The sequence below is a fragment of the Aegilops tauschii genome, chromosome 6 (assembly GCF_002575655.3).
Source record: "Aegilops tauschii subsp. strangulata cultivar AL8/78 chromosome 6, Aet v6.0, whole genome shotgun sequence".
In the NCBI taxonomy this organism is placed as follows: Eukaryota; Viridiplantae; Streptophyta; class Magnoliopsida; order Poales; family Poaceae; genus Aegilops; species Aegilops tauschii.
This window is the reverse complement of record NC_053040.3, coordinates 492,461,895-492,533,983: the sequence shown is the minus strand read 5'-3', so window position 1 is coordinate 492,533,983 and position 72,089 is coordinate 492,461,895. Positions and strand designations below refer to the sequence as shown.

The following is a 72,089-nucleotide window of genomic DNA, read 5'->3' as shown; positions in this document are numbered from 1 at the left end:
CATATGTACTTGCTCATGCTCCAGGTGGCATGTGGGTTCTACCTCCAGATTTCTAGCCAGCCAAGAGTAGATTTCTAGCCAACCAAGAGTAGTCTAGATGTCACCTTTGGCTTAGTAAATATGTATTGGGCATTAAGGCTAACCTTCACCACAAACTGAACCATATAGTAGATTTTAGTTAGTATACAAAGTCACAGTTAGACGGAGGTATATATATCTTGTTAAAATAGTCACTGTCAATCTACAGCATTGTTGGAATGTTGTGCCATGGCATATATATATACAATTTTTGTTTACTTATTCTTGTCTTATTTTTGTTGCTTAATGTTTTTTGGCATGTGTTTTGACAATACATTTGACTTTTTATGCTAGTCAATTTTGGGTTCATGGTAATAACTTGCATCGTGGACTCAAAATTACACTACCACATATATAGATTCATATACTCACAATTACACTACCACAACCATCGGTGCCACTATTGAGGAAGAAACTGTTGGTATAATTGCTCCTTGCATGTTCAGATCTTCACCTGTCCCTATGGCCGAATTCAGAGCAATTCTCTTTCTTGCCTTAGGAAGATTCTTTCACATGATTTAGGCAGATTGAGTAGCCCCATGAAACCATCAGGGAGATCCTGGATCTGAACCCGGATATCTATATTGAACCGTTGAAATTGAGCTATTTCCTCACTGTAAGACACTGAAGGGAGTTACCGGCTCATCTCCATAACAGCCTTATTCCGGACTTTAGCCCAATGCTTATGCAAAACGATAATGGTCCATCAACGAACAAAGCTACTAAGACTCCCCCCCCCCCCTGGCCGGGCTCCATCCTCGTACATCTAATCATGATTGTCGACGTTGCACAATACGTAAAGCCCGTAAGTTATTTTACGTAGCATTACTCTATGCAAAATGGAGGCAATCTTAGTCCTCACAAAGTCGGAGTCAGCAATCATTCTAGTATTTTTCTGTAAGATGTTCTTCCCTGATATAAAAATGAATGATAACTTTCCAACATTGTGAACACAGATGACACAACGTATTCATTAGACCATAAGGCCCCATTCGCTTCATAGGATTTGTAGAGGAATTTTAAAGGAACACTGTTCATGGAGTTTTTTTCCCTTTGTAGCGTTCGGAACGCAGGAAAAGTGTACAGTAAAGCAGAGGAAGTATGCTCCAAAGGAATCCAAACATCCACCTCGAGCTCATTTTTCTCGCGGAAGACCCAGGTGAAGCACTCTGTCCATCGCTTGTTTACTATGTGTTCATGCTCACGAAAACAATGTAGAATTTTTCATGGAAGTTTCTTTGTAAATAATTATTCCCTTGTATATATCCATTATATTATAAAAATAATGTGCCAAGCTTTGGTTTTAGGATGATTAGATTGCTTGTTTACTATGTGCATAACAAAAACAGAAACTTTGACTGTAGTGCATGAATTTAAATTTTTTACTGGAAGGTCAAATGGGTCTGAAACTTTTTGCACATTACTTATGTACAAATGTTTCAAATTGTCAAATTTATTTCATAATTTTTGGAGTTACATAAGTTTGCTAAACTTCCAGATTACTACAGACTGTCCTGTTTAAGACAGATTCTGTTTTTGATGCATTGCTTGATTGTTTTGATGAAACTATCGATCTCTATCAGTGGATTAAGCCATGTAAAAGTTACATTACAGTATCTATAATGCAAAAACAAAATATGAATTGGTTTGCAACAGTACTTATAGTAGTGATTTGCTTTGTTATACTAACGGATCTCACAGAGTTTATGTTAAAGTTTTGTGTGGATGAAGTGTTCGAAGATCGAGGAGCTATCAGTATGAGAAGAATAAAGAGAGGCAAGAGTTCAAGATTGGGGATGCCCAAGGCACCCCAAGTAGATATTTAAAAGGATACTCAAGCATCTAAGCTTGGGGATGCCCCGGTTGGCATCCCATCTTTCTTCTTCAACAAATATCGGTATACCTCGATTTTTGTTTTGTTCACATGATTTGTGTCCTTTGTGTTTTTCTTTTTCTTTAAGAATCGTGCTAGTATGAGATGTCCCTTCATCAATTTATAGAATACTTCATGTGCTTCACTTATATCTTTTAAGTACGATCTTATAGAATTGTTCTTTGTGCTTCACTTAAATCTTTTGAGTATGGTTTTATAGAATGCTTCGTGTGCTTCACTTATACATTTTGAGCTTGGATATTGGTTAGCCTATATTAATTGTAGAATGCTACATGAACCTCACTTATATCTTTTGGAGTATGAATAATACTATCATCGAAAGCGGGTTTGGAAGAGTGTCAACTTTAGGAACTAGTGATCCCGCTATTCTGAATGAGAAGAATTTTGCTTATGTGGAGAGTAGAAAAATTTCTATGCTTGTAGATCATGAAAATAATGCTTTATGTGATGGTTATATTGTTAAATTAATTCATGATGCTACTGTAAGTTATTATGAGGGAGGAATATATGCTTGTAGGAGTTGCAATAATATCAAGTTTCCTCCCTATGTGCTTAAAGTTTTGAAGTTATACTTGTTTTGCCTTCCAATGCTAGTTGATTCTTGTTCCTATAAATTATGTGCTCACAAAATCCCTAGGCATAGGAAGTGGGTTATATTTAAATGTGCTAGTCATATTCTTCATGATGCTCTCTTTATGTTTCAATTCTTATCTTTTATGTGAGCATCATTGAAATCAACATGCCTAGCTAAAAGGCATTAAAGAAAAGCGCTTGTTGGGAGACAACCCAATATTTACCCTTACTGTTTTTGTGTGTTTACATGATTAAGCTACTGTAGTAATCATGTTTTATAGCTTTTGTTTCAATAAAGTGCCAAGTAAGACCTTTGGGAAGACTTGGGTGAAAGTTAATGTGATCTTGCTGTAAAAAACAGAAACTTTGTGCTCACGGGATTAGCTGTCATTTTTTACAGAAGAGTGCTTTTGAGTTGATTCTTTTTGAAGAAGATTAATAGACAAATTCCTCGCGTCCACCAACTTATTTCATAATTTTTGGAGTAGCGTAAGTATGGTTGCTGTTCAGATCACTACAGACTGTTCTGTTTCTGACAGATTCTGTTTTCATTGCATAGTTTGCTTGTTTCTAGTTTCTATGTATTATATTTCTCAATATAAATTGTAGAAATGATATGGTACAGTAGGAATTGTATGAGAAAAATTATGAACCTTGTATTTGACAGTACCAAAGTGAATGGTTTACCCTTTATCATACTAACATATCTCACGAAGTTTCGTTAAGTTTTGTGTGATTGAAGTTTTCAAGCTTTGGGTGAGATATTGATATGAGGAGAATAAGGAGTGGAAAGACCCTAAGCTTGGGGATGCCCAAGGCAACCCAAGGTAATATTTAAGGAAGACTCAAGCGCCAAAGCTTGGGGATGCCCCAGAAGGCATCCCCTCTTTCGTCTTCAAAACTATCGGTATACCTTACTCGGAGCTATATTTTTATTCGTCACATGATATGTGTTTTGCTTGGAGCGTATTTTCAATTTTACTTGTTGTTTGAATAAAATCATTGGATCTGAATTATTGAATGAAAAAGAATCCTCCCATGGCTAGTTAATTATTTGACTACTCAATGTTCTTCATTTATATCTTTTGGAGTACTTTGTCATTTACTCATGTGCTTCACGTATATCCTATGAGTAAATGGTTGAATGAATTGAATGTCAAAAATCTGAATTTATATGTTTCATATGCTTATAACATGGGGAGTAATGACTTCACACATAATAAGTATAGGTAGTAAACTTATTGAAAGTTAGCAAGCGTAGAATTGGTCACTTGAACAATTCATGAAAGAATATTGAAGGAAGAGAGATTTCACATATAAATATACTATCCTGGACATCTTTTGCAATTGTGAGCACTCATTAAAATATGACATGCTAAAAGGTTGATGTCGGACAAGGAAGACAATGTAATGGGTTATGTTTTCTTATATCCGAAATAAAGTATATTGTCTTGGATCATCCAACATGTTGAGCTTGCTTTTCCCCCTCATGCTAACCAAATTCTTTGCACCAAGTAGAGATACTACTTGTGCTTCCAAACATTCCTTAAACCAGTTTTGCCATGAGAGTCCACCATACCTACCTATGGATTGAGTAAGATCCTTTAAGTAAGTTGTCATTGGTGCATGCAATAAAAATTGCCCTCTAAATATGCATGATCTATTAATGTGGAGAAAATAAGCTTTATATGATCTTGTGATGTGGAAGAAATAAAAGCGACGGACTGGATAATAAAGTTCCATATCACAAGTGGCAATATAAAGTGACGTTCTTTTGCATTAAGATTTTGTGCATCCAACCATAAAAGCGCATGACAACCACTGCTTCCCTCTACGAAGGGCCTATCTTTTAGTTTTATCTTCTACCTTATGCAAGAGTCATGGTGATCTTCACCTTTCCTTTTTACATTTTATCCTTTGGCAAGCACATTGTGTTGGAAAGATCCCGATATATATATATCCAATTAGATGTAAATTATCATGAAGTATTATTGTTGACATTACCCTTGAGGTAAAAGGTTGGGAGGCGAATCTATAAGCCCCTATCTTTCTCTGTGTCCGATTATAACTTTGAACCCATAAATATCACGTGAGTGTTATAAATTGTGAAAGATTAAATGATAGTTGAGTATGTGGAGTTTGCTAAATCAAAGCTCTGACATAGACCTTTCCTGAAAATAAGATGAATTGCAATTGTTTGACGACTAAGAGCACTGTTTGTTAGTTTTCAAGAAAGTTTATGATCTATACTTTAACATGTGAATAGTTTGTTACTTGATCATGAAAAGTTTTATGAGATCAACTACTGTTATGACATATAATGATGCTAGAAAAGGTGATTGAAATTATCATTGATCAAACTTGTGCACCTCCTAGCATTCACACTTCATAAATTATTTCTTTTATCATTTACCTACTCGAGGACGAGCAGGAATTAAGCTTGGGGATGCTGATACGTCTCCAATGTATCTATAATTTATGAAGTATTCATGCTATTATATTATCTATCTTAGATGTTTTATATGCATTTGTATGCTATTTTATATGATTTTTGGGACTAACCTATTAACCTAGAGCCCAGTGCAAGTTCCTGTTTTTTCCTTGTTTTTGAGTTTTACAGAAAAGGAATATCAAACGGAGTTCAATTGACGTGCCAATTTATGACGATTTTTTATGGACCAAAAGAAGACCCCGGAGTAAATGAGTTGGGACAGGAGAGTCCCGGGGCACCTACAAGGGTGGGGGGCGCCCCCCCCCCCCCGGCGCGTGGGCCTGCCTCGTGGACGCCTCGGGCACCTCCTTGACGTGAGACCGACGCCAAAAATTCCTATAAATACAGAAACCTCAGAAAATTAACCTTGATCGGAAGTTCCGCCGCCGCAAGCCTCTGTAGCCACGAGAAATCAATCTCTCCGGCACCCTGCCGGAGGGGACCATCATCACCGGTGGCCATGGAGGAGTATCCCGGAGAGGCCATCATCGCCATGAAGGCCAAGGACCAGAGGGAGAACCTTTCCCCATATAGGGGGGAGGCCATGGATGAGGAAGCACAAGGGGGAGAACCTCTCCTCCTCTCTCTTGGTGGCGCCGGAGTGCCATCGGGAGGGGAATAATCGCCGCGGTGATCGTCTTCATCAACATCACCACCATCATCACCATCCTCATCTCTTTTACGCGGTCCACTCTCCCGCACCCAGCTGTAATCCCTACTCGAACATGGTGCTTTATGCCACATATTATGATCCATTGATGTGTTGCCATCCTATGATGTTTTGAGTAGATATCCTTTGTCTTTGGTTTGATTGACGATCTAGATTGGTACGAGTTGTATGTTTTATTTCCATGCTGTCCTATGGTGCCCTCCGTGTCGCGCAAGCGTGAGGGATTCCCGTTGTAGGGTGTTGCAATACATTCATGATTCGCTTATAGTGGGTTCGTGAGTGACTGAAACACAAACCCGAGCAAGGGGGTTGTTGCGTATGGGAATAAAGAGGACTTGATGCTTTAATGCTATGGTTGGGTTTTACCTTAATGATCTTTAGTAGTTGCGTATGCTTGCTAGAGTTCCAATCATAAGTGCATATGATCCAAGTAGAGAAAGTATGTTAGCTTATGCCTCTCCCTCATATGTAATTGCAATGACGACTACCGGTCTTGTTAACAATTGCCTAGGAAAATTCCGCACACCGATCCACCATTATTCCACACTCGCTATTTATAATACTTAGTAATATATTCTAACTTTATGATAACAACACCTACTTTTATATTTTATCTCTCCGATACCATACAAAGCTATCCTCTTCATACCCACAATGTAGTTTTATTTCTCGTTTCTAGTTGGAAGCAAATGTTCGGTGCCCGTAGAGTCGTATTAGTGGCAGATAGGGCATGAGAGAATATTGATCTTACCTTTAGCTCCTTGTGGGTTCGACACTACATACTTATTACTTCCACCTTTGCAAATTGTACGATGATTCCCTGCACTTGGGGATTATCAGTCCTTTTTAGGTATTTCAGGATGTTCTTGACCGTTGTCCGGTGATCCACTCCTGGATTACTTTGGTAACTCCCTGCTAAGATAATAGCAAGGCACATATCAGGTCTGGTACACAGCATTGCATACATGATAGAGCCTATGGCTGAAGCATAGGGAACATCTTTCATTTTCTCTCTATCTTCGGTAGTGGTCGGGCATTGAGTCTGACTCAACTTCACACCTTGTAATACAGGCAAGAACCCTTTCTTTGCTTGATCCATTTTGAACTTCTTCAAGACTTTATCAAGGTATGTGCTCTGTGAAAGTACAATTAAGCGTTTTGATCTATTTCTATAGATATTGATGCCCAATATATAAGCAGCTTCACCGAGGTCTTTCATTGAAAAACTCTTATTCAAGTATCCTTTTATGCTATCCAGAAATTCTATATCATTTCCAATCAACAATATGTCATCAACATATAATATTAGAAATGCTACAGAGCTCCCACTCACTTTCTTGTAAATACAGACTTCTCCAAAAGTCTGTATAAAACCATATGCTTTGATCATACTATCAAAACGTTTATTCCAACTCCGAGATGCTTGCACCAGTCCATAGATGGATCGCTGGAGCTTGCACACTTTGTTAGCACCCTATGGATCGACAAAACCTTCAGGTTGCATCATATACAACTCTTCTTCCAGAAATCCATTCGGAAATGCAGTCTTTACATCCATTTGCCAAATTTCATAATCATAAAATGCGGGAATTGCTAACATGATTCGGACGGACTTAAGCATTGCTACGGGTGAGAAAGTCTCATCATAGTCAACCCCTTGAACTTTTCGAAAAAAAAATCGCAACAAGTCGAGCTTTGTAGACATTAACATTACCGTCAGCGTCAGTCTTCTTCTTGAAGATCCATTTATTCTCTATGGCTTGCCGATCATCGGGCAAGTCAACCAAAGTCCACACTTTGTTCTCATACATGGATCCCATCTCTGATTTCATGGCCTCAAGCCATTTTGCGGAATCTGGGCTCACCATCGCTTCTTCATAGTTCGTAGGTTCGCCATGGTCAAGTAACATGACCTCCAGAATAGGATTACCGTACCACTCTGGTGCGGATCTTACTCTGGTTGACCTACAAGGTTCGGTAGTAACTTGATCTGAAGTTTCTTGATCAATATCATTAGCTTCCTCACTAATTGGTGTAGGTGTCACAGGAACCGGTTTCTGTAATGAACTACTTTCCAATAAGGGAGCAGGTACAGTTACCTCATCAAGTTCTACTTTCCTCCCACTCACTTCTTTCGAGAGAAACTCCTTCTCTAGAAAGGATCCATTTTTAGCAACAAATGTCTTGCCTTCGGATCTGTGATAGAAGGTGTACCCAATAGTCTCCTTTGGATATCCTATAAGACACATTTCCCCGATTTGGGTTCGAGCTTATCAGGTTGAAGTTTTTTCACATAAGCATCGCAGCCCCAAACTTTAAGAAACGACAACTTTGGTTTCTTGCCAAACCATAGTTCATAAGGCGTCGTCTCAACGGATTTAGATGGTGCCCTATTTAACGTGAATGCAGACGTCTCTAAAGCATATGCCCAAAACGATAGCGGTAAATCGGTACAAGACATCATAGATCGCACCATATCTAGTAAAGTACGATTACGACATTCGGACACACCATTACGCTGTGGTGTTCCGGGTGGCGTGACTTGCGAAACTATTCCGCATTGTTTCAAATGAAGACTAAACTCGTAACTCAAATATTCTCCTCCACGATCAGATCGTAGAAACTTTATTTTCTTGTTACGATGATTTTCCACTTCACTCTGAAATTCTTTGAACTTTTCAAATGTTTCAGACTTATGTTTCATTAAGTAGATATACCCATATCTACTCAAATCATCTGTGAAGGTGAGAAAATAACGATACCCGCCGTGAGCCTCAATATTCATCGGACCACATACATCAGTATGTATGATTTCCAACAAATCTGTTGCTCGCTCCATTGTTCCGGAGAACGGCGTTTTAGTCATCTTGCCTATGACGCATGGTTCGCAAGTACCAAGTGATTCATAATCAAGTGATTCCAAAAGTCCATCAGTATGGAGTTTCTTCATGCGCCTTACACCAATATGACCCAAACGGCAGTGCCACAAATAAGTGGCACTATCATTATCAACTTTGCATCTTTTCGCTTCAGGTCTAAAACTAATCCCGAAGGTAGATGTAGAGGTAGCGTGCCGACGGCGATCACATCGACTTTGGAACCATTTCCCACGTGCATCGTCACCTCGTCCTTAGCCAATCTTCGCTTAGTCTGTAGTCCCTGTTTCGAGTTGCAAATATTAGGAACAGAACCAGTATCAATTACCCAGGTGCTACTACGAGCTTTAGTAAGGTACACATCAATAACATGTATATCACATATACCTTTGTTCACCTTGCGATCCTTCTTATCCGCCAAATACTTGGGGCAGTTCGGCTTCCAGTGACCAGTCTGTTTGCAGTAGAAGCACTCAGTCTCAGGCTTAGGTCCAGACTTGGGTTTCTTCTCTTGAGCAGCAACTTGTTTGTCGTTCTTCTTGAAGTTCCCCTTCTTCTTCCCTTTACCCTTTTTCTTGAAACTAGTGGTCTTGTTGACCATCAACACTTGATGCTCCTTCTTGATTTCTACCCGCGCAGCCTTTAGCATCGTGGCCTTTAGCATCGCGAAGAGCTTGGGAATTGTCTTATCCATCCCTTGCATGTTATAGTTCATCACGAAGCTCTTGTAGCTTGGTGGCAGTGATTGAAGAATTCTGTTAATGACACTATCATCAGGAAGATTAACTCCCAGTTGAATCAAGTGATTATTATACCCAGACATTTTGAGTATATGTTCACTGACAGAACTATTCTCCAACATCTTGCAGCTGTAGAACTTATTGGAGACTTCATATCTCTCAATTCGGGCATTTGCATGAAATATTAACTTCAACTCCTGGAACATCTCATATGCTCCATGACGTTCAGAACGTCGTTGAAGTCCCGGTTCTAAGCCGTAAAGCATGGCACACTTTGTTGGGGAACGTAGTAATTTCAAAAAATTCCTACACACACGCAAGATCATGGTGATGCATAGCAACGAGAGGGGAGAGTGTCATCTACGTACCCTCGTAGACCGTAAGCGGAAGCGTTATAACAATGCGGTTGATGTCGTCGTACGTCTTCACGATTGATCGATCCTCAACACCGAATGTATGACACCTCCGCGTTCAGCACACGTTCAGCTCGGTGACGTCCCGCGAACTCATGATCCAGTAGAGCTTCCGGGAAGAGCTTCGTCAGCACGGCGGTGTGGTGACGGTGATGATGATGCTACCTACGCATGGCTTCGCCTAAGCACCGCTACGATATGACCGAGGTGGATTATGGTGGAGGGGGGCACCGCACACGGCTAAAAGATCAATGATCAATTTTTGTGTCTATGGGGTGCCCCCCTGCCCCCGTATATAAAGGAGCTAGGGGGAGGCGGCCGGCCAAGGAGGAGGGCGCGCCAACGGGGGAGTCCTACTCCCACCGGGAGTAGGACTCCTCCTTTCCTCGAAGGAGTAGGAGAAGGGAAGGAGGGGAGAGAGGAAGAGAAGGAAAAAGGGCGACGCCCCCGCCCCCTCCTTGTCCAATTCGGACTAGAGGGCGAGGGGGCGCGCGGCTGCCCTGGCCGCCCCTCCTCTTCTCCCACTAAGGCCCATTAGGCCCAATATACTCCCCGGGGGGTTCCGGTAACCCCCCGGTACTCCGGTATATGTCTGAAACCTCCCGAACACTTTCGGTGTCCGAACATAGTCGTCCAATATATCGATCTTTATGTCTCGACCATTTCGAGACTCCTCGTTATGTCCGTCATAACATCCGGGACTCCGAACTACCTTTAGTACATCAAAACACAAAAACTCATAATACCGATCGTTACAGAACTTTAAGCGTGCGGACCCTATGGGTTCGAGAACTATGTAGACATGACTGAGACATGTCTCCGGTCAATAACCAATAGCAGAACCTGGATGCTCATATTGGTTCCTACATATTCTATGAAGATCTTTATCGGTCAAACCGCCTAACAACATACGTTGTTGCCTTTGTCATCGGTATGTTACTTGCCCGAGATTCGATCGTTGGTATCTTAATACCTAGCTCAATCTCATTACCGGCAAGTCTCTTTACTTGTTCCGTAATGCATCATCCCGCAACTAACTCATTACTCACATTGCTTGCAAGGCTTATTGTGATGTGCATTACCGAGAAGGCCCAGAGATACCTCTCCGACAATCGGAGTGACAAATCCTAATCTCGATCTATGCCAAATCAACAAACACCATCGGAGACACCTGTAGAGCACCTTTATAATCACCCAGTTACGTTGTGACATTTGGTAGCATACAAAGTGTTCCTCCGGTATTCGGGAGTTGCATAATCTCATAGTCACAGGAACATGTATAAGTCATGGAGAAAGCAATAGCAGTAAACTAAAAGATCAAGTGCTAAGCTAACGGAATGGGTCAAGTCAATCACATCATTCTTCTAATGATGTGATCCCGTTAATCAAATGACAACTCATGTCCATGGCTAGGAAACTCAACCATCTTTGATTAACGAGCTAGTCAAGTAGAGGCGTACTAGTGACACTATGTTTGTCTATGTATTCACACATGTATTATGTTTCCGGTTAATACAATTCTAGCATGAATAATAAACATTAATCATGATATGAGGAAATAAATAATAAATTTAGTATTGCCTCTAGGGTGTATTTCCTTCAGTCTCCCACTTGCACTAGAGTCAATAGTCTAGATTACACAGTAATGATTCTAAGACCCATGGAGTCTTGGTGCTGATCATGTTTTGCTCGTGGAAGAGGCTTAGTCAACGGGTCTGCAACATTCAGATCCGTATGTATCTTGCAAATCCCTATGTCTCCCACCTGGACTTGACCCCAGATGGAATTGAAGCGTCTCTTGATGTGCTTGGTCCTCTTGTGAAATCTGGATTCCTTTGCCAAGGCAATTGCACCAGTATTGTCAAAAAATATTTTCATTGGACCCAATGCACTAGGTATGACACCTAGATCGGATATGAACTCCTTCATCCAGACTCCTTGATTTGCTGCTTCCGAAGCAGCTATGTACTCCGCTTCACACGTAGATCCCGCCATGACGCTTTGTTTAGAACTGCACCACCTGACAGCTCCACCGTTCAATATAAACACGTATCCGGTTTGCGATTTAGAATCGTCCGGATCAGTGTCAAAGCTTGCATCGACATAACCATTTACGACGAGATCTTTGTCACCTCCATAAACGGGAAACATATCCTTAGTCCTTTTCAGGTATCTCAGGATGTTCTTGACCGCTGTCCAGTGATCCACTCCTGGATTACCTTGGTACCGCCCTGCTAAGCTAATATCAAGGCACACATCAGGTCTGGTACACAACATTGCATACATGATAGAGCCTATGGCTGAAGCATAGGGAACACTTTTCATTTTCTCTCTATCTTCTGTAATGGTCGGGCATTGAGTCTGACACAACTTCACACCTTGTAACACAGGCAAGAACTCTTTCTTTGCTTTATCCATTTTGAACTTTTTCAAAACTTTGTCAAGGTATGTGCTTTGTGAAAGTCCAATTAAGCGTCTTGATCTATCTCTATAGATCTTGAGGCCCAATATGTAAGCAGCTTCACCGAGGTCTTTCATTGGAAAACTCTTATTCAAGTATCCTTTTATGCTATCCAGAAATTCTATATCATTTCCAATCAGCAATATGTCATCCACATATAATATTTGAAATGCTACAGAGCTCCCACTCACTTTCTTGTAAATACAGGCTTCTCCAAAAGTTTGTATGAAACCATATGCTTTGATCACACTATCAAAACGTTTATTCCAACTCCGAGAGGCTTGCACAAGTCCATAAATGGATCGCTGGAGCTTGCACACTTTGTTAGCTCCCTTTGGATCGACAAAACCTTCTGGTTGCATCATATACAACTCCTCTTCCAGAAATCTATTCAGGAATGCACTTTTGACATCCATTTGCCAAATTTCATAATAATAAAATGCGGCAATTGCTAACATGATTCAGACAGACTTAAGCATCGCTACGGGTGAGAAAGTCTCATCGTAGTCAACCCCTTGAACTTGTCGAAAACATTTCACAACAAGTCGAGCTTTGTAGACAGTAACATTACCGTCAGTGTCAGTCTTCTTCTTGAAGATCCATTTATTCTTTATGGCTTGCCGATCATTGGGCAAGTCAACCAAAGTCCATACTTTGTTCTCATACATGGATCCCATCTCAGATTTCATGGCCTCAAGCCATTTTGCGGAATCTGGGTTCACCATCGCTTCTTCATAGTTCATAGGTTCGCCTTGGTCAAGTAACATGACCTCCAGAATAGGATTACCGTACCACTCTGGTGTGGATCTTACTCTAGTTGACCTATGAGGTTCGGTAGTAACTTAATCTAAAGTTTCATGATCAACATCATTAGCTTCCTCACTAATTGGTGTAGGTGTCACAGGAACTGGTTTCTGTGATGAACTACTTTCCAATAAGGGAGTAGGTACGGTTACCTCATCAAGTTCTACTTTCCTCCCACCCAATTCTTTCGAGAGAAACTCCTTCTCTAGAAAGGATCCATTTTTAGCAACAAATGTCTTGCCTTCAGATCTGTGATAGAAGGTGTACCCAACAGTTTCCTTTGGGTATCCTGTGAAGACACATTTCTCCGATTTAGGTTCGAGCTTATCAGGTTGAAGCTTTTTCACATAAGCATCGCAGCCCCAAACTTTAAGAAACGACAACTTTGGTTTCTTGCCAAACTATAGTTCATGAGGCGTCGTCTCAACGGATTTCGATGGTGCCCTATTTAACGTGAATGCAGCCCTCTCTAAAGCATAACCCCAAAACGATAGCGGTAAATCAGTAAGAGACATCATAGATCGTACCATATCTAGTAAAGTACGATTACGACGTTCCGAAACACCATTATGTTGTGGTGTTCCGGGTGGCGTGAGTTGCGAAATTATTCCGCATTGTTTCAAATGTAGACCAAACTCGTAACTCAAATATTCTCCTCCATGATCAGATCGTAGAAACTTTATTTTCTTGTTACGATGATTTTCCACTTCACTCTGAAATTCTTTGAACTTTTCAAATGTTTCAGACTTATGTTTCATTAAGTAGATATACCCATATCTGCTCAAATCATCTGTGATGGTGAGAAAATAACGATACCCGCCGCGAGCCTCAATATTCATTGGACCACATACATCAGTATGTATGATTTCCAACAAATCTGTTGCTCGCTCCATTGTTCCGGAGAATGGCGTTTTAGTCATCTTTCCCATGGGGCATGGTTCACAAGTACCAAGTGATTCATAATCAAGTGATTCCAAAAGTCCATCAGTATGGAGTTTCTTCATGCGCTTTACACCAATATGACCCAAACGGCAGTGCCACAAATAAGTTGCACTATCATTATCAACTCTGCATCTTTTCGCTTCAACATTATGAATATGTGTATCACTACTATCGAGATTCAACAAAAATAGACCACTCTTCAAGGGTGCATGACCATAAAAGATATTACTCATATAAATAGAACAACCATTATTCTTAGATTTAAATGAATAACCGTCTCGCATCAAACAAGATTCAGATATAATGTTCATGCTTAACACTGGCACCAAATAACAATTATTCAGGTCTAAAACTAATCCCGAAGGTAGATGTAGAGGTAGCGTGCCGACGGCGATCACATCGACTTTGGAACCATTTTCCACACGCATCGTCACCTCGTCCTTAGCCAGTCTTCTCTTAATCCGTAGTGATGAGTACATGACTACCTTGGATACTACCAAAAATATTGCATACATGCATATTTATCAGGTGATCTCTAGTGCAAACTATTCAATAATCTATTTATATTATCCAGATCAAAAATACTTCACACACTTTTGTGTTTTGTCTAATTGTAGGTGTATGGGACATTTGTACAATCCACATATGAAGATAAGGCAAAAGGAGAAGTTTAGGTTCTATTCAAAAAGTCCTCTTACGTCACTTTTGGGCCAAGAGAAGATAGAGTCCAAGTCTCTCACGTTCTGGATTCAGATTCGGACTGCACAGACATACCTGACCCAAAACGGCAACAACCTTTTCATACTGACTCCGAATTTGGTGATTCTTTTTGTGTTGGAAAGTAGATTTCATCCTCTTTCCAACCCAATTGGATTCACCTTTAAATTCGTCCGGAGCGTTGAGATATGGACGAAACAATCTGACGCTACAGCAGAATCCGAGTCAAACAACAAGTCCAAAGGTATTGCATCACCTCCACTTGGGCCCATGAGCCTTGTACGACCTAGGGTTGGTTTTAGGCTGCCTTGGGACGTCCTCCCACCTCCTTGGCCGCCACCCCTTGCTCCTATATAAGTAGATCCATCTAGTAGCTTTTTCCTTGGGATTTGTTTAGTTAAAAGTTAGCCATTGCAACTTCTTGTATTTCGTTTGTGTCCAACGACCAGACCAAGACCACTTTCGGATCCCCACCTTTATCAATACTTCATCTATATTTGCAATATTCAGATTGCATTATCATATTCTTGCTTGTTCTTCGATTGCGTGCAGGAATAGACCTTCGTGGTCAGGCTGATCGTGCTTCCGGCATCATCAGTAACCTTAGGAGATTGGTTTAGCGATTGCTAAGGTGCAACGTCGTGCACGTTTGTAGTCAGATCGTCAAAGTTGACTCCACCAAATCAATAGTTATCATCTCATCGAAAGATCGGGACACCCTCGCCTCTATCAAGTGGTATCAGTTTTCAGGTTGCTCGGTGAGAATTTCCAGTTTTCCCTAGATTAGATTTATTTTCTTACTTATTTTCCAAGAAAAAGCCACAAAAAAGTTAGATCTATTCATCCTTTTGTCCAATCCAGTCTGAGCCTTTGCAATTTTCTTTTCATTGTTTGCATTATTGAATTATCGGTGGCATCGTCGTGTCAAGTTGCTGGTCTTAGTGTCTAGTTCGTTTAGAGTTTTGAGTTCTGTTCACATTAGTCACGTCGCCGCTGCATCGTTATCCCTTCCGCTGTCCACCACACCATGCATCAATTTCCACCACGTGCTACCCATAGTTCATTGTCACAATCATAGTTGAGGTCGTTCACATCTTCGCTTGATCCAATCTGCATCTTATCTAGTTTGTCTTGGAAAGAGGGAGAGAAAAAAAGACAGAGAAAAAAAGAGAAAAAAAAGAAAAAAAAAGAGAGAAAGAAAAAGAAAAAAGTGTGAGGAAAAAAAAGAGAAGAAAAAAACGGATCTATCTAGACTCAATCTCGTAGTTCAATTCGGGTTGGAATCTGTTTTGTGCACTGTTCAGTAAAACAGGCATAACATCCTCATACGAAGTCCGTTTTGGCTGCGTGAGTACTCAAATGAAAGCTAGCGACGAGCCGCATCTAAATAGTTGCAAAGGCTTATTCAATATTTGACACCTCAAAATTGTCTTCTAAATAGGTCTTTTTGCCCTCCAAAGTTCGCGGACACAGCTTATTCCAGCTTTTCAGGCCAGTTTTAGAATTCTTTGACTCCTCATATCAATTCGGAATTGAGTGATTCTTTTTGCATTGGAAATCTTGAGTTAGTAGCATTCTTTGAAAAAAGTTATCTGAAAATTGGGTCAAACTTTTCAAGAGGAAAGTTGGAGAGAGAGTTGTTGTATATCCTGCTTGGCAGTTGTTTTTCATCATTATCTTTACTGCCGTTGTGATCTTCACTTATATCTTGCTGTCCAGAGCTACTTAGTATCCTTCATTGACGCTAGTTGTGCTACACCGTGACCTCATTAGTGTTCTACGCTCGCGTCTCTAGTCCGGTCTACCCTAGGACCAACACAGTACCGTCGTTGAGCGTTTATTCAACATTGCATCTCTGAATTGATTATTGCTAATATTTTGCTACCATATATAGCCAACCCAGCTCCACATATTTCTGCACCGTGTATACGTACGTTCCCCTGGCAATCGCTTTACACAATCTTCGAAGTTATTTGACACCGCCGGTTGCCTGTCACCACCTGCTGCTTGGTAAGAACTTGTAAGATATTGATATTTGCTTTACTCTGAGCGCTTTACCACCACATCCTAGTAGTTCATACGAACATTATTCTTGAATTTTGTTTCTTGTTTCTACTAATCATGACAGGATCTAGAGTCAATTCATGGGGTTTGTCGATCGTGGAAGACGTGCCATCACCTATGCAAATACCACAACCGTCATGAGAGGTGCACAAACATCCAAATGCACATGATCAGGTTAATGTTTCTATACCACCAATTAATGGCCGTTTTAGACCTGCTTTATATATTGAATGGGAGTTTGACATAAATAATATATTTTCTTCCAATAATTTTGATGTACGTAAAAAAGTTAAGGTTGCGGTTGGTTCTTTCACTGGTTATGCTGTAGTTTGGTGGAGTGAATATTGTCGGTTACACCCTAATGATATACCTACTACTTGGGATGATTTGAAACTTGCCATGCGACATACATTCGTTCCCGCTTATTATACTCGTGACATGATTACAAAGTTGTAACATTTAAAACAAGGTAGTGACACCGTAACGAAATATTATGATACTTTACAAACTACCATGTTGCATTCCTCTTTAGAACAAAGTGAAGAAGATTTTATGGATAGATTTTGGGGAGGATTAAATCGTGATATTTAGGAGATACTAATTCATGAAGAGTGTTATCCTATGGACCATTTGTTTCATCTTGCTTGCAAAGCTGAACAGGAAATAAAACGACGTGTTGCCCACAAGGAGAACAAGCGCGAGATGCACATTCCAAGAGTTGATACGGTTGTCCCTTCAACTACTAGGCATACTATGACAACCACATCCCTTGTTGTGAGGACTACATCACCTCCACCATGTGACACATCATCACCGAGAGTGCCTACATCATCTGAGTTGATCATAAGAGGTAATGACAAAGGTACTAATCTTCCACCTCCACATGAGTATGATGAATGTCTTGTCAATTTAAGTGCACCATGCGGTGATCTACCCACTAATTTGATCACACCAGCTACTTTAGAGGACTACGTTGATGATTTGACTTTTGAGTGATCAAACAATTTTGAGTGAACCCATTCAATTAACTATCGATGAAAAAGAATCAAGTGAATCAGGGAATATATCAGATTTGGATCAAATATGTTTGAAAATAATTATGCCAATGTTTAATCATTTTGATATGACCTCTAATCTTGGTGATGGTTCATCAATGTTGGGATGGTTTAATGATAAGCATTGTCAATGTTTTGATATGAATAAGATCTTCATTTATATGTGCAAACTGAGTTGCAATATTTTCATGCCTTTGACTTCTTGTGAATATATTGGCTTTACATTTCACGACTTTTAAAGGGTGCTCTTGTATAACTGTGTCACATGTGCACCAAATGAGATCAGTAAAAACGGATGACATATACATATACACCGTGTACACCTTGTCTCTTTTGTTAGCCAGATTTCAGATTAAGCAACGCCGAGGACGGCTTTGTTTTCAAGAAGGGGAGGATGATAAGGACATAACTACCTTGGATACGACCAAAAATATTGCATACATGCATATTTATCAGGTGATCTCTAGTGCAAACTATTCAATAATCTATTTATGTTATCCAGAACAAAAATACTTCACACACTTTTGTGTTTTTTCTAATTGCAGGTGTATGGGACATTTGTACAATCCACATATGAAGATAAGGCAAAAGGAGAAGTTTAGGTTCTGTTCAAAAAGTCCTCTCACATCACTTTTGGGCCAACAGAAGATAGAGTCCAAGTCTCTCGCGTTCTGGATTCAGATTCGGACTGCACAGACATACCTGACTCAAAACGCCAACAACTTTTTCATACTGACTCCGAATTGGGTGATTCTTTTTTTGTTGGAAAGTAGATTTCGTCCTCTTTCCAACCCAATTGGATTCACCTTTAAATTCGTCGGGAGCATTGAGATATGGATGAAACAATCTGACGCTGCAGCAGAATCCGAGTCAAACAACAAGTCCAAAGGTGTTGCATCACCTCCACTTGGGCCCATGAGCCTTGTACGACCTAGGGTTGGTTTTAGGCTGCCTTGGGACGTCCTCCCACCTCCTTGGCCGCCATCCCTTGCTCCTATAGAAGTAGATCCATCTAGTAGCTTTTTCCTTGGGATTTGTTTAGTTAAAAGTTAGCCATTGCAACTTTGTGTACTTCGTTTGTGTCCAACGACAAGACCAAGACCACTTTCGGATCCCCACCTTTATCAATACTTATTCTATATTCGCAATATTCAGATTGCATTATCATATTCTTGCTTGTTCTTCGATTGCGTGCAGGAATAGACCTTCGTGGTCAGGCTGATCGTGCTTCCGGCATCGTCAGTAACCTCAAGAGATTGGTTTAGCGATTGCTAAGGCGCAACGTCATGCACGTTTGTAGTCGGATCATCAAAGTCGAATCCACCAAATCGATAGTTATCATCTCATCGAAAGATCGGGACACCCTCGCCTCTATCACGTAGTCCCTGTTTCGAGTTGCAAATATTAGCAACAGAACCAGTATCAAATACCCAGGTGCTACTGCGAGCTCTAGTAAGGTACACATCAATAACATGTATATCACATATACCTTTGTTCACCTTGCCATCCTTCTTATCCGCCAAATACTTGGGGCAGTTCCGCTTCCAGTGACGAGTCTGTTTGCAGTAGAAGCGCTCAGTCTCAGGCTTAGGTCCAGACTTAGGTTTCTTCTCTTGAGCAGCAACTTGTTTGCCGTTCTTCTTGAAGTTCCCCTTCTTCTTCCCTTTACCCTTTTTCTTGAAACTGGTGGTCTTGTTGACCATCAACACTTGCGAAGAGCTCGGGAATTGTCTTATCCATCCCTTGCATATTATAGTTCATCACGAAGCTCTTGTAGCTTGGTGGCACTGATTGAAGAATTCTGTCAATGACACTATCATCCGGAAGATTAACTCCCAGTTGAATCAAGTGATTGTTATACCCAGACATTTTGAGTATATGTTCACTGACAGAATTATTCTCCTCCATCTTGCAGCTGTAGAACTTACTGGAGACTTCATATTTCCCAATCCGGGCATTTGCTTGAAATATTAACTTCAACTCTTGGAACATCTCAGATGCTCCATGATGTTCAAAACGTCGTTGAAGTCCCGGTTCTAAGCCGTAAAGCATGGCACACTGAACTATCGAGTAGTCATCAGCTTTGCTCTGCCAGATGTTCTTAACGTCATCAGTTGCATCTACAGCAGGCCTGGCACCCAGCAGTGCTTCCAGGACGTAATTCTTCTGTGCAGCAATGAGGATAATCCTCAAGTTACGGACCCAGTCCGTGTAATTTCTACCATCATCTTTCAACTTTGCTTTCTCAAGGAACGCATTAAAATTCAACGAAACAATAGCACGGGCCTTCTATCTACAACAACATAGACAAGCAAATACTATCAGGTACTAAGTTCATGATAAATTTAAGTTCAATTAATCATATTATTTAAGAACTCCCACTTAGATAGACATCCCTCTAATCATCTAAGTGATCACGTGATCCATATCAACTAAACTATAACCGATCATCACGTGAGATGGAATATTTTTCAATGGTGAACATCACTATGTTGAATATTTCTACTATATGATTCACGCTCGACCTTTCGGTCTCAGTGTTCCGAGTCCATATCTGCATATGCTAGGCTCGTCAAGTTTAACCCGAGTATTCTGCGTGTGCAAAACTATCTTACACCCGTTGTAGATGAACGTTGAGCTTATCACACCCGATCATCACGTGGTGTCTCGGCATGACGAACTTTGGCAGCGGTGCATACTCAGGGAGAACACTTTTAGCTTGAAATTTATTGAGAGATCATCTTATAATGCTACCGTCAAACAAAGCAGAATAAGATGCATAAAGGATAAACATCACATGCAATCATTATAAGTGATATGATATGGCCATCATCATCTTGTGCCATTGATCTCCATCTCCAAAGCACCGTCATGATCACCATCATCACCGGCGCGACACTTTGATCTCCATCGTAGCATCGTTGCCGTCTCGCCCACTATTGCTTCTACGACTATCGCTACCGCTTAGTGATAAAGTAAAGCAATTACAGGGTGATTGCATTGCATACAATAAAGCGACAACCATATGGCTCCTACCAGTTGCTGATAACTCTGTTACAAAACATGATCATCTCATACAATAAAATTTAGCATCATGTCTTGACCATATCACATCACAGCATGCCCTGCAAAAACAAGTTAGACGTCCTCTACTTTGTTGTTGCAAGTTTTACGTGGCTTTTACAGGCTGAGCAAGAACCGTTCTTACCTACGCATCAAAACCACAACGATAGTTCGTCAAGTTAGTGTTGTTTTAACCTTCTCAAGGACCGGGCGTAGTCACACTCGGTTCAACTAAAGTTGGAGAAACTGACACCCGCCAGCCACCTGTGTGCAAAGCACGTCGGTAGAACCAGTCTCGCGTAAGCGTACGCGTAATGTCGGTCCGGGCCGCTTCATCCAACAATACCGTCGAACCAAAGTATGACATGCTGGTAAGCAGTATGACTTGTATCGCCCACAACTCACTTGTGTTCTACTCGTGCATATAACATCTATGCATAAACCTGGCTCGGATGCCACTGTTGGGGAACGTAGTAATTTCAAAAAAAATCCTACGCACACGCAAGATCATGGTGATGCATAGCAACGAGAGGGGAGAGTGTCATTTACGTACCCTCGTAGACCGTAAGCGGAAGCGTTATAACAACGCGGTTGATGTAGTCGCACGTCTTCACGATCGACCGATCCTCGGCACCGAATGTACGGCACCTCTGCGTTCAGCACACGTTCAGCTTACTGACGTCCCACGAACTCACGATCCAGTAGAGCTTCCGGGAAGAGCTTCGTCAGCACGACGGTGTGGTGACGGTGATGATGATGCTACCGATGCAGGGCTTCGCCTAAGCACCGCTAAGATATGACTGAGGTGGATTATGGTGGAGAGGGCACCGCACACGGCTAAGAGATCAATGATCAATTGTTGTGTCTATGGGGTGCCCCCCTGCCCCCGTATATAAAGGAGCTAGGGGGAGGCGGCAGGCCAAGGAGGAGGGCCCACCAAGGGGGAGTCCTACTCCCACCGGGAGTAGGACTCCTCCTGTCCTAGTAGGAGTAGGAGAAGGGAAGGAAGGGAGAGAGGAAGAGAAGGAAAAAGGGGGGCGCCGCCCCCCCTCCTTGTCCAATTCGTACTAGAGGGGGAGGGGGCACGCGGCTGCCCTGGCCGCCCCTCCTCTTCTCCCACTAAGGCCGATTAGGCCCAATATACTCCCCGGGGGGTTCCGGTAACCCCTCCGGTACTCCGGTATATGTCCGAAACCTCCCGAAACACTTCCAGTGTTCGAACATTGTCGCCCAATATATCGATCTTTACGTCTCGACCATTTCGAGACTCCTCATCATGTCCGTGATCATATCCGGGACTCCGAACTACCTTTGGTACATCAAAACACAAAAACTCATAATACCGATCGTCACAGAACATTAAGCGTGTGGACCCTACGGGTTCGAGAACTATGTAGACATGACCGAGACATGTCTCCGGTCAATAACCAATAGCGGAACTTGGATGCTCATATTGGATCCTACATATTCTATGAAGATCTTTATCGGTCAAACCGCGTAACAACAGACGTTGTTCCCTTTGTCATCGGTATGTTACTTGCCCGAGATTCGATCGTCGGTATCTTAATACCTAGCGCAATCTCGTTACCGGCAAGTATCTTTACTCGTTCCGTAATGCATCATCCCGTAACTAACTCATTAGTCACATTGCTTGCAAGGCTTATTGTGATGTGCATTACCGAGAAGGCCCAGAGATACCTCTCCGACAATCGGAGTAACAAATACTAATCTCGATCTATGCCAACTCAAAAACACCATCGGAGACATCTGTAGAGCACCTTTATAATGACCTAGTTACGTGGTGACGTTTGGTAGCACACAAAGTGTTCCTCCGGTATTCGGGAGTTGCATAATCTCATAGTCACAGGAACATGTATAAGTCATGGAGAAAGCAATAGCAGAAACTAAACGATCCAGTGCTAAGCTAACAGAATGGGTCAAGTCAATCAAATCATTCTTCTAATGATGTGATCACGTTAATCAAATGACAACTCATGTCCATGGCTAGGAAACTCAACCATCTTTGATTAACGAGCTAGTCAAGTAGAGGCATACTAGTGACACTATGTTTGTCTATGTATTCACACATGTATTATGTTTCCGGTTAATACAATTCTAGCATGAATAATAAACATTTATCATGATATGAGGAAATAAATAATAACTTTATTATTGCCTCTAGGGCATATTTCCTTCACACTGAACTATCGAGTAGTCATCAGCTTTGCTCTGCCAGACGTTCTTAACGTCGTCAGTTGCATCTGCAGCAGGCCTGGCACCCAGCAGTGCTTCCAGGACGTTATTCTTCTGTGCAGCAATGAGGATAATCCTCAAGTTACGGACCCAGTCCGTGTAATTGCTACCATCATCTTTCAACTTTGCTTTCTCAAGGAACGCATTAAAATTCAACGGAACAACAGTACGGGCCATCTATCTACAACAACATAGACATGCAAAATACTATCAGGTACTAAGTTCATGGTAAATTAAAGTTCAATTAATCATATTACTTAAGAACTCTCACTTAGATAGACATCTCTCTAATCATCTAAGTGATCACGTGATCCAAATCAACTAAACCATGTCCGATCATCACGTGAGATGGAGTAGTTTTCAATGGTGAACATCACTATGTTGATCATATCTACTATATGATTCACGCTCGACTTTTCGGTCTCAGTGTTCCGACGCCATATCTGCATATGCTAGGCTCATCAAGTTTAACCCGAGTACTTCTGCGTGTGCAAAACTGGCTTGCACCCGTTGTATGTGAACGTAGAGCTTATCACACCCGATCATCACGTGGTGTCTCGGCACGACGAACTTTGGCAACGGTGCATATTCAGGGAGAACACTTGTACCTTGAAATTTAGTGAGAGATCATCTTATAATGCTACCGTCAAACAAAGCAGAATAAGATGCATAAAGGATAAACATCACATGTAATCAATATAAGTGATATGATATGGCCATCATCATCTTGTGCCTTTGATCTCCATCTCCAAAGCACCGTCATGATCACCATCGTCACCGGCGCGACACCTTGATCTCCATCATAGCATCGTTGTCGTCTCGCCAACTATTGCTTCTACGACTATCACTACCGTTTAGTCATAAAGTAAAGCAATTACAGGGCGATTGCATTCCATACAATAAAGCGACAACCATATGGCTCCTGCCAGTTGCCGATAACTTCGTTACAAAACATGATCATCTCATACAATAAAATTTAGCATCATGTCTTGACCATATCACGTCACAGCATGCCCTGCAAAAACAAGTTAGACGTCCTCTACTTTGTTGTTGCAAGTTTTATGTGGCTGCTACGGGCCGAGCAAGAACCGTTCTTACCTACGCATCAAAACCACAATGATATTTCGTCAAGTTAGTGTTGTTTTAATCTTCACAAGGACCGGGCGTAGCCACACTAGATTCAACTAAAGTTGGAGAAACTGACACCCGCCAGCCACCTGTGTGCGAAGCACGTCGGTAGAACCAGTCTCGCGTAAGCGTACGCATAATGTCGGTCCGGGCCGCTTCATCCAACAATACCGCTGAATAAAAGTATGACATGTTGGTAAGCAGTATGACTTGTATCGCCCATAACTCACTTGTGTTCTACTCGTGTATATAACATCTACGTATAAACCTGGCTCTGATACCACTGTTGGGGAACGCAGTAATTTCAAAATTTTCCTATGCACACGCAAGATCATGGTGATTCATAGCAACGAGTGGGAGAGTGTTGTCCACATACCCCCGTAGACCAAAAGCGAAATCATTAGAGCAACGCGGTTGATGTAGTCGTACGTCTTCACGATCAGGCCGATCCAAGTACCAAACGCACGACACCTCCGAATTCAGCACACGTTCAGCTCGATGACGTCCCTCGAACTCACGATCCAGTAGAGCTTCGAGGGAGAGTTCCTTCAGCACGACGGCGTGATGACGGTGATGATGGTGCTATCGTCGCAAGGCTTCGCCTAAGCATGGCTATGATATGACCGAGGTGGATTATGGTGGAGGGGGGCACCGCACACGGTTAAGAGAGCAATGATCAATTGTTATGTCTATGGGGTGCCCCCCTCCCCCGTATATAAAGGAGTAGAGGAGGGGGAGGGGTCGGCCCTCCTAGGCGCGCCCCAAGGGGAGTCCTACTCCCACCGGGGGTAGGACTCCAACCCTTTCAAGAGTAGGAGTAGGAGAGAGGGAAGCAGGAGAGAGGGGGAGGAAAGGGGGCGCCGCCCCCTCCTTGTCCAATTCGGACTAGAGAGGGAGGGGCGCGCGGCCTGCCCTGGCCGCCCCTCCTCTTCTCCACTAAGGCCCATTAGGCCCATTACACTCGCCAGGGATTCCGGTAACCCCCAGGTACTCCGGTATTTGTCCGAACTTGCCCGGAACCCTTCCAAAGACCAAACATAGTCATCCAATATATCGATCTTTATGTCTCGACCATTTGAGACTCCTCGTCATGTCCGTGATCATATCCGGGACTCCGAACTACTTTCGGTACATCAAAACACATAAACTCATAATACCGATCGTCACCGAACGTTAGGAGTGCGGACCCTACGGGTTCGAGAACTATGTAGACATGACCGAGACACGTCTCCGGTCAATAACCAATAGCGGAACCTGGATGCTCATATTGGCTCCTACATATTCTACGAAGATCTTTATCGGTCAAACCGCATAACAACATACGTTGTTCCCTTTGTCATCGGTATGTTACTTGCCTGAGATTCGATCGTTGGTATCTCAATACCTAGTTCAATCTCGTTACCGGCAAGTCTCATTACTTGTTCCGTAATACATCATCCCGCAACTAACTCATTAGTTGCATTGCTTGCAAGGCTTATAGTGATGTGCATTACCGAGAGGACCTAGAGATACCTCTCCGACAATCGGAGTGACAAATCCTAATCTCGATCTATGCCAACTCAACAAGTACCATCGGAGACACCTGTAGAGCATCTTTATAATCACCCAATTACGTTGTGACGTTTGGTAGCACACAAAGTGTTCCTCCGGTACTCGGGAGTTGCATAATCTCATAGTTATAGGAACATGTATAAGTCATGAAGAAAGCAATAGCAATATACTAAACGATCAAATGCTAAGCTAACGGAATGGGTCAAGTCAATCACATCATTCTCTAATGATGTGATCCCGTTAATCAAATGACAACTCATGTCTATGGCTAGGAAACTTAACCATCTTTGATTCAACGAGCTAGTCAAGTAAAGACATACTAGTGACACTTAGTTTGTCTATATATTCATAGATGTACTAAGTTTTCGGTTAATACAATTCTAGAATGAATAATAAACGTTTATCATGATATAAGAAAATATAAATAACAACTGTATTATTGCCTCTAGGGCATATTTCCTTCAACCTGATCCCTCACGGTGATGGGAAGGCCCGGCCTTGCCGACCGAGTAGACCAATTGTGGTAGCGAAGCAACGATGGTGGCGGCGACGAAGCGCTGAAGCCTCTGGATCAGCGCCACGGTGGTGGGGGTCTGTTCACCATAATGAGGAGTATCCACACGCATATGAGCGATGCGACGGGGACCACCGGCCAGCCATTGTGCGCAGACAAAGTGTGGCCGGATTTTTTTTTTGAGAGAGAGATAATGTGTGTGAGAAAGGGAAGAGGGGTTTGACTATTTAACGCACGCCTGCACTAGTGTAAAAGCAGAACAGAGGCACTGGTTAATCTGGCTAGCTTCGGTACGTCCTGTGTCGGTCCTGTTTTCATGAAATGAAGGCGTCCTGTGTCGCATGTGCGTGCACGATCGTCATCCGGCGGATCAATCCGGCTAGCTTTATTCTCTTTGTGCGTGCAAGTGTCCTGAGATCAATCAACTTGCTTAGGTAGCAAGTTTCATACGTGCTGCGAGGAACAAGCTGAACTGACAAGTTCTTCAATTAACTTCAGAATAGTAATTAAATTATGATAATTAAGGTCGTCTGTTAAAGAAAATGAGGAGAAATTCTACACGACTGAACACCAAAAGGTAGAAAATTTGGAGGAAGAACACAAAGAACTTAGGGCGATTTTCTAAGGGCCGACCAGAAACACTGACGGCTAAGGTTTACTTAGTACATAGAGAATGACCTACAAGTCTCTAGAACGTTCGCTTAATAATCGAATACGTAGATGGTAAAAGAGAAAAGGTAAGGAGCAGGCAACAAAACAGAGTAGCGGAGTTTCAGAAAGTTAATAGCAACGCACGGGAGCTTGACATCTGTCCGATTGAAGACCCATGGTCAATAGTCATTCCCGAATGGCCGAAGCTGTATGTGATGTAGTCAGCATCGGATCAAAGATGGACATTGAATAGACGGTGCAGAGAGCTTGGTGTTGTAATGGTACAGGATTTGAATTAACTGAAGATGTCCAATTCTTCAAACATTCAGCAACTACGACCAGCTGTGTACTTGTGTCAAAGGCGTCCAGACGGTGGGCGTCGTCCTTCCGCGAGCTTTCTCAGGAAAAAGTTGTGATCCGAGGACACAGATGATGTTTTCGCTCGACGCCAAATGTCGGTTCTGGGCCCTGAAACACCTCCTACACCGGATCTGATCGAATCATCCAATGAAGCTGCTCATAGTCAAGCAACTTCGGTTTACTCTTGATTCTCCTCTAGTTTGTTGACACCAATAAAACCGTGAATCACAGGAATATAATTCAATAGTGCCAAGTTGATGCACCGCAAATCGTCAAGCATATGAGTTTATTATTTCCTAATGTCCCGAAATCTAATAGGTTTGTAATAGTATACATGTGTGGCTTAACTTAAGTTTTGCTTTACATTGGCTTCAACAGAATAAAAATGGGAATTATGTTTAGCACACCATGTCAGTATGAATTATTAGCCTCTTCTGGCTAGCTCGTCATTATAAACAACGGTGGGTTGGAGTTATATATGTGCACCCACACTTGATTGGGAGCTAGGAAGAAATAAAAGCTCCAATAACTCGTCAACAAGACGCGATTTGCCATAACGTTATTTAATAGACCAAAGGGATTTTGGTGATGTTGCACATCCACTACTCGTATGCTTGACAGTATATACAAGAAAATATGTTAAATTGGCCACAATTGGTTGTGCCAAGATCTTTCTGAAGTCAAATTAGAGCTTTACATTTCTGTTCGCATCCATTACACCTTTTGAGGTTTCTATGACCCCAACTAATTAAAAACTAATAAAAGATCTTGTTATCAAAGAAACTCCGATGCAAGAATTTCAATCTAGCTGTGTTATCCATTAAAGAACAAAACAACTTGTCTAGAACATTACTTTTCAGTAAATTTGTATGAGAAAAATAATGTTCATGTGGCAATCTACCTTATGAATGGATACCACCATATGAACTACTTGAGATAGATTTTGTAAGTGCTCTATTTCGACTGTGCATGCCTGTCACTCTGAATCCGTACTTTGAGTAGGTTAAGAGGTGCATACAGTATGTAAATTGCTTCACGGGTTTGAGACCTAGTTGACCTAAGTCAGAAACTTATTGAGTTTAATTTACTAAGGTCTGATGTGATGGATAACATCATGGCGCCTTTCTTCCCCTCTTTGACGTCTACATATGAGCAACATGCAAATAGTGTCACCATTCCAGTCTTTCCCGTGGGAGGATCAACACGGAGAAGTTGCTCTGATGAACAAGGGTCTGTGACGATGTGGCACACATGCATGGAGCTGCTGACGAGCACCTTAAGCAAGGCTGCAAAAGTTTAGCCTTGACAACTCTACATCACCGACGTTTGGTAGCTGAGCGAACATGTCTGTCTTGTTCTCTACATGTCTATGTCCTTTCTTGTCGGATTCATGATTACAAGATCTCAATCACTCGCTGAAATATTTGGCTGTACCACCTAATGCTTGCTTGAATCATTACAATGATAGCTAGATGTACTAATTAACTAGGCTCATGAGATGCAATTTTATTTTTTCTATTTTGATGCATATTCACTGTAGGGAAAATATGCAGAACAATATAATGCGCAGGAACATACGAGAAGGATTGAAAAAGGGGGCATGTCCTGGCAAAATATCACGCAGACCTCAAATACGATAAAATTGTAGCTAAGCCCCCAGGATCAACTCTGGTCGACCCCCGCACCACCTACCTCCAATCCCAGCTACTGTGAAAGCCCTCGGAGAAGACGAATGACCAATAAATACCAACCAAACAAGGGTTTGTAGGAGCCTCTTCCCTCCATGTGCGCTTTGTAGACAGATATAGCTGGTTGCCTCCATGCGACGGCACCGATGACATTGTCGCTCATCGGCCACGGAGGCCCCTGGAACACCTCCCACCTTGGACACACTCGAATTGGCCAATGAAATGGTGTAGCCAAGTGACTTTGGTTTACTCTTGATTCTACAAGAGTATGACTACATCACTGACACTATGCATAACAGCAGTACGCAACAATAGTGCCGAGTAGATGCACCAAAAATCTTCAGGCAGATCTGAGTCGCTATGTTCCTAATGCCTCCCAAAGCTAACACATTTGTGATAGTGTACCTATCCTAACATATGTTTTGTATTACATCGAAACACAATTGTAGCAAAAACAAGAATGCGGTGAATTGTCCGGAGTACTACTTGATGTAACTGGCATACATATGCAGTCACTCTAGATGAGAACTATATATAGTAGGATGCACCCACACTTGATGGGTGGTTAGAAAGAAATAAAGGCTCTAATAACTATTCCACAAGATGGATTGTGTGTAGCACTAAAGTCATTTATTCTCTTTCCACGAAAAATATAAATTTGGGCATGCCACATAGTACTAAGAAGATAGAACTTGCGATAAATACTCCCTCCGTTTTTATTTACTCTGCATATTAGATTTGACCGAAGTCAAACTTCATAAAGTTTGACCAAGTTTGCAAACAATATAAAAATTTATCATAATAAATCTATATAATGTGAAAGTGCACTCAAAAATAAATCTAATGGTAATGATTTGTTATTGTATATGTTAGTATTTTTATTATAAACTTTGTCAAAGTTTACAAAGCTTGACTTTGACCAAAGCTAATATACAGACTAAATAAAAACGGAGGGAGTATGAGTTATGTCTACCCAGTTCAAAAAAGAAACGAATTTTGTCTAAATAATAAGTTAGCGATCAGTCACGTAACCTAGGGAATTGATAGGACAGTCAAATATGCCAGATGGATGCATTAATTGTTCATGCTGATGAACTCACATAATTAATGAAAACCATTTGGATACAGTGCGTCGCATTAAGATACAAAAGCACTATGGAAATTATGTCTAATTAATATTGCATGTGCAAGATACAGTATTTGGATGTTGGCAGTACCCTTATTTGATCTTCTCGCCATGAAAGCACCGACTCATTCGTTATTGTTCCACACTATGGAGAAATTTCCCTATGCATGCACTGAACTACCCATCCAAGATACACAGTGAGCACGTGATTACTTTGAACCTTGTGATGCTCGGCCATCATCTCTATCTTCCAGCGAGAGGAACGGTACAACCCCTTCCAGTTCTATTTGGATTAAGCAACTCAAGCCAGAGTCCCTCCGGTCTTGGGCCTCTAAGACATCGACAACTACATGCTGATCTTTTCCTAATGCCTCCTAAACCTAACATATTTGTGATAGTGTGCGTGTGTGGCCCGACATATGTTTTGTATTACCACGTAACATGACTTAACCAAAAAACTGAGAGTTGTCATGAGTATTGGCGTACATATGTGTAGGCACACTGGATAGGTGCCTTATTTTAGTCTGTTTCTCTCTGGTTCCTCACTATACACCATGGTTGATGGGTGCTACATATATGCACCTACACTTTATCGTGGAGCCAAAAAAGACATAAAAGCTGCTCATATATATGGACCTACACTTGTCAGGGAGCTAGAAAGAAATAAGAGCCACATGTGCACTTACACTTGAAAGAGAACTAAATAGAAATAAAAACGGTGATTGTTCTCCGTCCAAATTATATGGTTTGTAGAACCGAAAAGATATTTTTTTGTTAAAAGGACATTTTTTATTCATTCATTGACATCGCATCCGGAGAATACAAGCATCATGAACATATATCTGGCCTCTACATAACTAGCACACATCCAACACACACACACAGAGAGAGACGCAAACATGCAACAAAAAGAAACATCAAGATCAACCATCAATCACCACCGATGGGTACTGCAGGAAATGCCCTTCAACAAAGAAGCCTCCAAGAAGGAAACGGCCCTTAGGTGCTGCCGTCGCCAGATCCACCACAAAAAGGCTAGATCTTAGGAAGGACATGGAACGCCATGGTTGCCAGGAACAACCAACGCAGGTCCGACGAAACTAGAGTTTTCGCTCTGGAGCACAAGACTATGCTCAAGAACATCATCAAACTTAAATCAACTTTTGTTGCCGGCGCCCCTTCAGTGGAGAAGTAACTACTGCAAGCCAGATTATTATGCCCCAATAGACTTACACGCTCACAACCCTGATATGGACCATGTAACCGGACATCTCGACTATACGGAGCAAATCATCATAGTATGCCTTCCAGCATCAACAATGTCGCCAGTGTTGCCAAGAGGCACTGAAGGGGCCAACTAGCAGTCTCAAATCGCCAATAGTGACGGGATGTAGACTACATATATAAAGTCGCTGGTTCTGCCAAGAACCACATTGGGTCATCCAGCAGCCCTGGCTCGTCTTTATCAAAGTCCAGACATGGTGGTTCAGGGCAGGACGCCAAGCATTCAGGTAGGTGGAACCGACAGGGAGGCCTCGTCAGGACCCGAACGGCAAGCACAGTCTTGCCCTTGCGCTTCCTATTGCGTCGTCGGCCCTTCTTTGCCGGGGCGACGACATCTTCGTCTGTGGAGTCAGTTTCCGCGTCGGCGTCCTCGTCGGGGTACTTCCTCCCTTCTTCAGCCCGAGCACATCTGTCGGCGAGAACATAAAGTTTGGCGACATCCCTAACCTTGTTCATCGCCAGCTCCTCGCGCATCTTGCGGTTGCGCACATTTTGATGGAATGCACTGATGACGGCAGCGGGATGAACATCTGGGATGTTGTATTGCACACGGCTGAACCTCTGTATGTACTTGCGTAGGGTTTCACCATCCTTCTGGGGGGATGACATGCAAGTCACTTGCCTGGCCAGGAGCTTGGTGGCCTCCAGTAAAGGCGCCAACAAACTCGTGGCATAGATCCGACCAAGAAGAGATGGAATCCACTGGCAGGTGCATCAACCACGACATGACGTTGGGCTTAAGCGCCAATGGAAAGTAATTGGCGAGCACCTTGTCGTCGCGAGCCCCGGCAGCTTGCATCGCAATGGTGTAGATGCTCAGGAACTCCGACGGGTGAGTCTTGCCTGGCCAGGAGCTTGGTGGCCTCCGGTAAAGGCGCCAACAAACTCGTGGCATAGATCCGACCAAGAAGAGATGGAATCCACTGGCAGGTGCATCAACCACGACATGACGTTGGGCTTAAGCGCCAATGGAAAGTAGTTGGCGAGCACCTTGTCGTCGTGAGCCCCGGCAGCTTGCATCGCAATGGTGTAGATGCTCAGGAACTCCGACGGGTGAGTCTTGCCGTTGTACTTCTCTCCGACCTCAGACTTGAACGTGCGGTGGGTGGGCCACTGGAACTGCCGCAGCTCACGGGTAGAAGCTGGACAACCCACCTCGTAAGGTAAGTCGCCAGAACCCCCCGGCGCAGGCCGGTCTACAGTGGGCCCTGCGCGCCTATCTGACTGATGGTGCGCTTCCCGTCGCCGCTCGATAGTGGTTCGAGCGTCTTCCTGGACTCGTTCCTAGAGAACTTGGCGTTGATCGCGGCGGGCTCGTGGGTTGGACGACACTGTGGAAACGTTGTCACACACGTCGTCGGCCCGACGAGCTGGCGGTCGCTGTTGCTGGCGCGAAGGAGGAGAGTGCACCGTAGCCGCAGCACCTTCGGTCCTTCCGCCAGCGGCACGCGCCGGCTCGATAGAGCGCCGGCACGAGGGCCCCGCTGGTTGCGATTCATCTTTATTGGCGAAGCTGATAAGGCTTCAGATGGTAGCTCTCTACTCGTCGAGCTTCTCCGCAGCAGGAGGGAAGTCGAGGAGCAGTTGCACGCGCGCCAACGCTTCTACTGGCGTGGGTGGCAGCGAAAGCTGCGTGGACCGTGACGCGCTGTGGCTTCAAACCACGTTAGAAGGAGCTCTAGCCGCGCGCCATTTGTGCCAACATCTTGGCGTGCATGCTGGCCCGGTGCATCTCGTGAGTGGTGCAGAGGGCTCTTCCCGCGGCGGCGCCCGGGGTCAACAACGTAGCGGCGCTGCTCGTCGCGCACGACCTGGGAAGACCGCGGCGCGAGCGCCGGCGGAGGCGTCTTGGAAGTCGCCGCGCCACCCGTAGGCAGCATGACTTCGCCCTTGGAGGTCCCCACGCCGCCTGCGGGCGGCACGGCTCCGTCCTTGGACCTAGCGGTGTGCGGGTCGTCACCGCTCACGTGGCTCCGATCGCAGGAGCGTCGTGGAAGCCCGCGGCCTCCGCCCACGTTCGTCCCATCATCCGTCCGCCCTAGCGTGGGTGGGTTGACTGGAGATGAACCGATCGCCACGATGCTCTTTTTCTTGGGAGACATGGTGGTGAAGATGTTGAAGAAGTCGACGCACTGATGTCTAGATCAGGTCCGTGCAGCCAGACCCCCTACCTGGCGCGCCAAAGAAGTCGGGGAACGACACCTATGGGATCCCAGGGAATCTCTTCTACGGTTGGCGGGGGCGTGGAGATGCGCAAAGAGTAGATCTAGGCGATCAACACGATGGATTTTTACCCAGGTTCGGGCCGCTGAGGAGCGTAACACCCTAGTCCTGCTTGTCTGTGTTTATCTTGTGTTCTCCGTATGCAAGATGGGCCGAGAGGTCAAAAAATCCGAATCCTTCCACAGTACGCCTCGGGCCTCCTTTTATATGTCAAAGGGGTCACCATAGTGGCACACAGGAGGTGGAAAGTCTCTACAGTGTACAAGTTTATCGCCTGACACCGTAGGACAAACACATTTAATGCGCTGTCTACGTGCCCTCTTGCTTTATCGGGTACGACAACAGAGCTCGTCCCGTCCATTGCCGCCTCGCCTTCCTTCAACGCGCGTCCAAGCTGACGAGGCATGCATCGCCATGCTAGCTCGCTGGTTGTTGTGCTGGTGCGGTGAAAGGGCTTTCACGAAGATCTACATGCCACCACGCATGTGCTTGACTAGTTGACCTAGAAGCAGCATGCTGCCACGCAGGCGTTTGCCTAGTTGGCGGGCTGGTTGCCGCGTCGGGACGGCCGCGGTGCAGTGAAACTTTGGCAGGTGCGGGCCTGGCCGCGGCCCCGCAGATGCCCCTGGCAAGGGTCTTGCCGGGGTCTCGCGGCCGTCCCCGGCAAGGATCTTGCAGGGGGTCTTCGGCCGTCCCCGGCAAGGATCTTGCAAGGGGACAAGCTACTCTTCTGTTCTCTGGCCTCTGGCTGGGCTATTTCTCTTTGTCTTGTATATGTCCTTGATCACCCTCTTCACGCCTTGCCGCGGGTGAGGCTATAACTGTCCGTGCACAAGTATGGGTGCTAAAGCGCCCAAACTTTAGTACACCGACACTCTGCGCCCAATTAGATGATAAGTAAAGTAGCATCCCTTTTTTGTTTTCTAATAAGAAGAGGACCATGCATGATCATGGAGGCCTCTTTTTGATTTGTATATACTAATATATTTTTCCTTTGAGAAAATATCAATTTCATATAGAAACCAAGAACTGGATACAAACCATAGTTGCCGGAAACGGGGAACGGTGCCACGTCCCCTGTACCGGGAACATCGACAGAGGGAACGGCGCGATTCGGTGACAGGAACGCGACCCCAGAAACGTAGGTTTGCAGCTTTGATTCCTAAATACTGGATCTCGACCCAACTTGCCAAGGAACGGAAGGCCAACTAGATAGTCAAGACTTACCTGGAGTCCATTGCATGAGCCTGCCGCCGTCAAAACGATGTGTGTCGGAGGCTGGTGTGGAGTGTGGACGTGTGGATGCTGTGCCCGGCGGCGCCGGCGGCTGGTGTCAACGTGCAGACCTGCGGATGCGGTGCTCGACGGCCGTACGGCGCCGCCGACTGGTGTAGACCTACGGATGCGGTGCCTGTGGACGTGCGGATGGGTTGCCCGGCGGTGCCGGCGGCTGGCGTCAACGTGCGGACTGCGGAGACGGTGCTCGACGGCCGAACGGCGCCGGCGACTGGTGTGGACCTGCGGATGGAATGCCGGGCTTTCCGCTGCCCATCCTCTTGATTGGAGTTTGGGATTTGGGAATCATACGTAGGGGCAGATTTTGTGGAGTAGATTACTTTCCGCTGTCGAAACATTCAGCGGAATATTTTCATACTTTCCCTCCCTCCGTGTCATCTCCCTAAAATGAAATGTGCTTTAATATATATTCTCTGCAAAATGGATACTTTGACGAGGGCTACGTTCCTCGACCCGCCGTATCGTTCCGGGGTCATCATTCCAAATTAATTGGGTCGCATTCTACCTATCCATCGGTTCGCTCGAAAGATGTATACCACATCGTTCCACTACTGGCCACTAGGCGATTCTCGACCCTCGTTCCCATCGTCCCGGGAACTTGGCAACTATGATACAAACCACTACAGAACTAAAACTAGAACAAACTGGATTTCTAGATTGCAATTCCTAAGCTACCACTAAAAGAAGATTGACGGTGCTGCGAGGTGAGCCTGATGACGTTTGCTCCTAGGATTATGACTGAACGACGATTAGGATTAGGACTGAACGACGAATGACGAATGGAAAAAAAGAGCCGAGGGAGGATTACCACTTCGAAGATTAGGAATAAGTTCCCCACTCCCTCTTCCCCTCCATCCTATCCGCGCGCTTCAGCCATCGCCCTGCCCCCCGCGGCCGCCGCCGCTGCTGTAGCACTCTCTTCTTGGTATTTTTCTTTCAACGACGATGGTAGTCTTTTTTTTTTCTGATGGGACGTAGAGCGCTCTGTCTATTAGTTTTTTTTAGCGCTCTGTCTGTTAGCTGCTTCGTGTCTCGGTCGGCTCTCTAGACTTACGAGGCAGAACGTGAAAATCCTTGATTGTTGTTTGGCTGTCTCAGTGTACGCCTGGGTGGATGGATACTCGTGTTTTTTCTTTTCTTTTTCTTTTTTCTTGAAACCCCACCCATATATTAATTAAATTAGAATGTTCATACAATCATTCATTACAAAATCTTCTTCTTATTTTGTTACATTTGAAAAAAATATAAAAAATGGGAGTATCAGACAGAATGAACAGACTTTTTTTTGGCTAAAAAACTTCTGATCTATTCATCTTCAATCATAGTAGTACAACAAACACCAGAAATAAAAAACAATTACATCCAGATCTGTAGACCACCTAACGACGACTACAAGCATTGAAGCTTTGTTCTGCATAAACTTGCAACAAAACATCTGCCATCTTAGCTTGTTTTGCTGCAGACATGATATATACGCCAATATTTGTAATCAATGGAGAGAAGATCTGTTTGTTACTTTCTTGGGGGGCGAAAAGAAAGAAATATATTATATTCTTGTAATGTTAATAGTACAACAAAAAATTCTTCGGAATCCAGAACTAGAGGTAACATAGTGTAGCAGGCCCTATTTTATTCTCTGGTATATGAATATCATATAGTACAGTCAAGATAATGCCATGATATTTTGGTCCCTTTCAAATGGCAGGGAAAACTATTGGTGTTGGCTGTTGACACATCCAAAACATTTTTCTTGAGGTTCGCATAGGCATCACTGAATAGCGGATTTGTGGGATGGAAAGTCTAGTCCAGAGGGGGGTGAATATACACTAGCAAGACTCAATTAGCAATTTTAATGTTTTGCATAGCATTTAGGCAGATTTTTACACAAGCTAAGTAACAAGAACACCCTAAACCGCTTGGAATAAGTGGGTAGCTAAAAAAACAATCAACAACCGGAAAAAAAAACACCCTATACATGCATCTCTAGAGTATGGCTAGAGGAAAGTAAAGAGCATGCAAGTGCAAGAAAGTAATTTTTTTTTGAAACGGAGGTTGAACCCCCGGCCTCTGCATCAAGCGATGCACACAGTCATATTATTATACTCCCTCCGTTTCTAAATATAAGTCTTTGTAGAGATTTCACTATAAACCACATACGGATGTATATAGATGCGTTTTAAGTGTAGATTCATCCATTTTGCTCCGTATGTAGTCCACCTAGTAGAATCTCTACAAAGACTTATATTTAGGAACGGAGGGAGTATTATTCAACAATGCCTTACAAGATAAAACATTGATCCTTCCGAAACCACCTTTGATGTTTTTTAAATTGATCACAGTAATGAATATTTGAATTAGACACAATTTTTTGTGAGGAAAAAATAGAGTGATAATTAGTCTTTCTTTTAACGGGAGTGATAATTAGTCGACACCATTTTTTGTGAGGAAAAAATAGAGTGATAATTAGCCTTTCTTTTAGCGTGAGTGATAATTAGTCGCACTTAACTCCATGCCGGTGATGGCACAACGTTACATTCCATCACGTGTTTCTTATAGGGGGCTCTTATTTAAGTTTCAAAAATGTGGCCCAATATGACCCAAGGAGCAGCCCATGTAACATCATACCTCAGGTTTTTATTTCTTGCACCTCTCATTTTGTGCAGGAACAATAGAAAAACGGTCGCTAAACAAAAATAAAAGATTTGGAGATGAGAGGTATCGATACCCCTGCCTCTTCAAATTCAATTAAAGCGCTCTACCATTTGAGTATTTTCATTGACATTAATTCTGCTAATTAACTAATACTACTAATGAACTGCGATTGAGGATCATTTCCTGTTCCATCCTTTTTTTTAGAGGACAATCCATCCTAGTACTTAATGAGTGTCTTGCCACGGCGCTCTCGGATGTGGTCAGTGAGACCCCGCGCCTTGGCGAGGCACTCATCAATGTCCGTGCGACGCTCGGCTGAATTAGCATAGTCGATCGATTATCCATTGGGGTAACTAACTAACTAATTTAGCTGCAAAAGACTTGGTGATGTAAACTTAGAAGCAGCAGGATCAACGGCCAACGGAAGCTCCTTGTTTGCTTTGCTTGACTACTCTCCTGTTTGTATAAATTCAGTTGCCTTCATGGCATCTGCCTAGTATTTAAACAGAGAAGGAGGATATCTAGTTCAAGAACGGCTCTGTAAGATTTGCCAACTTGAAATGCTGGACTTCCCATATGAACTATGAGCGAAATGATTGTTCTCTATGGCTCAAAATATGCACGCCAACAAGCTGTTCAAACGAGACACGTTCCTTTGATGTCTTGGTGTTGTCAACACGATCTTTCTTGTGTCTCGGTGTTCCGTACATAATATATATTCCTTGCGGTGAGTATTTAGTGTCTACATGATGAACTGTTGTGCCTTCTTTTACAAGGAAGGTGATGATCAATGTTCATGCCTGCCAAGTCTCGTTTATGTAACGACTGCACTGAAGGTGTCACGCCGTTGGAGCTAAATTAGCATGTGCTAGCTTCTGCTTGCACAGAACGCCAGGGCCTGGAGGATGACCATGCAAAAGATGGACATGCCGCTCGGTGTTGGCCACAAATTGCGCCGGCGATGTGGGGCCAGGCAGTGCTGGAGTTGAAGATGGCGAGGTTGTTGACGTAGGAGACGGAGTACGTAGGGGGTGGACAGAGCTAGCGCGCGGGTGAATGCATGACGCGGTGGACATCACGGGTGTGGTACACATAGAAGCAGTTGCCGCTCCACTGAAAGTACATCACGTACAGAACAGGTTAGGCAGCTAGTTGGTACTGGTAGTAGCAAAATTCAGTTTATTCACAAGGTAACAGAAGATCTAGTGTACTGAAAACTTTCAGACGAAATTAAAGCATAGGAAGTAATTACGTTAAAACAGATACAATACGTACCAGCATCGGGCACGGATTCCTGGACACGGAAGAGGATACCACTTTGAACTTCGGAATATCTGATCAGATAGTTGTTCCTACTGTAGGGACTAGCTGTTCCTGCTGTAGGGAATGAAGATAGAAAAGAAAAGAACTGAAATCAAGGCAAAGATTTAATGAGAAAGCACAAGAAGTACTGTCGCGTATTAGTAAGGCTTACCTTCATTTGCTTCATGGAGGATTTGTCGAATTTGCAGCAGCTCGGTCTCGGCCTCAGATTACTCCGACGACGTGCGTACATGCTGTGCCGGAGTCGAAGACCGTGAGGTGGACGTACAAGTTGGGACTACAGGGAGTAGCAGAGCACACAGCTAGCGGGCGGGCACACCAGAGGCAGATGATGGGGTTAGCATCGATCGAGCAAGTGGCATCACAAGCCACCCCAGTAGGGAGCACAGTTGGCGGAAAACCTGGACGATTACACCAAGTTCACAAGTCAAGCCAACGCGAGCGAATATGTGATAGAAACCCCCCAAAACCAGCATATGGAACAGAGGATTGCCACCTTTGACAGACAGAACGGCCAACTGACCTTCCTGGAATTGCTGCTTCAGAAGATCTTCCATTGCTATTATTATTTGGATGGAAGAGCTTAGGTCCTGAATGCAATGACAACCGCGAGAGCTCACAGTCCCCATTGGTTGCAATTGTCCTGTAGAATCCGAGTAATGAAGTAGTTAAGGTCGGAAAAATGAACAATGTAGAGGAACCGAGGAAAATAAATGCTTGTGTTGGTTATAATGCAGTCACAGACCATGGAGCGTAACACGTCAGCGAGGGACGGGAGGGTGACCTGGTTCGCCGGTCAGGAAGAAGCAGGCCACAGCGAGCGCGTCGTTCCTCCTTATGAACTGAAGAATAAGAGAAGCTGAATTAAGGCAATAATGGTGATGAAGGCAACGGTCATTTCATCTTCATGGGAAAACAGAAAATACTCCTGCATATAGCAGTAGAGCACCTTAATTTGCTTACTAATGGTGGACCTGCTGACCGGGTTCCCAAACAAGAGAGGGCTCAGATTTTCTTTTCCAGGGCTTGGTTAGTAAATTGAGAGGAAAACCTGAGTGATTAAACCAAGTTCACAAGTTAATGCAATGCAAATCCGAGAATCCAGCAGATGGCACAGGGGATTGCCACTTTTTAACGGAAAGAATGACCACCTGACCTCTCTTTCAGAACAGCTCCTCCTTCAGAACACACCTTTGCTGCAGTTGTTCTGAATGCAAATCTGCTAAAATTGCGAGAGAAACAAAATTCACCTTCGGTTGCAATTGTCTGCAGAATGAGTGAAATACTAAGGTCAGAAAACGGAGAAGTTCAAGCAACCCACGTGTATGGGCGCAGTACAAAGATTCAGTTGGTTCATGAGGATGTCATAACAGCAGGATCTGCCATGCTGAATCTTTCGGATTAAATCAAAGCATAGGAAGTGAAGATGTCAAAACTAAAGTACGTACCAGCATCCCAAATTACACCGGTGACGTGGGACATGCCCTGCCGGAGTCGAACATGCGAGTTGGGACTACAGGGGAGTAGCAGAGCACTTGGCTAGCGGGCGGGCACACCAAAGGCAGACGATGCGGTTGTCATCAATTGTCAGCATCAGCGATTTGTTGTGTAAACACACGAAAGCGCTTGCCACCCTCCACTGCATAGCAGATACTATACATGACTGGTGACTCTGTTAACTAGCTGAAGAAAGATTCAATTTATTCATGAGTTAGCAGCAGAACTGAATTCATAGCACCAAAAGTCAATTATGTGAACAGGTACTACATACAGGATCTACCACCAATTTAAGCTTCAGATTATATGTTTCCATGACTGTTCCTACTTGCGAGTTGAAGAAAATAGGGCACTGAACTAATAAAGGCAATGATGACTTGATGGGATGATCCTGTGAGAAGGAACATCATAATCAGAACATTATTTTATATATAAAAATAAAGCTCGCAAGACTGGAATGATCTGTACGAAGATTGTCTCTTACCTCCCTTTCTGTTTGATACTGCTCCAACATTGGAATTGTGAGAAAGCTACCATCAGAACTGTTGTTTCTCTCCGAATGAGGCACAGTTTGCAGAATGAAATCATGCTACCAACAGAACGATTAAACCTGCTGTCAAATGCTCCAATTATTCGGGTCTGCTGAAATTTCTGGAAAAAGAAAGATTGCAGAATGAATTGCCATAATATTGCAGATAGCAAATTCCTACTTGATAACGTTGCTCAAAAGTGAAATCGTGCAGCTGCCACATCCTAACTGCAATATGTCATTGCAGAAATAAGTGCACTGTAGTAAGAGAGGGAAGAAAACTAGCAAAACTGTGCACCAAGTCAAAAAAAAGAAGTTGTGCTCCTATGAGTTACAATGTGCAAACACAAAAGCATGTGATTGGCCTACAGATTCCATTTGTAAATTAATGGCTGCATGCAGTGTGAATGGAAAAATGAACAAAGGAGCACAAGTTGATTTTTGGTACCTACCTGCAGATTGACTTGAGTATGTGATCCTAATCTACCTAGCTCCACAACGCTGACAGGATACATCTACATCACTGCAACTGAAACAAGTAGCCCATCAGGTCTCAGAAGCTACGCAAATGGGGAGGCATCACCTCAAATTAAGATTGAGCACAGGCTAGGTACGTGTTTCTTAAGAAGTCTATCCAGAAGTCTGAAGACGGTTATCAATGCATTAATGCACAAGAGAGGCACCTGATCAATTTGAAATTTGGTACAGGCATTAATCCAGGCTAGGTACAGGCATTCCTACAAAAACAACTTGAGATTTGGTAAAAAAAAAGGCACCTGATCAGTTTGAAACAAAATAGTTCTCTTCTTTCAAAAAATTTGAAACAAAATAAAAAGGAACATAGTTCCAATAAAGGGGAATCTGAGACCATATTCTTCTCCAATATAAGTTCCGCTCAAGTCTCGAATGAATAGAAGCTAGTGCCTGAATGGTAAGTGTTTACCTGTTGCTCACTTGTCAGCCGAGGAATAAGATGATGATGAAGACAAATCAATGTCCTCTCCTTAACCCTGCAGCTGCCACTCTGGACCTTTGCCATTCAATCGCCTACTATAGTTGAACTCGGGGGCCACCTGAATTTTTTCAGCAACAAGTGATGCATACATCAATCCACTATCATGATTTATAGACAAAGAGGGAAATGATATGAACTAAGCTAAGAGGGAAATCATGCCAATTGAGCAGGCACAGACAAACTCATCAGATTTTTATTGTTTGGCATTTCTAATCGGTAATCAACCATGAAGGGACCAATTTGGTAAATCTAGGAGGCCAACGCACCACAAATCCCTAAGGATTCAGGGGAATGTGAGCTGTTGCACCTCCTAACATGCCGACCTATATCCACCGACACACGCCCACGAACAGCTCGGACGAATGGCACCGACAACAAATTAAGGCGCTGAGAGAGAGAGAGAGAGATAGAGAGAGAGAAGTGTACCACGGTCGGGGGCTGATCACGACCAGCTCACTGCGATTGTGCGACCCCGCGACCATCCCCCGCTGGCCGCCATAGTTCCGCTCCACCGCCGCCCTCGCACCCCACCGTCGGCGACGGTCGAGAGAGAGAGAGAGGGGCGAAGATTCCCACCATTCCCAGATCCCCCGCGCACGAGCTCCCTGGTTAATTTAGTTCAGTATGTCTGCAATGGAAAGCATGTTAGACCGTCAGGTCTTAGAAGCAAAGGCAGGCATATGGGGAGGCATCACCTCAAATCATGTTAAGACAGGGGTGGGTTAGCGTACCTCGAAGGGGGAGACAACACTTACAAAAAACCATGGGTCACTTTCTTTCAGTTTTCTGGCTTGCTCAATTTGCTCGGGACTGCAAGATATTACTCCAAGCCCTTTCAGTGAAGCGGGGAAGCACTCTGGCGGGATGCATAGGATTTTCTCACAAATACCGATCGTTAGTTTCGTCAGAGAAGAAAGGTCACGTAACCCTTGAGGGAGCGACTGCAGGTTCTTGCAACCATGAAATTCTAGATTTTTGAGGGAGGTGAGGAGCTGCAGAGCTTGCTCTTGCTCTTCCGTGAAGGTTGTTGCCCGCTCATCAGAACTGAACATCAATGTGTGGAGGCTTGCGGCAAGGTGGCTGCAGATGGGAGCAGTAAGCACTGCCGAGATGCTATCCACCAAAAATTCTTCCAGCTGGAAAGAACCTGCACGCACTAATTTGCTCCTTGCAATCTCTGACAGCAGATCCCCTGCAATAGACATGTTCTCTTGCTTCGAATACATAGCATCTACGGCAAATTTCTTGAGGTTGACTGTGATGAGAGGACTGAACCCATCCATTGTCAATTCCATACAACTTGACAGGGTCAGACTGGTGAGGGACGTGAGGTTTGAGAGCAGACCCATTGACTGCATGCTTGGCTCTAAGAAAATCCTAAGTTCCTTGAGGGAAGTAGGGAAAGGCTTGATGGCGCGAGCTCCTCCACCTGCTTCTCCCTTGGGCCACCGAGAGAACAACTTCCCACAATTGTATCCTGTAAATGATTGGAGCATCTCGAGGCCCAAGAGTCCTCCATCCTCCACAGGCAGAAGTTCAAGGCTCTTACACTCTCCCATGGTAAGCTGGGAAAGGGCCGGGAAACACTTCAAAATCTTTGAGAACAATTCTCCAGTAATACATAATTCCTGTATACCAAGTTTCTGAACTGAACAGATGACAACACTATCAGCCATTTCTGCAGAAAACATGTCATCGCATTTCTTGAAATATAAACTTCTCAATGAATTTAGTTTTTGGAGGTCTGAAAAGGAAATGTGTGACACATCTGTAATATGCATAACCTCTACTTTGTCCATACTGTGGAAAGTCAAAGCACCGGCATACCCTTCAATGCGCAATTCCTGACCATCATATAATAGCTCTGACCCATCATTTTTCACATGAATATCTGTTATTGTGGAGGTGTGAGGCATGGGTGGGAACTGAGACAACTTGGGGCAGTTTTCGATATGAAGACTACACAGGTTGGTAAATAGGCCAGAGCACTCCAAGAAGGGAAACAAGCTGAGAAGGGGACAACCTCCAAACTTGATGCTTTCAAGCCTTGAAAACAAATGGCTATTAGGTTCCCCGACCCACTCCACAAGCTCTGGCATATTCTCAAACTCAAGTGTCTTCAGGTGCATGAAGCTTCTTTCTGTAACACCACTAAAGCCAGGCCCGAACACACTCAACCCAGCAATATTTTTCAAAGTGAGACTACTGAGGTGTGGTAGCTGCTCAAAAGCTGGAAGAGGACACCAAGAAAGACCCTCCAGATGAAGAGACTCCAACCTTTTTGTGCTAATGTCACCACACAACCATCTAGGACAAGGTGCAACACCAGGATTTATAATGCCAAGCACCCTAAGATTAGGGTGTGGTTGAAGACCATCAAGAACATCATCATCTATGGTTTGGTGCTCCGTACCCCAAACTAATTTCAACCCTTTCAGATTCTTTTTATTCTTCAGTTTAGCAGCACTAGCTTCCCCCTTGGACGCCACAGTTTCAAGATTGCATATGCGGAGTTCTCCTTTTAGCTCTCCCAGTTCCCCCAGCTCTCTCAATTCAAACCCAACACCCTCTTTCTTAACATGGAACTCTTTTAGCTCTTGTAAGCACTTCATCTTTCCAACCTCGGGAATATTGGAGTGGAGTTTTTTGGAAGAATTGAAATGGCGTAAATTCACAAGGCAGCTAATGTCTCTAGGCAACTTTCTACTACCATTCCAAGCTTGTAGGTCCAGGAATTTTAAGTGGTAAAATCTAGACAAGGTGCTAGGTAAAGTCATTTCTAAGTTATAGGGTGAACCAATCTTAAGGTATTGAAGGTGGATAAGTTTTGAAAAGTTGTTAGGCAGAGATGTTGGCATGTTGATTGCTATAAATAATACTCGGAGGCCCTTCAAGTCCTCAAATGTGTCTTTCAAAACATTAGCTATGCTTGCATTACATAACCCAAAAATCATCAAAGTCCGCAAATTTGCAATGTCTAACCTACCCTTCAGTTTACCCATTTCTTCTTCAAAACTTTCATCATATGTATCATTTATGGTGATTGATAACTGTCGAATAGATTGTGGGATGTTATCAGCACTGAAACTTAAACTACTTATATTGACACATTCTTGTGACGACACATTACGGGATAGTTCATGCAATAAATCGTGCATCACATAGTATTGATCATCATACCTATCAACTCCCTTCATGAGAAAACCATTGTCTACTAGTTCCTCTAAATAATTATTATCGTTTTGGTAACTAGAGTCTATGATACCTATGGCAGTCCAAAAGCTAGTAATTTCCAAATTATAAAACTTATAATCTTCAGGGAACAGAGCAAAATATGAAAAACATTTTTTTAGTAGGAAAGGGAGGTAATCATAGCTAATTTTCAGAGAAGGCATAATATCATCATCATTTTTTGCATTTTGCCACTCATTCTTTTCCAGAACTCTAATCCAATATTCCCGAGAAATGTTATTCCTTAATAACCGACCAACTGTATTGGCTGCTAGTGGTGAACCCTTTAGTTTCTTAACAATGTCTCTTGCAACATCAATTAGGTCATCTTCATAATGCACAGGTTTGCTATGACCAAATATGCATACTTCAAAGAATTCCAAAAAGTCATTAGGCTCCAGACCATGCAGCTCTACTAGATCAGTTGTTTTCACCATATGTGCTATAGAGGGAAATCTAGTGGTGACAAGAACCATGTTGCCCTTTGTTTCCCCCCTTTTAAATGGAGCTAAAAGGTTATTCCAATCACTTTCACTATTGCATTTCCAAATATCATCCAAGACAATTAAAAACCTTTTGGTCTTCAGTCTCTCTGCAATGGATTTCTGAAGCTGGTCTAAATTGGCAGTCTCGACAGTACACTTGTGTTCTTCTTTTTCAATTGCAGGTATGCATCTAAGGATCTGTCGGGTGAGGTTGAGCACATCAAAATCAGTTGAGACACACACCCAGACCCTGACAGTGAACTGCTCCTCAACCCTTTTATCATTATACAAGTGTTGGGTGAAGGTTGTCTTTCCCATACCCCCAGGACCGACAAAAGGCAGAACAGAAAGGGTTTCACCATCATATGTGCCACTGGTCAGAGCATTTATAGTTTTCTCAAAAATGGCACCCCTCCCATACAGTTTATCTTGTGCAACTGTTGAACCCGTGTGGAGCCTTTGGACGGTGATAGTTGTGTTGTTATTTGGGATTTTATTCAGCAAGTCGGAGACAGGATCACACAGGTTATGTATGCTCTCTATTACTGACTTGATTTTGTTGGACATGGCCACTCTATCGAATTTCAACTTCAGAACACAGCCACCATCATCACCGCTATCAGACTTGGTTGCATTGTGTGGGTTACTGGTAATAGCAATAGCAGTACCACAACCATCATCTTGTGTACGAGAACGTGAGCAAGAAAAGCATGGAAGCCAGTTACCAATTGTGTGGCGAGCAGCATGGCGACCATGGAGAGCATGGCCACGTAGGCCATCGCCCAGATCCGGGCCTGCCTCCGTGGTGCCGTCCAACTTGTCCTGGATCATGAAGTAGTGGAGCTCGTCCAGCACATCCTCAGCCTCATCAGCCTTGTTGCTCAGGTCCTCCAGTAAGCTCTGCAGGCCACGGTTGCTGCTACGGTTGCTGCTCACATCCCTGTCCTGAGCCGCATCCAGCAGTCCTTGCATGTACTTGAGCTTGGTTTTGATCTGCTCGGAGTTGAAGCCGAGCTCGGTGCTTGCCACATACGAGGACACCAAGTCATTGGACAGCTTATTCAGCACCTTGCCGACGAGCCAGCTTGCCGCGCCGATCGCCGTCTCCATCTCCTCCTCTTCCTCCTCTGGCCAATAATTGGTGTTTGTGTGGTGAGAGTACTGCAAAGAACAGCAGGAAGTTGTAAATGTGTGCGCAGTTTCGAGGAGGCCTCGATGACTTGTCTTATAGGGGTGGGTGTTATTGATGGCCTGGTCGTATTCAAGCCAGGCCGGCATAGTTAGGTGGACAGGTCCAGGTGGTTGTCACAGACAGACAGATCGACGCACAGGTTTACATCATCACATGGGGTAGCGAGAAATTTCCGGTGCTTGTCTGGTGGTCCGCGTCCTGCAAAGGACTGTACCAAGTTTGAGTTGTAAGTCACAGGTGTTCACACATGTGAATCTTTGGGTGGGATTAGGTGACACCGTGACAGCGGAATGACCTGACCCCTGTTTGCTGTGCAGTAAGGGCCTCGATCAGATAATCAGAGTTAATCTGAGGCATTTCCACAAAGATGACGATGTAAATAAATCATATAACGCAACCCAACTACTTCCTCCGTTCCTAAATATTTGTCTTTCTAAACATTTCAAATGACTACCACATACGGATGTATGTAGGCATATTTTAGAGTGTAGATTCACTCATTTTGCTCCGTATGTAGTCACTTATTGAAATCTCTAGAAAGACAAATATTTATGAACGGAGGGAGTATATATAAAGCATTTTACCCAAGGCAAAGACCAAAGCGTAGAAAAAGCATATATATAATCTACTAAGAAGGTGTGTCAGCAACAGTGTTAGTTGAGCTATTATTTTCCCTAGTTTGTGTGATCGCATTCAAGCCGGGCCTGCGTGCACAGCTAGCATTGTTGATGACAGGCTCACATGGTGGTTGGGACAAGCAGATTTAAGGATACGGTTGATCATTGGTGCCAAGGCAAGGACGCTTGTCGCCCAGAAATCATTTGATGTACAGTGGATCGGTCCAAGGGGCTGGGCCAGGCCAACGGAAGGTCGAAAAAGATGTGAAGCAGGATCATCTCGGAGTCTAGTACCATGACCATGGCAGTGTTTCCCAACAGGAGCTAGATTTTTTTACTGTGTTTTGTCATTCCCCCACAGCAAATTGTGTGTCAAAATACGTACAACAAATTGACAGGAGCAGCCTCCTAAAAAAGAGAAATGTATGACGAATCCAGCAGGGGACACGTGTCTTACCACAGCCGCTGCGGACGCGAGCCGTCGCCGGTAGCTCCACGCCGCCGCCCTGTAGCCGCTGCTGCTCTGTAATTGGGGATGGAATGGGTGGCCGACCTCCCTTCGATCCCCTCCTGGCCTCCATCCGCTACGCCGAGAAGCCTAGACGGCACCCCTCGCCCTAGATCCAGCTCGCCGCGCACCTCCCACTACTACAAAAAAGGCTGTTAGTGACGTACCTATTTTGGCTATTAATGGCGCACTATAGATGCGCCACTACTAATCTCTACTCCTAATGGAGCAGTTGGTAGTCTCCGCTGGTCAATTTTCGTCCCATCAACAACGGGTTTTTTTCGTCCTCGATCCCACCTCCCGCTTCCTCTCGATTCCCCCCTCCGCCCTCGAACCAGGAAAAAAAACGGAATGCTCCCACTATGTCCAGTGCTAAACCCTCCGGTTGATCGAAAAAAAACCGCTCTGAAAAAATCTACGAAAATAAACCTACGAAAATTAGCCAGGCGCTCGCACCCTCGTTCCCTCGATGCAATTGCCTGCATGAGTCGTCGCAGTCATTCGTTCCTACGTCGCTCAATCCCTTCGCCGCCGCCCAATCGCTTCGCTGCTCAACCCCTTTGCCGCCGCTCCTCCACCCATCTGCACCTGAACCCGTAGGATCCGCCGCGGATCATCGGATCTGCGGCCGATCCCGTTGAGGGCCCCAGATCCGGCGGCGACCGCTTGGGCCGCGACGGAGACCGGTTCCAGGGCCCGGCGCCTACGTTCCAGGCCCCGAAGACGATCAAGGTATCCAACTCATACATCCAACCCATGCTCATACATGCAATAAAAATTTACATCCAACGCATGCTCATACATGCAATAAAAATTTACATCCAACGCATGCTCAGCTCACCGCTATACTTTTAAGCAGTTCAAAGCTTGTGTCAACAGGGATGTCATTTTCCTTCAGAGCAATCAACACGTGTCACTGACCAATTCGCGACTCCGGTTGGATCAACCATCTGCAGGCACGACAGTAGTATATATTAGTGGTGGCTAAAGTGAAAAAGAACGGTTAGGAGCTTCTGAGTGCTTACATTAAATAAGGTTGGCAGGTAGTGCTCATCAGAATAGAATTTATGAGATTCATTCCCAGGCTGCAAAGTGGCGACACACAAATCAGGAAGAACAACAAACTGATTTCCAACAAAATACAGAAAAAGAAATCAAACATAAAACAGCTATATAGGATCGGAGGGAGTAATAACGTAAAACAGCTATATATCAACATAGTATTGACTCGCCCCCTCTGTGTTTTCCACTTTATATGAACAGCTAGGTTGACAGTAATATTGACAGGAGGACTATAGATAGACACATACATGCAATAAAAATTTACATCCAACGCATGCTCAAGGTAATGTGCAGTATCAACGCTAACAATGAAGGTAATGCCTGTTAATTGTTTCTGTGTATGAAATTTTGTTTCAGCTGCCTCTTGAACAATAATTTAGGCAAACAGGGTGTACATACTTAATCTGATGTAGCAGCTTCTAGAAAGATGCAGCTTCTATGGGAAACAGAACAACTGCAAGAAGAACAAAAAATTCATGCAAGATGCAATTAACAGTAGAAAAGCATCTACAAAGTTACATCTAGGTAGTAGCGTGCTGCTAATTAACTAATAGGTAGTATAGTGGTTCCGAAAAGTGTGGACCGAGATCACAATAGTTTAGTATGATAAGTAAATTATTTTGTCTATTATGACTCGCTAAATCGACCTATAACTTCAAATGTGACCTTGTGGTTTTAGTCTTTCTTTAAGCAACTACCAACTCTCTATTTGTAACCAACAATAAATGCTGAGAGTAACAAAATTGTCATTCTTTTGAGGCAAAATTAAGAATGTCTTGCAAATTAACAGCAAAAGTAACTGTTCTTTTGAGGCCTACTGTACATAATTTAGCTGTTTTGCACACATATATGTACAAGTGTTCAAATCAGATGTCTATTTTATTTCTTATGAGGACTGAAGGGTTAGACTACAAAATTGCGACATCAATAAATTTCTTGTGGCAAGGGCATCAGTTACAAACCGTAAAATTACCAACAACGTTTTGTTTTGGCCTAACCTGACAAGCAAACCAGTAGTCGATCACTGCATGCAGACCAAGTAAGGAGTAATTTTTTCACTTCATTGAACCTTCTTCTGGCCTCATCCTTAGCATTTTGTGCAATGCAAGACCTTTACAAGTCTGATTGCATTGCATTTCAACTATGCTTCCTTTTTTGTTCCATCCAAAAATTAAACATCTTATAAAAACTTTGTCAAACTGAGCATCTACAAAGTTGATTGTCAAACTGGAACATAGCTAGCTAGGTATCCAGGACATGCAGACACTAATTTTGATCTACAATTTTGCGCAACAAGATTTGAGCTTTAAGAAATGGAAAACACTATCCTGTTTCAGAAGGCTTGTGCAATAGAAATCTTGTTTCAGAAATAAAAAAACGATTCGGCTGTGTAGTTTTTTTCCAGCAACAGGATGCCAAGAGGGTCCTGCAAGGTCCAATATGTTGTATGCACATGAAAACTACCCCAAAGTTGAAGCATGAATAGTACAGGTATATGAAGTACTCTACTACCTACCCTAGGCACCGCATGCGCGCGCGCACACATGGGGAGTATTTGGGGTGCCATAACTTCATACACAAAGTTTCCACATGGTAATAAAAACTATAAACACCCTCGTGGAGATAGTGAGGGTTGCAACTTCGCATAGCTCAGCTAAATATAGATTGGTCTCTTCAAGACGCTACGTGCAGAATTTCATGGAAACAACAAAACAACAGTTATGCAAATATGTTTATAAGATCTCAAATATTTAGCAAAGTGAGGCTCGGTAACCTTTTTATCTCAAATATTTATCAAAGCATTGCTAACTGAATTCCAGAACACAACCCCTGTTTGTCATATGATAGCATTGATAAGATGGAGACAGGATGACTACATATAGACACATGCAAAACATCTAGAGGACATCATGCATAGTATAGTTATCTTGCTACTCCCACCCCCGCTATTTCAAATATTCTTGCCATCAGGCCATGGTCATTTAATGTCAGTGAACTGCCATTCCATAGGTGCGTATGGGGAATTCGAAAAGCAAGGCAGGTGAACATCAACCAAAAGAGGACGTTACTACGGGTATGATGCACTCTATCATAAATTCCTACACATGCGTTCGGTTCATTTCTGGCAGTGACAAGCTTTATGCATAATGTATTGCAGGCCTTACGAGCGGGGGAAATGATGAAGAATATAATGCAAGCATCATACCCGTAGCTGAAAATTTTGACGATACTTACACGACGGTTCCAGGTATAAGATTGTATGAAGATTGGAGAGAATGTTGCCTGCATAGTTTGTCGCCTATGTATCATTGGTCTTATTTTCATCCTGGTTATAACTCTACAGATGGATCAAGATCGCTACAGGTTGGAGACCATCATGATGCTTCGTTGTCGGCTCCAAGTAATCTAACAGTGGATTCTGGCACATTTGAAGCACAAAATGAATATGGTACCGACTCATCCTCATTTCATATGCCAAGAATGTTGCCTGCATAGTATGTCGCCTATGTATCATTGGTCTTATTTTCATTCTGGTTACAACTCTACAGATGGATCAAGATCGCTACGGGTTGGAGACCATCATGATGCTTCGTTGTCGGCTCCGAGTAATCTAACACTCGATTGTGGCACATTTGTAGCACAAGATGCCCGTGGTATTGACTCATCCGCATTTCATATGCCATAATTTATAAATATGGGTGTTCACCTTCATGTACAACATACCGCATTTTTTTTATTGGTAAGTTGTAGGCTGTGAACCTTCAAACGATGAGATGGATGGTGCGGCAAAGCTACAAGGTATTCCCATGCATGCTTATCCACCATCCAAGCCGACGTGTTCGGTAGCGGATCAGTCAGGTTTATGGGCTTTTTGGTTTTTACTTTTGACATGATGCAGACGACAGAACTTGCGAGCAGCATGCAACAGGAGCTGTATATAATGAAAGCAAAGATTACGCTGACAAAACAAGGGAGCAGTTCAACGCACAAAGGCGTGCGGCTTATCGGAAGAAAAAAGAGGAGGATAAGGTCAGGTTGTGATCTATAAATGGGTTAAGCATATTTGATCTCATTAGCAGTTTAAGAAATAAAATGGAAAAGGAAATTACTATATATATTGACCTTTTTAGAGCGAGTGAAAAAATAGTGCAGATAAATATTGATAGTTATGGAATTTCCTAAGGTGGTTCATATGAACATACCTGGAATATTAAGAGTTTAACGAAAGAGGACACTAAACCACCAAGCGTAGATGAATGAGGTGACAACGAGTAGCCCTAAGAAACAAAGAAAAACATGCCCAGAGAGAATCAGTACTCAGGTATATTGCAGTGCCAACTAAATTGGCATTACTAATACATCTGTTTTTCGAGGTTTTGACATTGTATAAATACTCGGTGTGTGTGCCGGAAAGCTATAGTGATATTGTGTAAAAGGCAAGAGAAATAACATCCATATTTTAGCAATAAATAAATTATAATTTATTGCACAAAATGATCCATTAATCATAACTGGAACCAATACTTTTGAATGCGAAGTAGCAACGCACGGGCCTTCCAAAGTCGATGTTTAAGAAATGGAAATAGTAGCAGCAGCATCGTGTTGAGGTTTTCTATTTTCTCCTTGTTTCTGGTATAGCCATGGTCAACTCGTGGTATGGAGAATTACTTGTAGTTTAGATTATTTTTCCTTTTGGTAGATTGCTTATGTATATTATTCTTTTGCTTTGACACTGAACACTGGAGACGTATTATTCTACCGCAATCAAGATACCAGCTTATGATCATTTTGCAATACAACATGCACCAATTTGTGAATAGTTGCTTTGTAATCAATCTTCTACTACATCTAAGTACAACGTTGTTGCATACATGTAACACACTCCAGCATTCATTCTTTGCTTAACATTAGCAGACGGTGTGAAATAACCAAGCTCACAACACTCTGAAGCGATCTATTAGCTACTTCAATAGACAACAGACAGAAAGAAAGGAGCAACAGGTGATTTGCTCATACCAGTGGAGGCAGCAAATTCTGCCCAAAGTTTCTCACGGCACTTGTGGTCAGCGGCGAGGATGAGCACCCACACCCGCTCCTTGTTGCCAGCCTCTGCTTCCTCCTCCCTCGACGCGGGTCTATGCGGGGAGTTGATCTAGAAAATCCTCCTGTTAGATATAACAAATAGGTGACACTCCTTGAACATGCACTGAAAACTGTTGTTTACAGTTTGATTTCTGAACCTGATGAAAACCCCTATTTAAAAAAGGATGTAATAGAATTGGTTGTGATTCTTTTGTCAGAATGATAATATATTGCTTCTTATGCTTGATGGTTTCTGTTTACTATGTTATTTATTTCCCTTATGCATAATAACTCTGGGTGCTTGATTCGGTCCCTGGAGAAATAAGAACATATAATGGTGATGTCAGAGTTGAACAGGTTTTACAAAAAACTAGCAAGTCTTCCTTCGTTGCCGCGCAAGTACTTCTCTTACATTCCCTGAGATTTAGAGTATATACTATCTCTACTTCCTAATCAATTTGAAAGATTTGTTTATAATTACAAGTAAGCATGCTCGTGAGAAGGAGAAGTTCTTTATTATCTTGCATGTACTTTCACCAGAATGATTATTTTCATTATACCTCACTCACCAATGATAAAAGATATTGAGCATTGCAATATTGTATTTTCCTTCTCCCTTTTATTAGGTCATAATATGTTCATGGACATAATATGACCAAAGTGAATATCTGATCGATCGCGATCATGCCTCGCATCATATACTTCTTCGTATCGTACAACTCCGTCCTAGAAATTATATTTACAGTACATCAAACTACAAGATTAGTTGCTTCAGAATTCCAAATTGAATCTTTATGTATCTTCACCTGAAACTTTGATTAATGTCTCGACGCTTATAGTGGTTGTATAGGTGGCTAGAACATACCAATTTTGTTCTAACTTCTTATATGCTACTAGATTATTGTCTTTGTACCATCTACATTACCTGCGTAGGTGCTCGAAGGTGTTGTCTTCATTTTATATATTTGAAGATGCTGGATAAAATCATGGTCATGTTGCTGCCTAGAGGAGCTAATAGAATAAAAGGATATGTAAGAAGCCCATTCTACAAATGTACTGTGGTGTTCATGCATGTGGATTTGGTTGCACCTTGATGTGACTCATGTATTGTATGGTTAACATGATTTGTCCATACCGTGATAACCTTATAAACTTTTCTTTCATTCCACGATGCAGATAATTTTTCTTGCACATCCCACAATCGCACAGCAATCCATTTGTGCATCATGGTAATTTATCAGGGTAACATGTTCAATTAAGATGAGATTTGTTAGATTATTTTATGAACTCAATCGGTTCTGAAATAGGTTAGTATTTTTGATGTGCTTAAAATGAACTTTGAACTAATATGCAATACACTTGTTTGCTTCTACGGGCAGAACCAATATGCTTTGAAGCCAGCAAGAATGTTATTCGGTCTCTAGATAATATGTACTACACTTGTTCGCTCCTAAGGGCAGAACCACTATGCTTTGCACGTCGATAGATCTTCCGTGTGTACAGCAAGATTGTTATTGATAACAAATTATAGCGCATGCCTAAATAATAAATATGTTTGAAGCAAAAGCGACTAAAATGTTATGCCGATCATGATGCATGTACTGGACTTTGCCACTTATCCGAAGTGGCAAGGGATGCAGGCAAGATGTTCCAGCAAGATACACACACATAGGGAAGCTCCGTCTAGGACACACACTTAAATATCTAGCGTGCTGATCCACTGATCGATCTGCTATATTAGATGACACCGGAATTGATTTGTGCTGACCTGGTTATTATCTTTCTTCGTTTCTTTCTTTTTTATAATAAAACAAGCCAGGGGTATGATAAGGTTTTTGGCGGCGAAGTGGAGCATACACATGTGTATGTATATGTGTAAAGCTAGCTGTCCAACTTTATGATGACTTTCATTCCTATTCGAAATGCTCGTGTAGCACATGCAGATCATCTAACATGATGGATTTCAGTTTTAGTTACAACCAATCAAGCTAACATCAGTACAGAGGTTGATTTCCCAGTTCAAAGCAATAGTTAGTCGATTTCCAATTAAATTATACTCCCTGCTTCGCAAACTGAAACTATGACTATCCTAAATCCTACTCCCTCTGTAAACTAATAGAAGAGCGTTTAGATCACTATTTTAGTATTCTAAACGCTCTTATATTAGTTTACGGAGGGAGTACTTCTAGAGTTGCTGCAGATTAACAACTGATCTGAGTACAGAGCACTCCCCCTATCTGCAAGATCAGCAGTACAAGCAGTACATTTTCTAAGCATATTTTCAGAGTACCTCAAGCAAGAGTACTGAAGTTACTGAAATTTTACTAAAACTGTGCCTACGACTACATCCCCTACTTCTAATCTGTACCCAAGCAGTACTCCAAATCTGAACCAAATCCTGCAACCAGGAGTAAAGGGATGAGACAGCGGAAGCTCACCACGCGTTGGAGATGCTGGCGAAGAGGAGCATCGTCGAGTAGGATGTCCTCGAGCAGATGTTCGTCGTCGAGCATCACCTCGTTCGCCTCCCGGTCCTGGCCGTAGTAGGCGTAGGCGGGGACGCCGGCGTGCGCGCGAAAAGGGCTAGGCGCCGGCGGGGTCGAGCAGGTCCTTGTGGAGCCACGGCCACGCCAGCACAAGCGCGTACCGCCTCCGACCTCCGTCGTCTGTGTGCTCGGAGAAGACGCCGCGGGAGGCGATCAGGCGACGGACGGGTGCGGTTGGCCCGGCGGGAGCGGCTCCTCGGCCGAGAGCAGCGCGTTAGTGCCGCCCGCCCACACCGCGGTTGTCGCTCGATCTGCCACGAGAGGAGGGGATGAGAGGGGGCGGCGGTGAGAGGCAAAGTCGCCGTTTGTGCCGGCTGTGGGGGTGAGGGCGGAGGCCGGCGGCCGGCGGCCGGCGGCGTTGCGGGGGAGATGAGGATGGGGTCGACGCAGGGGAGAGGAGTGGACTGGATGTAGTTAGGAGACGATAAGGTTAGGTGCAAATCTTTCAAAAAAAAGTTAGGTTTTTTACAAATTAAAGCAGCTGTGTTAGTTTCACTTTTACTTTTAGTATATACTCCCTCCGTCCGGAAATACTTGTTGGAGAAATGCCTAAAAATGGATGTATCTAGAACTAAAACATATCTAGATACATCCATTCCTTCGACGAGTATTTCCGGACGGAGGGACTATTATATATGTTTATTTATATGATGCAGTATAAAATATTATTTATATTTTAAATCTTCCACTTTCATTATATCATGCAGTATAAAATCAGTTTTGAGGTACGAGAAAGGTGAATATAGCTAAGTATGTTATACATGATAATACAAAAAGTGCATTTTTATATATTTTTCTTTCAGAATATAGGAGAGATAGATATGGATTTTGAAGATGTTCAAAAGGAACGCATCGACAAAGGTTATGAACCGATGTCGCTGAAAGGGGCTGAATATTCACCGAGTTTTTTACAACATCATGATGTGGAACCGATGATGTAGATCTTAATAATTTGTAACATATTTTTATTTAGTGCATCGTTTTGTACGTATACGTCGTCAAATTGAATTTTTGTTATCAGTTTACTTTACAATTATGCAATTGTGTCCGTGTTATATTGTCTTCACCTCTAAAATTGAACATACATTATCTTTATATAACTTCAACGAAATATTTCAGAAGCCCGTGGCAACGCACGGGCCTTCTACTAGTAAATAGTAATGGCGCACGCCTGGTGCGCCACTATTAATCTACATAACAGTGGCGCACCACCTGGTGCACCATTACTATCCCAGACACTAATGGCGCACCCAAAGTGCGCCATTACTAGGCCCAGAAGTGTGCCACTGCTGTTACTCCAAGGGGTAATGTGTACCTTATGCTCTGGGTTACTAATGGCGCACTTATAGATAATGCGTCACTGGTGTGTTTATTTCTGTGCGCCACTACTATGAATATTAGGATTTTTTTTTGCTTTTCTGATATTTGCACATGTTACAAAATACATTACAACACAGAATATAAACATCACAACATATAAACAGCAGATTTATCGAATACAATAGAAGATTAGTCTCCGAATACGATTCTATCATATTAGTCTCCGAATTCAAAATACCGAACAAAGTTAGAACATTACAAGTCTCGAGACCGCGAGTAGCGAGTTTGTCTTCACATTACAAGTCGATATCTAAACTACCATCACATAGAAGAGGGTTGCGGTCACGATGAGCATCATCGCGATGAAACTGATCTTCGTCAAGGTTCCTCCTCCGCTCCCTCCTCTCTCCCGCTAGATAGCGCGCGTATCTAGCTTCCGCCTCCGCCCTAGTGGTGTACCCTTTGTAATTGTTACCGCTGAAACGGTGAACCTGTCTCCGACACTCCTCCCAGTCATCATAGACTCCGGGAACCTCACCCTTGTACACGACATATGACGACATCTCTATGCACTAGACAAACAAAACGTTAGTAGCAATTCACAGATAATATATAAGCAATATATAAGTATGCAACAAAAGGATCGGAAGAAAAAGCAACACATTAATAGCACGATTCATGGTCCTACTAATAAATAGCATCGATTACATATAAGCTGAACGACTATCCAAACTAAAGAGACATACAAGTTCATTAAAGTTTAATTACAATATGAGCTAATCGATATTTCAGAACTACATAGCATCAATACTTTCGACTCGGCTCAGGGACCGGAGCATGGATGAAGCCGCCGTCTTTCGTGATGGTCATGAATGTGCGGTCGTTGTCAGCCTGCATTTGTAGCGTTGTTTCTATTTCACTGTTGGACGGTTGATAATGGAGGTAGAACTGCCCCGAGGTACGAAGGACATCTTGATAGATGATTTCCGCAAACTCCGACTGGATGCGAAAGAATTCTTGTCTGATGTCCTCGTCCTGGATTGCTGACAAGCGTGCGGCCCAATCTTTGAGATTATTTGGTAGCATAAGGTGATTATGGTCCCGTATGATCGCCCGCATGTGATGGAGGGCGTAGTAGGCATCCTTCTGACTGCCAGGCGGCTGCTTGACGCAGGGGAACGTCGTTACGTGGGCGAACACGTGCTTGTCGTAGCTACAAATTGGCCTCCTGAAGGTGCCTCCAGATTTGGCGTAGCCGGGGAGAGCATCATCAAGAACTTTCTTGATATTTGTGTAGTCTTTCTTCGACTGACGGTCCGAGTCGGAATACGTGGCCATGGAATATTTCGGGCTTAAGAGGATGGGTGTGCAATGTGTGTCACTGCACAAAACATGGAATGTTAGAAAAAAAGAACGATCGAAATCTAAGAAATCATATCTTACGGGGCGGTGAGGGGATGACTTACTCGGAAAAGTAAGGCACGAGGAAGTTATCCTTATCTGGGTTCGCCAGAATGACGCCTTCAAGGTATGAACTCGCGACTTGCCGGTCCCCAGCACTGCCCAAGATCTTGGCACACATGTAGAAGGGGTCGACTATCACGATGTCCGGGGTCTTGTCTCTAATGATCCGCATCTCCATACTGAGCGAAAATAACTGAATGAAGGTGTAGTGCAGCGGATGAAGGTTAAACATAGCGAAGATGTCATCAAACCGCAGGACGATCATACACCCGATGGTGCTATCGACAAAGCACTTGCCCTCTGGCACCTTGGCCATGAAAACCGGGTATGCCACATCATTCTCGGAGAGACGCCGCTTCTTCATAGAAAGAACACTGTCATGCAGACTCCGCATAGCACCGGTTGCAGCATTGAGCAGATTAGTCGGTAGCATCGGCCTACCCGCCACATGCACCCTCCTCAAGATATCCTTAGGTATTGGTGGCCCGTCCTGAGCACGGATCGTACTCGGTGCCGGCTGGCTCGCACCCTTGTTATTTTTTCTTTTCCGTCCATTCTGCTTCTTCTGCTGTAATGGGATCGAGTTCTGCTCAGAGACCACCTTCTTGAGTGTGTTGGGGCTGATAATATTTCGCAGCTGGAGGCGTCTCCTGAGAACTGAACGCCAGACGACGCCTGTTGCAATTGGGTTTCTCCGCGGTACCAGCTAGATCGCGATCGTCTTTTGCAGGGTTGGGTTCTTGAGAAGGAGGCCCCAAGAATTCGTCACCGTACCCATGTTCGTTGATGTACTTATCGACATTGGAAAATGTACCGTCGTCGTCATCCGGATCCTGTGCCATATGCATATCCGGATCAGCTGACGGCGGTAGCGTTGCGGCGGTCCTGCCATGGCTTGGCGCCGGCACGGCAGGCGGTGTTGTCTGTGGGGTGGTGTCCCCCGCCCCCAAACGAATCTGGCTCTTCGGCCAAAGCATGGACCAATTTAAGCAGGCGCTGAGGGTCATCACATCATCTTTGTCGGCCCCAGGGGGTCGATACGGAGGTAACAAGTCGTCGCAGCCCCGCAGCACCCGAACCAGTTGACCCCTATACACGGTGGGTGGCATCGGATTACCATGGAACACGCGGTTGCCCGGTTCAACGATTTTGGCCTTGGCGACATCGATCAACTCGCCGTCCACGAAGTGCAGGAGAGTGCATGGAACGTTGGCGGCGCCCTGCGAAAACATGTAGGGCGTCAGGGATGCCCAGTCAAAGGCAAGGAGATGAAGTCATCGGCCGAGGCTTAGTTACCGTGATGGCGTCGAGCTCGGCTAATGTCGAGGCACCGCCAACGGCGGGCGTGCAAGTGACGGAGGGGCCGCTTGCTGCCGAGGTGCCCGTCGGCGTATTCTTCCCACACCCGGGTGCATTAAGCTCCAATACCAGCGCCGACGCCGGAGACACCAATGTCGGCGCGTTGTGCGAGTTGCTGCCCGTGAAGCTGGGAATCGTGGGCAGCCCCTGTTGGCCGCCCCCAATCCACCCCCGCAGCCCCTCAAGCAAGGAAGGCATAATGGCGGTGATCGTCGCTCCCAGTTGGTCTCGCACTTGCTCTTGGACTATCTCCGGAATCCGCGCCACTTGGGCCTTGAGTTCTTTAACCTCGTGCTCCTGACTTTCCGAGCTGGTCTTTCTCTCCTTTCGCCCAGCCTTATAGTATTCCGACCATTTCGTAGACAAGCCTTCGCCGGCCACACGACCAGCTGACGACGGCTTACTGAACTTATCCTTGTGTTTCATTACGTTCAACGCCCTATTTAAAGTGGTGTCCCAAGAGGCAGACGGGGAGCTCTGAGACCCCGCGCTACTGCTTTCAGTTTCCTGCGGAAGGAACATGAACCATTTAGAAATTTGTCTTCATTAATTATAATGCAACCATATGGAGCTAATTACGCAGGGGTGTATTCCTTACCAGAACACGCTCAAGCTCCTTCACCTTCGGATCCGTGGTAAGCTCCTTTGTTACCGGGTCCACCTTGTACCGGGCCCTGACATAGTTCCTGGTCTGCTTTTCATGGTATTTATCGAAGAGGGGCGGTAGGCCTTGCTCGGCACGCTCCGCGTCCTCCTTGTCCCATTTAGGTTCCGCCACTCTGTAACCGCCGGGACCAAGTTTGTGGACTCCTAAGTTCAAGTCCCGCATATCTTTCCCCCACTGACTTGATTCTGCGGATGCGTTACTCTCGCACTTGATCTTGAACTCCAGGTAGTCAGCTTCGCTGATCGAAGGATTTGTCTCCTTGATCTTCTCATAACTATCACCACTTAGAATCCTTCTCTTCACCGCGGCTCTCCAAGTAGCCAGGGCCGTGCTCATCTTCGTGAGGGCGGCACTGTTCACTTTATTCCCTGAGAGGCGTGTGTTTGCGAAGTCACCGGAGAACTTGTATCATTCGTGCAGCTTCGTGAAGAGCAGGTTGCGCAAATTCCCTCGGTCACGATGCCTTAGGTTCTCGGTGTTGATTGAGACGGTGCTCCGGAGAATGCAACCGAGTTGTCCCGCGTACCCACTGACTAATTCTTTGGGCGCCGTTGGTTGCCCACTGGAGGACACTTCAGTAAATTCCTCCTTGACGGTGTGGAGCACGTTCGGGCGCCAGTCCTTCCGTTGCCTCTTCGGTTGGCTGCCATCTGTGCGTTCGCTTCCATCATCAGTGGTGCCATCATCAGTGGTGGCATCCCCGGCGGCACCATCAGTGGTGTCATCCCCGACGCCACTAGGGGTTGTGTAGTCGGGATCGGTGTCTTCCACGGCGTCCTCATAGCGGTGAGGTTCTTCCTCCATCTCCTGGGACAGCTCCCAGAATGGCTTGCCCGAACCGCCGGCCTCATCGTTGTCGGCCATGTTCGCTCTAAATAGGAAAAAAAGCTACTAGAGTTATTGGATGAGATCCGGGTAGTATCTATTCTTCTATCCTATATATCTTCACATTACAGGTTATAATTAAACACCCCTTTACCCAAAAGATTGTTCCATTTCCTTCTGTAATTATTCACATTGCAAGAGCTTTCAGTGCATGCATATATATTGATCAAAAAGGAATTCAGTTAACAAAATTCCTAGTGTACTAGAATGCATATACACTAAAAATGAATGCATATACAATAATTTTCTGTTAATAAAATTCGTTCAAAAAGGAATGATTAGCAGAGGTAACATTATAATTCAGTTAACTTAATTTGAAAGGTCTTGTGCACTGAAGCAATATTATGGAGTAGATCAGTTAGAATAATTATGGAGTAATTATGAATTGATGATGATTGCTTGTGTCTTGTGCACTGAAGCAATATTTGACTGGGCACTTTTGTACCAAGTCCCAAAGTCCCAAGTGTTAAATTCAGTTAACACTTTTAACACTTGGTAAATTCAGTTAACTGAATCTGAATTTAGTTAACAAACTACAGTAGAAAACAGGAAAAACTGGACTGCATGGAGTAGTAACAAATTCAGTTAACAAACTAGACTGCATTTATTCTGAATAATACTGCAGGTACTCCATTTTTGTAGAGATTGCACTTCATTTTTGGACGTAATCTAAAACACTAGTAGATTAATGGTCCTAAATTGCAAAAGTACAGCTACAAGTCCAAACCTGAACATTTCGAGAACCTGAAGTTTTTCAGTTAGTAGCTCAAAACTGTGTTAAACATTTTTAGAACCCGAACATTTTCATAACTGTTTTCAAGACCCTGTATTCTTTATTGCCATTTTATGCTTAACTTGCTGATTTGTTGATCTGAACCTCCTCCATGCAGAGAATTATGCTTAACTTGTCTATAAATGTTGATTAATTTTTGTTTCGGTTGAGAATCGGGCACCTTCTAGGTCAAGAAAATTGGGCATGACCTTTCCTAATTTTCTTGACCTAGGAGTGCCCCATTCTCAACCGAAACGGAAATTAATCAACATTTCAGGAGAAAGGGGTAACTATTTGTCCCTGCACAAAATATTGGTGGCAATCGGACTAGAGCGGAGACCTGGATCGGATGATCTTAGATAGGATGCTTAGTATCACTAGCACATGCAGAGCACCACAGACCGTTGCCAAGGAAGTAGCAGATGTAACATTTAAATGCTCACACCAAGCAGCTAACAAACAACAAAATAACATCTGAATTCTGAGGCTCTGTCTCTGGCAATTAACTCCAGTTTCCATCCTATCTCAAGCATCATTCAAAAATATATTTTAACGAACACAATGTGATCACAGAAACAAAGCAGCACCAAATCAGTTATCCTAGCATAGTATGAATAGGGAGAACAGAAGCAACAGTTTCTGTTCCTGCATACGACACTTCCAAATTATGCTAGCTATCCATGTTTCAATTTTCTTTCAGTACTCCATACAGCAGGCAGTATTCTAGCAAAAAGAAACTCTAGGCCACAGTTAGACCAAATAGCTGAATTTTCATGTAAGTAAGCAACATGATCCTCAGACTGAAGTTGAATTAGTGAAACTGTCGCGTATTTCTTCATAGTGAAGTAGCAGGTGAACAAGTACATGATTCGTAGACTTGAGTGACTTGGTATTTGGGTACCTGGCCGATGATGACGGCTTTGACATCGTGGAAGGGGGTGGTGTGGAGCGCGTGGAAGACGAGGTGGGGCGGCGGGTAGACGGGTACCTTGGCGTGCAGGCGCTCGTGGGCGACGAAGCGGCACAGGTCGAGCGCGTAGGGCTTGAGCAGCTCCCCGGAGAGCGCCTGAAAGAACATGCGGTGCCCCCATGTTTGGTTTTGGTAATTGATGCCAATCTCTATGGACTAATGGTTGCCTTGAGCTATATTTGAAGGATTTGTCCATAGGCATTTCTTGAAGTTCATGTGTTGGTTTCAAGGAGTTTATGTGGTGACCAAGGTGTTATTAAGGAATTATCCAAAGGTTGGTCATGTGAGAGTTGAGCTTATTGCAAGCATGTCTTGGAGAAGAAGATTGTGTGATCATTCATGTATATCTTCAAGACATCATCCAAATGAAGAGAGTTGAAAAGATTCAAGGTTGATCAAGACTAAGTCAAGAGTGAATCAACTTGATCAACTCACAAAGCGTAGAAGATGTACCGAGAGGGATCAAGCGATCCCATGGTGTGGTAAGCATTGTCAATTACGCTTTGTGTACTAACACATGATCTTCGTGAGAGTTCTTTGTGGGGTTAGGTTGCGGTGTGCAAGTTCAAGTGAAGCATCATGAAGAGATCAAATGCTTGAAGCTTGCCGTCCATTGTGGTGACAATGGACTTGTGAAGATGTTGCGGTGTGCAAGTTCAAGTGAAGCATCATGAAGAGATCAAATGCTTGAAGCTTGCCGTCCATTGTGGTGACAATGGACTTGTGAACATGTGCGGAAGAGTGGCTCACCCATAGTGGAGTATGGGGGAGCAATCAACTTGTCTTCATCGAGCCAACACAACCAAGAAAGGTGGTCCAACTTGAGGGAGTCAAGATCGTCATCATCTAGCTCAAGTGGACCATGTGCAAGGCAAAGGTTTGCTCTTGATAGGTTTTCTATTTTACCGGTCTCATGATGGTAGGTGGGAGACCGGGTTATAGGATCGATTGCCGTACTATCAAGGGGGGCTCTCGATGAGTAGCTTGATCGTATCGTTCATAGAGAGCTCAAACCATTGCATCCTTGCATCATCTTTATTGGTTCTTGTTTGGTTCTTCTCTTTGTGAGTTTTGGAGCTTATGGTCATCTTGATGACAAGCTCGAGTTCATCGAGAACGGAGTTCACTCGCATCTTCTATGATGTTTTAGATGTTGGAGGTTATGCCGGTTCTTCTCGGTTGGAGGTTTCACTCCTCTATTTGTTGGCATACCTCCCCTGCCTCTTCTTACTATAACCAATCGCTGTTTTGATGCTACTCGTCTTCCTCTATCCAACAAGCTTGAGTTTGCTCAATTCGGAGCTCATATGCAGAAGTTATGGCAGTTTTGGTTTCCTAGCGGTAGTACCGCGGGCCGGAGCGGTAGTACCGCTTGGGTGCTACAAGCGGTAGTACCGCTCTAGAGCGGTAGTACCGCTCCTGAGCGGTAGTACCGCTGGTAGCCCCCAGCCGTAGTACCGCTGCGGTCTCGTGCTAGTACCGCCTCGATTCGAGGGGTCTTTTTCGTGTCGGGTTCTACGGTACTAGCCGCGGAAGTGGGGGCCGTAGTACCGCTCTTTTGCGGTAGTACCGCCCTGCCACCGCGGTAGTACCGCTCTGGGCCCAGCGGCAGTACCGCGAGGGGGAGCGGTAGTACCGCTTATAGGGGCAAGCGGTAGTACCGCTGGCAAGCGGTAGTACCTCTCTCTGCGGGGCTGAAGTGGGGGTAACGGTTGGATTGTTCCCCCACTATATAAGGAGGTCTTCTTCCCCAATGAACCTAATCCTTTGAGCTCGTGTTCTTCCCCCATTGTTGACCTTCTTCGAGCTTGCTAACTCTCAATCCCTCCATGGATTCTTGCTAGTTTTTTAGGGAAAAGAGAGAGGAGATCTAGATCCACATTTCCACCAATCACTTTCTCCTCTATGTGAGGGGAACCCATTGGATCTAGATCTTGGAGTTCTTGGTGTTCTCCTTCTTGTTCTTCCTCTCATTTTCCTCCCTAGCATTAGTTGCTTCGGTGGGATTTGAGAGAGAAGGACTTGGGCACTCCGTGTGCCCTTGCCATTGCATTTGGTGCATCGGTTTGAGTTCTCCACGGTGATACGTGGAAGTTACAAGTTGAGAAGCTTATTACTCTTGGGTGCTTGGTGCCCTTGAGCTTGTTCCTCTTGGGTGCTTGGGCGCCCTAGACGGTTGGTGGTGTTCGGAGCTCAATCATTGTGGTGTAAAGCTCCGGGCAAGCGTCGGGGTCTCCAATTAGGTTGTGGAGATCGCCCCGAGCAATTTGACGGGTACCGGTGACCGCCCCCAAGGGTTGCCAAAGTGTACGGGTTCGGTGACCGCCCCCAAGGGTTGCCATTTGTACGGGTTCGGTGACCGCCCTCAAGGGTCCCTTAGTGGAATCACGGCATCTTGCATTAGGGCGTGAGGAGATTACGGTGGCCCTAGTGGCTTCTTGGGGAGCATTGTGCCTCCACACCGCTCCAAACGGAGATTAGCATCCGCAAGGGTGTGAACTTCGGGATACATCATCGTCTCCGCGTGCCTCGGTTATCTCTTACCCGAGCCCTTTACTTATGCACTTTACTTTGTGATAGCCATATTGTTTCTTGTCATTTATCTTGCTATCACTTAGTTGTTTATCTTGCTTAGCATAAGTTGTTGGTGCACATAGGTGAGCCTAGTTGTTGTAGGTTTTGTGCTTGTCAAATTAACCGCTAGGTTTATTCCGCATTTGTTCAAGCCTAAACCGTAATTATTTTAAAGCGCCTATTCACCCCCCTCTAGGCGACATCCACGATCTTTCAGCGCCTCTAGCCACATCTCCTCCACGAGCAGCTCCTCCAGCTTCGCGGCGCCGCCGGCCACTAGATGATGCGAAACCCACAGCAGTTCAGTTAGAACCCTGGCTAGCTAGGGTCCGGGGAGCGGGGGGCGTGGAGAAAGAGGGTACCTTTGGACTCGGCGAGGCGGAGGTTGCGGCGCGCGCGGGCGAGGGCGAGGTTGGTGTCGGACCTGCGGCGCTGCTCCGGCGAGAGCGGGGTGGGGTCGGAGGGGGAGGAAGGGGAGGATGGGGAGAGGGAGGCGGCGGGGGCGACGACGGGGGTTCGGCTGCGCCGGAGCGGAGGCGCTTGGCGGGGCGAACGAAGAAGTCAGCGATGGCGCGGATTGGGAGCGGACGCGTCCCACGGGCACCACCGGAGGAGGAGGAGGAGGAGATATGAGGTGCCAGCACGATCTGTGGCCCGCTGCCGCGACGCAGCGACGGGTGCGGCGGAGGCCTTCTGGGGCTGGAGAGCGCCGGGGCCTGGGCGACGGCGAGCGGCGCCTCCCCTTGGGACTCGACGAGCAGCGAGATGCAGATTGGGGAGAAGGACGAGAGGCGAGGGTCTTGGATATTTTAGTGGGGGGGGGAGTTAGCAATGACGCACCTTTTAGGGGTGCGCCATAAAAATTGGTATATCAATGGCGCACCTTTTATGGGTGCGCCATAAACACCGTGATAGCAATGGTGCACCTTCTCCTGGTGCGCCATTACTAACTTTTTTTTATTTTTTTGGATTTAGTTGCATGTAATAATTTAAGATTTGAGATAAAAGAAAAGGAAAATGCAAATGGAGTGATAAAACCATTGTGCAAAGATTTAGAATTAGATGACATGGTTGAAATCAAGTGATACATGTAATAATTTAGTTGCATGTAATAATTGAGCTTGCCACTGACACACACACGCGGCCGACACGTCGTGATTCGATCTTGGCTATCTTTTCACAATCTTCTTGCCCTTCTTTCTCGCGGTTGAATATTTTAGCCCCGGAACCCCTTGAGTTCTTCTCTTGAACGGACGTCCTTTAGGTAGGGTGGTCCTGCTTCTTCTTGTGGTGTATGGTACTTCATCGTCATCGTCATCTTCCATCTTCTGGTCGTCGTACTTGTCGAAGTCTTACTCATTGGCGACTCCATCCATTCCGATGATGTTCCTTTTGCCTCTCCTCACGACAACACGATTGGGCTTTGACGGGTTGGTAATGAAGAAGCATTGGTCCACTTGGCAAGCCAGTACCCATGGCTCATTTTTCGCGGTGACATTTGCGCCCGCAGTCTTGGATTTGGCTTCGGGTATAACCATAGTGGTGAAATACCGGTCTTCTTTTAGGACGCTCTTGGCCCATCTGATACGGAACATCGGGACCTTCTCTCCAGCGTAGCTCAGCTCCCAGACCTCCCCGATCCTTCCGTAGTATCTGTCCTTGTCGTTACCGGTGTAGGATACCATCGTTACCCCGGAGTTCTGATAATCGCTCTTCATGTCCTTTTCCTCGGTGTAGAATTTATAGCCGTTGATATCGTACGCCTCATAGGTCATCAGGTTGTGCTCGGCGCCCTGTGACAAGGCGAATATGAGTTTTTCTTCCGCGGAAGAATCCTCATGTAAAGGGTACGACAGAAGCTTATCCTTGAACCAACGCGTGAAACATGAGTTGTGCTCTTTGATTATATCTCCGTCCGTCCTCTCTTGGCCTCGGTCATTGTACGTCTTCTCAATAAAGGTTTTGTGCTCTATCACCCAAGGATCGACCACGTCTATGTGTTGTAGCGCGACTAGGTTTGCTCTTTCAAAGTCGGCGAGTCGACCCTTGAAGTCGACATGCATTTCGCAGCGACCCTCGCGGTGACCCCATCCAGCGAGCCTGCCGAGGTGCCTGTTGACGGGCAGACCAACGGGGTTCTTGATGCCTAGATAATTCGTGCAGAAGGAGATGCAATCTTCGGTCAGAAAGCCCTTGGCTATGCTTCCATTTGGACGTGCCCTGTTGCGAACGTATCCTTTGATGACACCATTCATCCTTTTGAACGACATCATGCTGTGCAGGAACGTCGGCCCGAGTTGGATGATATCCTCCACGATATGGACCAGCAGATGCACCATAACGTCGAAGAATGCGCGCGGGAAGTACATCTCAAGCTCGCATAGTATCACCATGATCTCTTCCTGTAGCCTTCTGAGTTGCCTCACGCCAACCGACTTCCGAGAGATGACGTCGAAAAAGTTGCATAGGCCAAATAGCATTTCACGGACGTGCGCGTCCATGATCCCACGGATTGCAACTGGAAGTATCTGCGTCATCAGCACGTGACAGTCGTGAGACTTCATCCCGCTGAACTTCTGCTTCGCTGAGTCTACGTATCTGCTTATCTTCCCCGCGTAACCGTAAGGAAGTTTTACTCCTACGAGGCAGGTGAAAAACTGCTCCATCTCCTTCTGACTTAGAGTGAAGCACGCGGGAGGGAAGTCATATTCGATCTTCTTGGCCATTTTGCCTTTGCGACGACTTTTCGTGTCCTTCGCCTCATCATCATCATCATCATCATTAGGGCGTTTTGCGTGAAGCTCCTCCCTGATGCCCATTGGTTGCAAGTCTGCCCTTACTTTCGGCCCATCTTTGGTCCTCTCTGGCATGTTGAGCAGGGTACCAAGCAGACTCTCGCACACGTTCTTCATGATATGCATGACATCAAGGCTGTGAGGCACACGGAGGATCTTCCAGTACGGCAAGTCCCAGAAAACAGACCTCGTTTTCCATACCTTCAGCAGCGGCTCTGGCGCCTTTCGCTTCTTTCCCGGCGGTGGGCACTCTTTCCAATTTTTCAACAGCTCGTCTATTTCCTCGCCGCTCCTCGTACGTGGGGGTCTTCGGGGTTCGGTTTCACCATCGAATAGATCCTTGCGTTTTCTCCATCGTCATCGTCGCGAAGCCACCTTCGATGTCCCATGAACACGGTTTTCGAAGACCCGGGATCTCTATCTAGCTGGCGATACGTTGTGTCATCCATGCACCTGACTCATGCACAAAATCCATGGACCACCTGCCCCACGACATATCCGTAACCGAGATAGTCGTGCACCGTCGTGAGCAGTGCGGCTCTCATAGGGAAATATTGTTTCGCTGCGGCGTCCCACGTATTGGCTGGCGTTTTCCACAGCATGTCTAGGTCCTCTTTCAGGAGCCCCAGATACAGATTGATGTCGTCCCCTGGTTGTTTCGGCCCTTCAATTAGCATACTCATGTGAATGTACTTCCTCTTCATGCACATCCAGGGGGAAGGTTGTACATCCACACAAACACAGCCCAGGTGCTATGTGTGCTTCTCTGGCTTCCAAACGGATTGACTCCATCGGTGCTCGCGCCTAGCATGATGTTTCTTGGATCGTCCCCAAATTCTGGGTGTTCGAAGTTCAACGCTTGCCACTGGCTCGCATCCTTAGGGTGACTCGGCATCTTGTCTTTTTTTATATCCGGATCATTTCCGTCATCTTCTCGCTTCTTCTCCTCCCTATCTGCGTGCCAACGCATGAGCTCTGCTTGCTTAGGGTCCGCGAAATACCGCTGCAGACGAGGAGTGATCGGAAAGTACCACACCACTTTTCGAGGAGCTTTCTTCCTCTTCTTGTATCGAGTGACGCCGCACACCGGACATATGGTAGACTCCGCGTGCTCGTCCCGATAAATGATGCAATCGTTCATGCACACATGGTATTTCACGTGCGGTAAATCCAGAGGACACACGATTTTCTTCGCCTCCTCGAAACTGGTCGGGCACTTGTTCCCCTTGGGAAGACGTTCGTGCCAGAATGACATGTTCTCGTCGAAGCATGCGTCGGTCATTTTGTGTTTTACCTTCATCTCCAGAGCCATGAGCGTTACTTTCAGGCGGGTATCCTCGGGCCTGCATCCTTCATACAATGGAGTAACCGCGTCTATCTCCAGTTGATCCAGCTTGCTTTCTCTCGGGCGGCAGCTCTTGCATTACCCGTCTGCTTGAGAAGCAGCTCTTGAATATGAGGGTCCTGCACCCAGCCCATCGATGGTCCATCCTCGTCTGCTCCGGCATCTTCATCTTCATGATCATGCCCTTCGTCTTGATCTTCCTCATCATGTTGTTCGGCATCTTCTACATGATGACTGTGTCCTGCATCTACTTCGTGATCATGTCCTGGAGATTCTTCGTCTTCTCGCCCGCCCTCGCCGCTATTGTCTTGCTGCCCTTCCTTATTTCTTGCCCGGCCCCTATGGACGACTTCATCATCATCTTCATCACCTTGCCACCGATAGCCATCCATGAAACCACACACGAGCAGGTGGTCCCGCACCTGTTTGGAATCCGGGTCCATAAGGCTCTTCAGCTTGCATCTTTGACACAGACATCTTATCTCCGTCTCGTTCTTTTGAAGCATCTCGGCCTTCGCGGAGCTCAAAAACCTATTCACGATGCCTTCGGTCATCGTGCGGACCATGGTCGCCTGCGGGGTAGAGCAAAACGATATTTTAGAACCAAAAAAAAAATTTGGCATGACTTTGCTTAAAAATAGGACCAAAAAGAATGCATAGAGTCAAATTCTCGCCGAAACGGAAATGAATTAACATTCCGGCAAAATATTGGCAACTATCGCATTTCAAATACCGGTACCTGCAAACACAAACATATGCAACACAACAAAATACGTAGATCTGGGCCATAAAAAGTGTGTACGTTGTTGGAGGGAGAAAAAAGTAGGTCTAGAACATAAAGAAAGCTTTCCCCTTACTTACCTATCAAAAAAAAGGAAATTTAACCACTTAATTTGGGTGAATCTATGGTGCAAATGAGGTGAGGAGAAGGAGGCAGCCGAGCCCAAGCTTGGTAGAGGTAGAGAGAATGAAGTGGGAAAAGTGAAGTGTGGTAGGTGGCTGTCAAAAATATCTAGCTGCTCTCAGGTTACCAATGGCGCACCTCCTAAGAATGCGCTATTGGTAACCAGGGTTACTAATGGCGCACCTGGTATGTGGTGCGCCATTACTAGTTTAAAAAAAAATTAAAAAAATTGTTAGTAGTTGCGCGCCGTGGGTGTGATGCGCCATTACTAGTTAAAACTAGTAATGACGCACTTTCCCTTGGTGCGCCACTGCTAAGTCTGAGAAGGGTGTGGGCCAGGACAAAACTAGTAATGGCGCACCACACACCAGGTGCGTCATTAGTAATATGGCCATTAATGGCGCACCTATATCTGGTGCGCCATATGCAAGGTGCGTCATTAATGTCCATATTAGCTATAGCCGTTTTTCTAGTAGTGTCCTCCTGCCCCCACGGTGGCCACGCCGACCGCCGGCGACGCAAACGCTGTTAAGCTCAGCCGAGAGGGCTCCACTATGGTTTTTTTTTTGAGAAACAGAGAGGAAGGACTTTCGGAAAAGTGGATACGTGATGGGCCTCCATTCTAGGACTTATGATCCAGCTTACTCTTGGGTTTGGTGTGATTTGAACTCCATCCTAACCCACTGAAAGAATGATTCTCAAAAAAGAAAAAGAAAAAACCACTGAAAGAATAATCCAGCTCAACGGAAAACACACTAACTCAATGCTCTTGCCTATCCAAGACTGTTTCAGTGGTGAAAATGAGAAATAGTTTGTATATATTTTTAACTAGAAGATAGCCCACGATGTTGCCACAGAAACATTACTAAAAATAATTAGGCTGGAGATATGTATATAACTAAACTAATGCCGTGAATATTGGATTGATTATGAAGTAGATGATAGTGTAGACATGCATGCATGATTTGTTGATGTGGAAAGGCTGCATGCATAGGAAAAAAATCGGTAGAGAAATGGCAAGCTGATGACATGGCATACATGCTTGATTTGTTGATATGAAAGAGTTGCATGCTTAGGAAAAAATAATTATTGTGTTGCAACTACTCCCTCCGTTCCAAAATATTTGTCTTTTTAGAGATTTCAAATGGACTACACATACAGATGTATATAAACATATTTTAGAGTATAGATTCACTTATTTTGCTCCGTATGTAGTCACTTGTTGAAATCTCTAGAAAGACAAATATTTAGGAACGGAGGGAGTACTTAAGAATTGGCCTCAGGTGATGGATGCAGCAACAACATGCGAGCAGAGCCGTGGCGAGGCCAGCAGAGGCTGGAGCTCGGGTGAGGTGGATGTGGCCGGACGGTGAGGACGT

At 44.4% G+C, this 72,089-nt stretch overlaps 2 protein-coding genes across 51 annotated transcripts in view; one reads left to right on the top strand and one right to left on the bottom strand.

Moving 5' to 3' along the window:
- The window catches only part of LOC109775897 (uncharacterized), a 1,122-nt gene extending 1,066 nt beyond the window's left edge, over positions 1-56 (top strand). Inside the window, exon 1 of the mRNA XM_020334586.1 lies at positions 1-56. This exon is cut by the window's left edge and continues 1,066 nt beyond it. Coding sequence (XP_020190175.1) covers positions 1-56 — 56 coding nt within the window.
- Positions 57-38,221: 38,165 nt separating this feature from the next.
- LOC109739850 (putative disease resistance RPP13-like protein 1) lies at positions 38,222-56,102 on the bottom strand. 50 transcript variants are annotated; one of them, XM_073502703.1, is made up of 24 exons: positions 55,548-56,102; positions 53,044-53,192; positions 52,230-52,304; positions 50,025-51,958; positions 49,426-49,480; positions 48,990-49,049; positions 48,806-48,914; positions 47,914-48,101; positions 42,663-46,808; positions 42,358-42,559; positions 41,860-41,989; positions 41,531-41,665; positions 41,369-41,445; positions 41,098-41,144; positions 40,872-41,000; positions 40,662-40,778; positions 40,339-40,573; positions 40,047-40,156; positions 39,840-39,941; positions 39,636-39,732; positions 39,387-39,533; positions 39,042-39,291; positions 38,843-38,944; positions 38,222-38,680 (listed from the first exon to the last, which is right to left on the bottom strand). In XM_073502703.1, the coding sequence occupies exons 9-10, from the start codon at positions 46,755-46,757 to the stop codon at positions 42,551-42,553; spliced, it is 4,104 nt and encodes a 1,367-aa protein (XP_073358804.1). In that variant the 5' UTR covers positions 46,758-46,808; positions 47,914-48,101; positions 48,806-48,914; positions 48,990-49,049; positions 49,426-49,480; positions 50,025-51,958; positions 52,230-52,304; positions 53,044-53,192; positions 55,548-56,102; the 3' UTR covers positions 38,222-38,680; positions 38,843-38,944; positions 39,042-39,291; positions 39,387-39,533; positions 39,636-39,732; positions 39,840-39,941; positions 40,047-40,156; positions 40,339-40,573; positions 40,662-40,778; positions 40,872-41,000; positions 41,098-41,144; positions 41,369-41,445; positions 41,531-41,665; positions 41,860-41,989; positions 42,358-42,550. The 50 variants fall into 50 exon arrangements, with proteins under 50 accessions (XP_073358804.1, XP_073358811.1, XP_073358808.1 ...); XM_073502710.1 differs by having other exon boundaries at positions 38,843-38,941; positions 40,872-40,997; XM_073502707.1 differs by having other exon boundaries at positions 39,414-39,533; positions 39,675-39,732; positions 41,600-41,665.
- Between the last annotated feature and the right edge of the window lie 15,987 nt (positions 56,103-72,089).

Bases quoted from the DNA above. Each gene is read 5' to 3' on its own strand.
- LOC109739850 (XM_073502703.1), bottom strand. From the start codon at position 46,757: ATGGAGACGGCGATCGGCGCGGCAAGCTGGCTCGTCGGCAAGGTGCTG.